Below are 64,579 nucleotides of genomic sequence, written 5' to 3' on the forward strand. Positions count from 1 at the left end.
CTAACTCTGAGAATACAGTGGTAAGCAAAGCCAAATAATACAGTGCTTGAGTTTATGGACACATATTAATTGTGTGGGAGATGAAGAGACAAGTGCTAAGTGTTATGAAGACAAAATTAAATAGGATGTTTAGGGAGGCCTCTGTGGGACTGGGCTGACACAGGGACATAAGCAGGGAGCAAATGCAAAGGGCTCCAGGTGGAAAAAGGCTGGGCACACCAGAGTCACATGGCGGAGCAGAGTGAGAAGGAGGCCGAGAGGTGGGAAATGATGGCTAAGAGGTCCCAGCAGCAGGCCTGTGGGCTTCTACACCACAAGGAAACTAAGGAAAAGAACCATAGTTAGGTGGAAAAGAAGCTTAGGATGCTAGTGAAGATTTCCAAGTGAGAAGATGGAGTTAGGGTAAGCCTAAGGTCATAGCAGTAGAGTGAAGGGAGTGTGCTCAAATCCAGTTAGTGCTCGCTGAAGAATTGGATGTGGAGGGTGAGGGAAAATGAGTAGCCAAGGGTGCCTCCAAAGTGTGTTTTTTCAAAATAAGCTTTACTGATTGTAGATCTTCGGCTTTTAGGAGGGAGGGTGAGAGCACAGTGGACTATGGTGGAGGACTGTGGTATTGGATGGTGGGAGGGCTAAGGTGACTACAAATGAGGGGTAAATTCTATTCTGTCAAAACAGTAGCAGGATGTAAAATAATGGTACTTCAATAACAATAATTTTTTTAAAAATAAGGTTTATTTTTTTTAAAGATTTCTTTATTTATATAAGCACTGGGTACAGTCAGAAGCGTGGGAGGGTGAGAGAATTCACCAGAGCCAGAGCTGGGAACAGACCAGGCAGACTGACGAAATATACTGCTAAGGGGAGCAGCGGGCGTGGCAGGAGAGGTCTGTCGCCCCATGTGGGACCCTCTCTGGTGGTTGGGGATCAAACTGGTGCTGCAGAGGCTGCGGGCAGCTTCGCAGCCCAGCGCTCAACCGCTGCACCACCAAGGAAGGCCCCCAAAAAATAAGGTTTATTTTTAAAAATAGGTTTAGAGTCACAGAGAAGTCTAGAAGCTAGCACAGTGTCCCTTATGCCCCACACCCAGTTTCCTCTATTATGAATATCTTACATTAGTGTGCTATATTTTTATAATTACTGAACCAATACTAGTATATTGTTATTATTAACTAAAGTCCATAATTTTATTATTCAGACTTCCTTAGTATTTATCTAATATCCTTTTCCATTCCATGATCACATCCAGGAGAGTACCAAGAGACTGAATATACAAATTGATAATGACCATATCAGATATAAAAATGAAACTCAGACCTTCAACCGGCTTCCACCTGTCCAGGAAACCAAACAGCAGTCCCTATAGCAATCAGCCACCAAATGGACAGAAATTGAGTAATAACTGACAACTTCTCTAATTTTACACTCCATTTTCGATTTAGGACGAAAAGGAGACCGTCAAGTATGCACCCCTAAACAATTGCCTAGAATGTCTCCTTTCTGATTGCCTCCAGCTTCTGCCTGAACACTGCCTCTGACCAGGGTGACCTGAAGTCTTTACTTCTTCCCACTATAAAGTCTTTCCAGACCTCTGCCTGCCTTTGAGTCCCAGCTGGAGTGCAAGTGACTCTCTGGCTATAGCAAGGTCTGAGTTGAGAGTTTTTTTCAAGTTCTCATGTGGGGGTGGGTCATTGTACCCTTAGATTCCTCTTGGCTTTGACTGTTTCTCACTTTCCTTACTAAAATCTTGGAAAAAGAGGCACAAAGATAAGTACTGAAATCACTTCATCAGGAAATTTTACTGTAAATAGGAAGTTTTGCTTTTTCCTCTCATGTTAAAGTTTACTTTTTACATTGTTAACAACTGTAGGTGAAATACTCTGATCTCATTAAGTATATTTGCTATTATTTTTGTAGATAATCTTTATCAGGTGAAAGAGTCCTTTGGTTCTATTCTTTCAAGAGTTGTTATGAATAAGACTTGAACTTTATGAAATGTTTTTTCCTGCATCTTTTGGCATTGTCAGATTCCTTTTTCTTTGAAATATATTAATATATTAAATCATCATTTTTTTTTTCTTTCTGAAATGGAACTACCATTGTTTCCTGGGAAAACTTATATTTAATCACAGTGTATCTCATCACCATCATCATCATCAGCTCCAATGTTTTCTAACATTATCAGTTCTGTTTTCTAACATTTTTGTTAGGATTTTTCATCTATATTGATAAAGTATAAATGTTCTATTATTTTATTTTCTTGTCCTATTAGGAAATCAGCCAGAATTCACATCAGCTATAGAAATCATTGGGCTATCTATTTATCATTAGGGGATGAATTTAAAGTTCAGAGACAATAATCTCAGAGTTGCATTGTTAAATTAGTGGCAGAACTAGATGACTCATACATGGAGAGTTTTTTTTTTTTTCCCCACACATTACCCTGTGGACCTGCCCAGAAGCAGTTTTATCAGATGGCAAGTGAAAGGGCACAAAATGGCCATTGACGTGCAGCAAGGCTGATGCAGTGACTTTTGTGAAATAGACTCACTCATATTCTAGGCTTTCTTCCCCAAAATTCACACCTAAGCTTTATAGAAATGGAAACTGCTAAAAGAATGAATACAACTTTTGAGCTTTGAGTGCTGTCTGAAAATGAAGGTGCTTATAATAGCAGTTATGTTACATTTCTTTTTCCTTTCTAAACTGTGTTTTAAAACCTAAAAGGGTGAAATGGAATGTTAGGTGAATTAAAAGCCTGGGGAAACATTGCTATAGGTATAAAAATTTAGGTGTCCTTATGTATTAAGAGCTATGGATTAAAGTTAAAAGTTACACAAATTTTTAACTTTGTAAAAATACAAAAGTGTAGAAAAACTTGGAATCCTTTGTAACATGTTATTACATATTAATAGTGACTCCTTGGCCACAGAGCCGATTTTAATTGTACTGATCCTTGTTCAAAGTAAAATTTCACATTTTCCAAAGGAAGCACATTTTTTCTGCCTTCTACTGGACTGTTTTTAGTAAGATCATAATTAGGAGAGAAAATACGTACGTTTTTTGCCATGTGTGTACTACACAAGACTCTTCCAAGGAAATTCACATCAATTTAAAAAAAAAAATGCTCATAGAATACTTTATGTAAACATTTGAGTGTATTAGGATTCTAAAGACAAAGTTATTTCCATTAAGGAGCTCATCAATGAATGGGGAATATGTACAGAATATGTACAGATATGTACAGTCAATGAAAATGCAATGCACGAAGGATTGATGATGGAAGAAAACTTTGAGCTGGTCCTTGAAAAATGAGGAGTACCTGATAGCACAGGGTGGATAGGGGAAAAGGACTTCAGGCAGAGACTAAGAGGAGCAAAGGCTCTGGGTTTCAGACCTGGAGGGGGCAGAACCTTGCTTTCAGTGCCTGAGCAGTACTGAGGGAAGTGCAGGGACAAGAGAAGGATCTGGAAAGTATGGGTAAGTTGAGTTTCTAAGGTTTGCCCATGCAGGCAAGCAGGAGTTTTAGATTGCCTTCATAAATACTTATTTTAGAAAAATTAATTAGTTCTGCTTGAAAGCAAATTGAATTGGACTCTGGTAATTATGTTTGTGGAAGCAAGGGCCAAATACAAACATTTTCACAGTATAACTCATGTACAAAAAAGGTAATTTCTTAATATTTTTGTAAGGACTATGGCTGGAAGAGTTATCCAAACTAGAATGCTTTTGAGAAATAAAAGGTGGATACTTTTAATAATTATGCTGGGATGACAGGCCCAAATTGGGAATGTCTTGGGCACATTCAAAGGTAGAGTTACTCTATTCCTAATTACATTTTCTTAGTTGAAAACAAACAAGCAAATATAATCTTGATTTGGAAATTATAATTCACTGAGGCTTTTACCTAAATAGATTCTTTTTGGTTTAAAATAGTCATCTTCAGATGAATATTTATATTTAAATAATCTAAAAGTCAGAAAAATGGAGCTACCACTTTTAGAAAGAATACTATCTGTTAGGCACTATTCTAAGCTCTTTATAAATATAAGGACACCTAATCCTGAAGTGGGGAAAAAAACCTATGAGTTAGGTATTAACACAGTTTTCATATTATAGGAAATCAAGATATAGCAAGTTGAAGTAACAAGACCAAATTTCGCTGGTGCCCTAGCAAGTCATCTGGTATGTACCAATATCTATGCACTAATCTATACTCAGTAGAGTCTCTCAGGCTTTAAGTCATAACTCCATTGCCTCCTAAATTTGAATTCCAGATGTAAAGAATTAGTGTTTAATATAGGTATGTCCCATGCAGTGCTTGGGATAACCCTCTTCCTCCTTCTTGGTTGCTGAAGAAATCTGCACATCCCTTTTGTATGGTTGGGTGTGGGTGTTGGCCTCTGATCTCTATGGGAGATCTCAAAGTGACCATCACAAGCAGTACTTACTTTGTGTATTTTCTGGTTCTTAGCCACTCCATTCTATGTGGATGAACACTCCCTGAGATGCCAGCACCTTGTATGTCTTGTTTGTTGCTACATTTCCAGTACCAACCTACATTAGCACATTGCAGCCACTAATAATTATTTGTTGAATGAATGAAGAAACCAACAAACCTTTATAGATATCAAGGGTGTTGACCAAAGAAGATGGAGATGGTAACTGTTTTCAGTACCACCCCAAACAGGACTTTCTGGAGAATGATCTAGGCAGCAATCTATACATTCTCAGTGGCTACTGTAAGAGTCATCACCAATTGTAGTTGTTAAGCAGAGCTGAAGTCAGAGTGTGGTTAAATAGTGCTGACTTTTCAGTATGGCATTTTAGAATGCTTCCAACCATAAAATTCAGGAGATAAATTGATGCTAAACCTGTAAATAGATTCCCAAAGAAATCAGAGAAGCACAAAAATAACAAATATTCATGTTTACTATTCAAGTTTAAAAAGTGCTTCCATAGATGGCAGATGTTATTACCATCTTACAGAAGGAATTAAGGTTTAGGGAGACTTTGTGACTTGCACAAGGTCATGCAAATGCACACTGGCATTAGGATAGTGGCAGACCCAAACTAGGAATGTCTAATTTGAAATTCCTTATTTTCCTGGATTGCACTTCTTGCATCTGTTCCAGGGCAGGGAGAGGGGCAGTCCAGACCCCACAAACCTGCCTGCTCTAAATAGGTTCTGCCATCCACTGCATCAACACAAAACATATGAGACGTTAATGAAAAGGAACTTTAATACAATTAGTGAATAATACAGGAAAGGCAAAGAATATAGTTTATAAATCAAGCACCCAAAGTTACCCGTCCCCTTGTGGGTAAAAGTCCACCTATGTAGAATTGGCCCAGAGCAAGGCCCCAAAGCCTGCCACAAGTCTAAAGCATCTTCCAGTGGGGACCCACAGAAAAGTATGAGAAACAACCAGACAAGTCTGGAAGGAAAAGAACAAAATCAAAATCAAGACAAAACCCGCCGTAGTTACCTCCCCAGGGGTCTCTCACCCACATCTATGTCAACCAGTCCACTACCAAAAGGCCAGTGTAGTTTCTTCTTCACGTGTCTCTTAGCTCCACGTGCCTCCTCCAGGTCTCCTTCTGGCTCCATCCTGCTTCCTTCCTTCCTCAGTCTACTCTGCAGCTTCTTTTCTCCCTGCTCAGCTCCACCCTTCTTTTGGGTGACTCTCCCCCTTTCCTGGGGACCACCCTGTTACACATGGACTTACTTAATGTACACTTTTGTACCAGGTACTGATTTAAGTGCAGTATATAGGGCTAGGAAAGTTGAACTTCATCAATTTAAAACAAACAAAAAAAATGTAACATGCGTTTGGAGGAAAAGTCAGCAACAGTGCTGGCTGCGGCCTTTTTCCCACCCCATGCTCTCTCCTGATGCAACCACTGCTATTTGGAATCTTTCAAAATACACTGGCTAAGCCCCCTGCTTCTGGAGCGAGGTCCTGCCTTGGGTGAGGACGGTTCTAGATGACCTCGGTTGGCTCGTTTTCATGCCCGTGGGCGCGGCCATGCCACAAGATAAATGAGCTACACCTGGTAACAAGGGCGCCACTCTCGTGTATGGAGGTTGTGGAGTAAAAGGGAGGCCAGTCCGACTGGAGAATGCTTCTGGAGTGGGGCAGCACTAAGTCCCGGGGGCTAAGAGGATCTTTGGACTGAAATACCGAAATTTACCCGGCTGCCTGGACGGGGCGGGATGGGGCGATGCAAGCGGGGAGGGACGGGAAGGGAGGAGCGATGCACGGGGTGGGCGGGAAGATGCATGGAGAGGGGCGGGGCGGGCGCGGGGCGGTGCTAGGAGGGGCGGAGCGATGTGCTGGGCGGGGCTAGGAGGGCGGGGCGATGCGCGGGGCCAGAGGGAAGATGCATAGAGAGGGGCGGGGCTAGGAGGGCGGGGCGGGCGCGGGGCGGTGCTAGGAGGGGCGGAGCGATGTGCTGGGCGGGGCTAAGAGGGAGGGGCGATGCGCGGGGCCAGAGGGAAGATGCATAGAGAGGGGCGGGGCTAGGAGGGCGGGGCGGGCGCGGGGCGGGGCGGCGCGCGCCGACGTGGCAGCCGCAGGAGCATGCGCAGCGGCCGCCATCTTGGAGGCGGGGACGTGGGGGCCAGCCCTTACCTGCATCTTCTCTCCGCTTCTCCGAGCTGTAGCCTTGCACCCCACTGCCCTGGCCCCCACTTTTCAGCTGCCACGAAGACACCCTCGGGCCCCTTCCAGGTGAGTGTCAGCCCGGCAGCAGCGCGGGCGAGCGTGCGGCGACGGTGCGCGACGCGGGCGCCAGGGGCTGGGTCCCCGCAGGGTGGGCGGCCGGCGGGGCGCGGGGACGGGGACGGGGGTCGCGCCGGCGCCGGGGTGCTGGGGTCTGGGCTCAGGGCTCGGGCCGAGGTGGGGGGCCTGCTGGGCGGGGCTCACGCCCCTGCGCGCTTCTCCGGGCAGCAGTTCCCGCCGCGAGTTGCCCGGTGGGTGCGGCTCGAGAGTCTGGTCCGGCAGTTTGCGCCTGTCCGGAGACCCAGGCCGGCGCCCCTGCCCCTGCGCCCCACCTTCCTGCCCCCCACCTTCCTGCCCGCTGGCTGGGGGGCACCCGGGGGACCGCGGCTGGGCTGGCGCCCGCTGACCTTAGCCCGCCGCGGCCCGACCTGGAGACGTGGCAGAGCCTGGGGGGAGGCCGCTGACTCCAGGAACAGGATTTTGGCCGCTCCCGCCTTGGGGACACCCAGGTGGACAGACCGGGAAGGACAGTAGGAAGGAGCTGCCTTTCCAGAGGTTGCCCCGGCAGTGTTGAGCCTGATGATTCCTGGGGCCTGCTCTGCGGGATCGCCAGTACCCTAGATGGGCAGTATTTATGTCCAAGGGCATTTTTTTGGTCTGTCATTATTTTGAAAGACAAAATGTACTTTTCGTGGGATCCTGACACTTAGTCCATTGTTTATTTTCTGCTGTTTAATTCAGTGAACATTAATGAAAATTTCTTTTGGGAACAACGTTGTGAATGCAGAGAAAAAACTGAGACCCGGCTCTGGCACTCATTGGCTGGGAGGAGAGGCCGTCTTTTGCACTGGCAGTACATCCTCAGTCACAGTTGTTTTTAAAGAGTTTACGTTTATCGAAGTTTCTTTGTTTCTTTTCTTTCTGTGTAAGCAGTCATCCACTTTGTAATTGAGAAGACACGATCCAAGGAGTTTGGCAGAGGAGGGTCTGGAGAGAAACTGAGGACTCAATTTTTTAAGCTCTTTCTGTCATTTTTTTGTTTCGTGTAATACAACAATAATACTTTTTGTGTGTGTGGAGGCTGAATGCTGAAACCTTTGCAGACTTTAGTGCTTCATCATTACTTTATCAGAGTATCTTTTCCTTAGTCCACAGTATTATGTTTATGCATAAAAAATGTACCCAATCGTCTGCCCTGGGAATTGCTGTTCTAAGTCTAGGGGTCAAGACAACCAACCAAGGGGAATAGTGGGAGTCATCGACCTGCTGGGGTTGTTGAAAATTAACATGTACAGACTTTTCTTGTCTTTGGTCCCTAAACAATACAGTGTAGCTATTATTTACATAACATTTACATTGCATTAAGTGTTGTAAGTTATCTAGAGATGATTTATCATATGTGGGAGGATGTGTCCATGCAAATACTATGCTATTTTACATAAGTGACTTGAGCATTAGTGGGTTTTGAACTCCACTGGGGTCCTGGAACTAATCCCCTGAGGATACAGAGGCACAACTATTTTGTCATTAACTAGGTTGTCAAATAACAAAACTTTTTAAAGACTGAAAGAAAATGACCAGTCACTCCCATGTTTTGGAGTGTTCATTGTATCCGTTCTTTGCCGACATATTTGTTAATTAAGGATCAAATTATCTTTAAATTTGACTTCCACTGTAGCCACTCTTATGGTTTGGTAGCATCTGTTGATGGGAGATAAATGAGCATTAGAAAAATGGGAAAATGAAGGAATGTGGTTGCTCTGGTGATAAATCTCTAGACGGCCCTTTCTATCCCAGGTTATATACTTTGTTGTGTAGGTAGTAAGTGAAAGGATTTTGCCTCTCTGCATCCCTGTCCTCTACTTGCTGCCCTAAAACTTTTCTATGTAATTACCATCAAACTTTTTGAAAGTGTTTGTGCATATTTGCCTCACATCTCACTCCTCAGTACAGTGCAAAATGGCTTCTGCACCTAGTCTTTCCATGGGAGCAGCTCTCACTCAAAATATTCATCTCCAGTTTGGCAAATCATGGAATTTTTCATTTACTGATTTCTGCAGCTTTTGATACCATTCCCTATTTCTGCCTTGAAACCTGCTAGCTTTCCTCCTTTCTGGTCATCTCTCATTCTCCTCTAGAAGTTTGTTTTCATGACTGGCGATTCTTCAAGTATTGATTGGATCCTTTCTCTCAATGTTCATTCTCTTAGGTTATCCCATCTCAGAGCATGACTTCAACAAACTATCAACCACATTTAAGTGGTTTCCAAGCTGCAAACCAAGTTAGTGTTTCTGCTTGCATGTTTCAGGCTGTTTAAATTCAGCATGTTCAGTATTAAAACAGTATAATTCCCACCCCACCTCTGCCCCAAGCATCAAACAAACATCTTCACCTCTTCCAGTGTTCCTGTCTTGGAGCTCCCTATCCAGTTGTGCAAATCATGCCTCATCCTCCTGCCCTCCTTGCTCCCATATCCAGTGTCTCACTGAGTTTCACCACCTAAACATTTATTGAGTGTATCCACTCTTCTCCATCTCCATTATCGTCATCTTAGTCTATTCCACAGTTTCTCTACCTTGGCTATATTGGTATTTAGGGGATGGGTAATTATATCTTCCAGTGACTGTCCTGTGAATTGAAGGATTTTTAACAGTATCTAGCCTTTACCTTGTAGATGCCACTAGTACCCCGCTAGTTTTTGACAACCAAGAATGTCTCCAGACTTTGCCAAATGACCCATGGGTTAATGGAATCGCCCTCTTTAACCACATTTGATAGACCCTTTCTATTGTTATCACTTCCTATTTGAACTCCTGTATCCTTTTTAATAGTTTTTCTTCATCTACTCTGATTGCCCTAGAGCCCAATCTGCATACTGTTATCAGAAGAATTTTTTCAAATGTGAATTTTTCATAAACTGAAATCAGCCTGAATGTCCTTCAGCGGCTTAATGGATAAACAGATGGTGGCACATCTATAAATTGAAATGCTGTTCCGCAATAAAAAAATCAACTACAGCCATGCATGGCTTTGTGTTGGGGCCTTGTAGACTGTTTTGTTGTTGTGTATTCATCATAGGGTGTAATTACACAAGCTTAGATTGTATAACCATTATAAACCTGGGCTGTATGGCATAGCCTGTTGGAGCCACTGTGGTATGTGTAGTTCATTGTTAACTGAAATGTTGTTAGGCTACACATGCAGTATTGATATAACCAACAGTTTGGATGGATCTCAAGGACATTTTGCTGAGTGAAAAAGCCAGTCTCAAAAGGTTATATGTTGTATGATTCTATTTGTGTAACAGTTATGAAATGAGAAGATGATAGAGAACAGTTGGTTTCTGGGAAGAGGTAACATGAAAAAGTTACTTTGGGGTGATTGATTTGTTCTGTATCCTCATTATGCTGGTTGCTACATAAGGCTGTGCATTTGATGAAACTACACATGTGGATGTAAAAACAGGTAAAATCCAAAAAAGGTTGCAGTTTAGTTGCTGGTATTGTACCACTGTTAATTATTACTGGGAGCGCGTGGGGGTAAGGTAATTATGCAGAACTCTTCTGTTTCTGCATCTTGTGAATCTAAAATTTCTTCTCGAAGTGCCAACAAATGACTAATACCTTATCCCCTGGTTGAATGCACTACAATGACTTCATATTCCTTAAAAAAAAAAAAGTTCCTTAACCTGACTGGTAAGGCTCAGCACAGGCTTTCTCCAGCCTCTCTCCCCAGTCTTCAGTCTCACCTTCCTTGCCCTCCTGGGTTTTCTTGAATTTCTCTCATTCCCTCCACTTTATAGAGCTTTTATCCTGAAATTTTACTTCCTTATCTCCTTTCCCCTGCTTAATTCAGCTCTGCTCATCTTTGAGATCTTAGCGAATATGTGACTTTCTTGGATAACTTCTTCTTGAGTTCCAAGTTAAAATCCTATTCCTATGAAAAAGAACTGTTCTGACGCGTGCAGCTCCTAATTCAGGCTGTAATTCTTTATACAGTGGGTGTTTCTCCTTGGTTGTCTCCTGTGCTTTACTGTAAGTAGAGTGTTTTTGTTTACATTGTATTTCCTGAGCACCAGGATAGTGTTTGGCAAACAGTATACACCTTCAATAAATTTTTGTTAGAAGATTGTGAAAACATCAAAAAAAAAAAAAAAACCCAAACCTGGCATATTTAGAAGTTTTGAGTATATACTTGAAAATTTGAAATTTTTAAGGAAGTGTTCCCTTGTCTTATAATCCATTATTACCTGTTAGGACCCTGTTGTTGAGTAGCATTTTTGTTTAACTTTCCTAAAGCCAGAAATACTTATTTGGCCATTACTAGGTATGTTTTAACATATAAACTAGGAGAACTGAGAATTGAGCACACTTACATTTTTCCTTTAATACTAATAGGAGTAGCCTACTGCTTTATGGGGAAAGAGAAAGTACTTCAAAAATAGTTTAAATTTATTTTTATTTTACATTAATAATGACTGAAATGCAGATATACACTTGGCATGCATTTATGTCATCGAAATTAAATTAGTAATTTACCTTTGAAATATATTGGATAATTAATTATATAGTTAACATCAAATTGTCTCCCAGTTACAAAGTATGGGTATTAAAATGCCACAGATGATTTTCATGTTAAACATTGTCATAGAGAGTTTTCTTAGAAATTCTGATAGAACCTTGTTGTGCCACCAAACAAGGCAGTGACACTATGGATTTGGGCAGATGGATAAAGGGGAGTCCGAGGCCTTAGTGGATTTTTCAGGCTTTAACGTTCTCTCAGGATACCGGGTCCACAGGCACACGGGGCAGCGAGGCTGGCTTGTGAGGAGGAGGCAGGCACCGGCCGGGAAGGGGGCCCCTGGGAGGCAGGCAGGCAAGTGAGTGAATCTTGATGCTCCTTTCCTGGGACCGCGCTGGCATTCTCGAGGTCTCGCCTCTCTGTAGTCACGCAGCTCGTCCTCCCATAACCTTCCTTTTATCCCCTCCCTCCTAGGCACAGGTGTGCACACTTGCACATGCGCACACACCCATGCACAGGTGTCCATAATTGGGCACGTGTTCCCTGAGCCCTCGCTCCCAAGTGCCTTCTACATTAATGTGGTCAAGGCTACAGAGGTAATGGCGTAAAAAGACTGATTTCCTTTACCCTATAAACCTTTATCCGGATATAAGTAATAGTATTAATAGTGAAGACAGACATCTGTCTTATGATTACTTTTTAAAGTTCTCTATACATAAATATCCTTTTTATTACCTATTATTTATAGCACATTTGTATCTTTACAGTTACTATAATTGAAGAAAAATGATGGAAGAGAGTGGCATAGAGACAACACCACCTGGGACTCCTCCACTGAATCCTGCTGCACTGGCTGCTGCTGCTGCTGCTGCAGCGTCTTCCACGCCGGCTCCTCTAGGTAGGAGCTGCTGGCTAGCATCGCGTGTGTTCTGAGGATAGTGAAGATACTGTTATCCTTTTGCAATTGTCAATTAAAAAAGGAATGCATATATTTGATCTTTGCCAGCATAAAGGGAAATAGACTTTTAAATTTAAGCCTAGAGACAGAAAACTTTTTTCTTTAAATTTTTGTCCTTCATATTCATTTTGACTCTAAATCACCTCTCTTAGAACAAAAATATCCTTAAAAACATGTGATAGTTTTGTCTCAATTTTTATTACTTTGTGGTGATTACTTTGCTGACCAGTGTTTTTGAAGTCTTTAGTGAGTCTTTAATTAGGAGCTTTATTTTATTTAATAAAAAAAAAAGCACCAAAGCAAATAATAGAACAACAAAGATGTATTTACAAGCAATAACTTAATTTTACATACCTGTTGTTTTTACCTATGGGAGTTGAAAGTCATTTGCACTTATTTGTTGTATACTTTAAATGACACCTTTCAAAATGATTAACTTTTTTGTTTTGGCTTTTAAAATGTTGGGGGATATGGTCTGTTAAGTTCTAAAATTTTGCAAGAATTCTGTAATTTGAAAACTAAAAACAATTTCCAATTTTGTTTTTTTTTTCCCCTCCCCATTTCTTTCTAGCTTCAACCAGTTCTTTTTCTTCTCCAAACGTATCCTCCATGCAGACCTTGCCACCATATGCATTCTCTACACCTCAGCCAACCCCTTCTGGGGTGCCTTCAGCATCATTGCCTTTTGTGGCTCCTTCACCAGTTCCTTCAGTCCCCCCACTTGTTTCATCTGTCGCACCTCCTGTGTCTGCAGCTGCTGATGCCTTTAGTAATCCTCCTTCATCTTCATCTCACTTCCCACCGTCCACCTCTGACCCAAGTACTCTTGTATCTGTGCCCTCCGCTGGCCCTCCTACATCAGGATTTTCTGTTGGTTCAGCTTATGACATTACAAGGGGTCATGCAGGAAGAGCTCCCCAGACACCCCTCATGCCATCATTTTCTGCACCTCCAGTAACAGGTAATTCTCTTATTTTGAAATAATCACTATGGCTGATGCTGTATTTTGTTTTAATAATAGCTTTATTGGGATATAATTAATGTACCATGTAATGCACCAATTTAAAGTATACAATTCAATCGTTGTCACTGTATTTTAAAGAGTTGTGCACCCATCCCTATAATCAATTTTAGACCCTTTTTATCATCCCCAAAGATATCCCATAACTGCAGTTAATCCCTACATCTTCCCAATGCTCACAGTGCTGAGCAACCACAAGTCTCTCTAGCTTTCTGAATATGCCTATTCCAGACATTTCATATAAATCAAGTATTACAGAATGTGGCCTTTTGTGTTTGACTTTCACTTAGCAAAGTCTGTTCAAAGTTCATCCATGTTGTAGGATGTCAGTACTCCATTACTTTATAAGGCTGAGTAATAGATATACTGCATTTTATCTGTTTAATTCATCAATTGATGAGCTTTGGGTTATTTCCACCTTTTGGCTATTATGAATACTGCTTTTATGAAAACTTGTGTACACAGGTTCGCATGGACCTGTTTTCATTCCTCTTGGGGATACAGCTAATTGATATTATAAAAACTGCCAGACTGATTGCCAGTGTATAAAGGTTGCAATTGTTGTAATTCCTGTGCATTAATGTTTTATTCTTAACTCATTAATTTGATTTCCAGAGTTTACAATTTTCATATTTTCGTCATTTAAATTATTAAAATGAAGGTGATTATATATGATTTGCATATGAAGTATCAGACAAAATTTCAAAATTTTGTTTTAACATTTTCTGTACTTTTAGAGAAACATGAAGGTGAAGTCTGAGAGGTATTTTTTTTTTAGAATTCTACTTACAAAATGATGACTGAATATTCCAGGGAGGTAGTTTTGTTGATCTAGGTAAAAATTAAAAACCGAATAAAAGTTCATGTGAGCTATTAAGTATTGGCCATTTCATCTTCTAGACCAGTTACATCTGCTTTTCATGACTGTTGCTTTGGTTGATGTTTCCTGAATGGTTGTTGAAAACCACTATCAAAACTTCATTTTTGTTTTCTTCCTATTGATTTTCATTTCAGGAATAGAAGCAACTTTATTGTGATTTTTCTTGTCCCAACTTTGCTTATCTACCTTTATAAATAAAAATTTTGGAGGATTACATAATAACCATGTCTATGTACGTGTGAGTTTTCTTTTTAGGGTTAAAATAGGGTATACGGAATATGTATGCTAGTTGTTACATGCTTTTATAGGATGGATTTGTGTGCTCATACCTATTACTTTTATACCATAAAGAGACCACAAGTCTTTAGAATTACAGCTGTTTGTATCCAAGTGCTGTGTGAGGTAAACATGAAATAATTTTTTGATGCTATTATCTATATTGAGGACCCTTGGTATATAACCTTTCAAAAGAGCAAGAAATTTCTTTTTTTTAAATTTTGTTCAATTTGTATTTTTCAATACAGGTTTAGGTGATTCTTTTTGTTTATAAGTCAATCTTGAAATACTTAACTATGTAGATTAATTATGCCATAATAATTATATAATTGTTTATGTAGCTATAATTAATATATAGGCTAATACAATAATATGTTGTTAAAGTTGTTTGTAATTATTTAATGTATAAAATTTCTTCATCAACTAGGTGTTGTGCCAACTCCTATTACTCAGCAAGCCAGTTTGACATCTCTGGCACAGGGACCTGGAACCACATCAGCCATCACCTTTCCAGAGGAACAAGAAGATCCTAGAATTGTTAAAGTTCAGGATGAAGCATCTGCTGGTGGACTCTGGGGTTTTATTAAGGTAAGGGTATTTATTTTTAAAACTACACTTAATTTTTTAATTGTTAAACTAATAGTTTTGAAATTAGAACTCTGAAAATAAAAATCTTTTTTATTATTATTCTGTATCTTGTATGTACATACTGATGTAGACAAACCACTTTTTTTAAGAAAAATCAGATTGAAGTAGTGATATGTGGATACTGTGGCCTGCCTTTATTCAACATACGTCAGAAACATTGCTTCAGCCATAAAATATTCTTCAAAATTTTTTTTTCTTTATGGCTACTTTGCCGTCCAAGTTATTGCCTATTATTTCCCATATTTTGTTTTGCTAATGTGATTTGGCATTTTCTAATTATACTTCTCATCATCAGCAGCATGATGAGCATACTGGCTTCAGAGGAACAATTTGAGAATGAACAAAGCAAGAAACAGGAAGTATGAAAAAAGAAACTTTAGTAAAATATAGTAGAATAATAGGTTCATACTCGGTAGCATTTTATTTTTCATCAGATTTTACTGATTTGTCATTTGTTCATAAAGCTGTACTTTCTGGGGTACAACTGCACACCTTGACATGAGCATGTGATTGACTCCTGTGTCAGTACACTGTCACATTAACCCTTCTATCCCTCACTGTCCCCCACCTCTTCCCCTGTGGTAACCACCACCATATTTTTCACAAAATCTCACTTATATTTGTTCTGTTATGCCAGTTTGTTCTCTTTGATTATTTCTAGTCTACAAATGAGAGAAATCATCTGGTAATTGTCTTTCACTTCTCACTTCTTTCACTTAGCATAATCACCTCAGGTTCTATTTATATTGTCACAAAGGCACAATTTCATCTTTATTAACTGCTGAGTAGTAGCCTCTCTATTGTATATGTCACACTTTCTTTCCGAAGTCGTCTGTTGATGGGCATTTCAAGTTGATTCCAAGTCTTAGTTATTGGGAATAATGCTGCTATGAACATTGTGCTACATAAAACCTTTTATATTAAGGTTTCATAGTCTTCTGAAAACTATTTTTTTATTAGGAAAAAAATGTTGGTTCTATGGAGATATCTGATTTTAGTCTTTGGAACCCTAGTGGGCAGGTTTTATATAAGTAAATTATTTTTTTTTTTTTTTTTTTTTTTTTTTGTATAGAGGCATGCTTTATTTATTTGTTTGCTGGTCTGTTTGTTTGTTTTGTTTATACATGCACTGGGTACAGTCAGAAGCGCGGGAGGGTGAGAGAATTCACCAGAGCCAGAGCGGGGAGCAGAGCAGGCAGAAGGACCGAAGTACACCGCTGAGGGGAGCAGCGGGCGGCAGGAGAGGTCTGCGCGCCATGTGGGACCCTCCTCTGGTGGCCGGGGAGCAGCCGGGGATCGAACCGGCGCCGCAGAGGCCGCGGGCAGCTTCGCAACCCAGCGCTCAACCGCTGCGCCACCGGGGAGGCCCTTTATATAAGTAAATTAATACAAATCAAATAAATAATGAAACAAGCATATTTATACATAGATATTTACCAGGTCAGTGGTACTCAAGTCTGGTCTGCAGACTTCAGTGTGTTTATATAATAAAATAAGAACTTGAAACTAAGCATTTCGAAACTTAAGAAAAATTTGGCATCGCCATAACCTTGTTTTTCTTATATTGTCATAAAAGTACAGGTCTGTGACACATTGGAAATAATAAAAAACATTTCTTTCACCATCAGATGATCATGATGTTTTTTCTTAGAATGGGTATTTATATGTTAATTTGGTTTTTTTTGCAGGGTGTAGCTGGGAATCCAATGGTGAAATCTGTGCTTGATAAAACAAAACATTCAGTAGAAAGCATGATTACAACGCTGGACCCTGGAATGGCTCCATATATCAGTATGTACTTTAGACAGACCAGCATTTACCATATTTTTTTAAAGTAATACCAGTGTCGGTCATTATAATTCCACAGGTCTTTATAATCATTGAAAACCTCACATTCTTACACAGTTGTTAGTTTCAGTATTATTAATTCATCTTTTTCTTAGTCACATTAAAGTTTGAAAACACAGAATAAACTCTGGAGGAGTAAAAATGCTATGAATTATTATTATACTTAATGGTTTTAATTGTAAGTATAGTTGTTTTATATGAATTTTACTGTATTCCCAACTGACATTTGAAGTGATGCTATGTTCATGTTTGATTTTCCATTTCTCCTGTAGTCTATTTTAATTAAATGTGTTTATGCATGTCTCAGGAATTAACTCAGATAATGTTTTTAGTGGTAGTTAATCATTTATTAATAATATCTGATTGTTAGGTTTATTAGGAAAGCTGTTGTAGCCACCTTTGAACCTTTAATACCAAGAATCCAGATCGTTAACATAGACATGCTTTTCTAATACTTAATGTACATATCCAATATGTGGAAAAAACATAATTGCCTAGCAGGATTAGTAACTGTTAAAGTTAATAACATATAGGCCCAGACTACACCAGCTACTGAATGGAGCTTTTCATTGACAATAAAAAGTTAGTAGCTTTCATAGGCCTTGGCTGTGTTGGTAGTCTCTGTCTAATAAATGTCAAAGGACAAGACCTAATAATGATAAGTTCTGTTTATTAAATGCTGCTCTGCCAGGCCCTGATTCTCATAAGAACTCTGCAAGGTAGATATTATTATCCTCAAGTTTTGTTTATTTATTTGTTTGTTTTAAGGATTTATTTATTTATACAAGCACTGGGTACAATCAGAAGCATGGGAGGGTGAGAGAATTCACCAAAGTCAGAGCGGAGAGCAGAGCGGGCAGACTGATGAAGTACACTGCTGAGGGGAGCAGCGGGCAGCAGGAGAGGTCTGCGCGCCATGCGGGACCCTCACCTGGTGGCTGGGGATCGAACCAGCGCTGCAGAGGCTGCGGACAGCTTTGCAACTCAGCGCTCAACCGCTGCGCCACTGGGGAGGCCCTATTGTCCTCAAGTTTTAGATGAAGAACCAGGGTTTAGAGAGATTTAAGAGGTCACACAAGTTGGTGCAGCTAGATTGGGCCCATGGACAATTCTCTTTGTTGTTTCTGTTTGAGTGAAGAGGAATATTGAATCAAGAATTAAATCCTCTTGAGATGTTCTTTATGTTTATAACTGTCACAGGAGTTAGAAATTGGAACCCAGGGCCTCCCCGGTGGCACAGCGGTTGAGTGCTGGGTTGCAAAGCTGCCCACAGCCTATGCAGCGCTGGTTCGATCCCTGGCTGCTCCCCGGCCACTGGAGGAGGGTCCCACATGGCATGCAGACCTCTCCTGCCGCCCGCTGCTCCCCTCAGCAGTGTACTTCGGTCCTTCTGCCTGCTCTGCTCCATGCTCTGGCTTTGGTGAATTCTCTCATCCTCCCGCGCTTCTGACTGTACCCAGTGCATGTATAAATAAATAAATAAATAAATAAATAAATAAATCTTTAAAAAAAAAAAAAGGAAAAAAAAAGAAATTGGAACCCAAGTATACATTGGTTTTTCTGTATTCATAATAACCAACTTTGACATCATCAACATAATGACATAATTGATGGATCATATGTATTCTTTACGTTGTGAATGAAGAAAGGAAAGAAATGAGTATTTTTGGAGCTCTTGCTATTTCAATGCATATTGTATTAGTGTGAGAAAGCAATTACTTTATTTAATCCTTAGAGAAACAAGCTCAGTGATTTCTCCCAGAAATCTTGGACTGAAATCCAAGATTGTTTCTCAAGCCAGGAACCTGCATTAAATAAGAAGAAAACAAAAAACAAAAGCAAGGGAGTAGGATGGGAAAAAGATAATTAGATTTATATTATTAGCAGATATCATAACTTACAATACATAATCTTAATCAGGTCATTATAAAACAGTAAAACTATGAAAATTTAACACTCACAGGCAGCAAAAATAAGACCATTCTAACAAAATTCAAAACAGGGGCCTCCCTGGTGGCGCAAGGGGTTAAGACTCAGCTTGTGAAGCTGTCCTCAGCCTCTGCAGCACAAGTTCGATCCGAGTTTGATCCCTGGCTGGCCAGAGAGCAGCTCACATGGCGCAGCACACCTCTCCTGACTTGCCCCCTGCTCCCCTCAGCAGTATACTTACGTCAATCTGCCTGTTCTGTTCCCCGCTTTGGCTTTGGTGAATCCTCTCACCCCTGACACTCTGGCCTGTACCCCTGCTCTTGTATGCATAAATAAATAAACTTTTAAAAAAATTCAAAATAAAAATTAAGGTACTTTTGTTCAGATATTCTAGAAATCACAGTAACAATTTCAGATGTATTAAGTAAGTACAAAATCAATTACAAATGGATTTTAACACAGTTTAACCTGCTATATTCTTTTTATTAGTTATCCCTTCATTAAGTTTAAGGCAGTACTAAGGCTGACAATTTAAGCTGATAGTTAATGGAGCATTACTTAGCTAGGGCCAAGAGATATGTCCCATGTCAAGAAAAAATATATTCTTCCTCTTTCATATGTGATCCATTGCTCTTTGATTTTATTAACTTACAAAATTCAAGTGAAATGAAATCTGTGGAACATTGTGTCTACCAGGAAAAAAGATCCACAATAAAAAGAAAAACCAAGTTTTTGGTAATATTTTCAGTTGTCTCACAATGTATTTATTAGGGGAAAAAAGAGCATTGTTTCTGGGACAAACTTTAATAGTACAGTTTTCTTGAGAAATCTCTTACCAGAGATAGCCGTTTAATGCTAAGTAACAGCCAGATCTTTGAAATTCACTCTATCATAAAATGTTAGATTAAGAATTAAAAACATTAGGTATATTTGAGCAAGTCAATCTGGCTAAATAGTTCAGAGGTTTTTTAAATAGTTGAAATATTTAGGTATATTTGTGTTAGGACAGCAGTAGGTATATAACTTATAAATAACTATCCATTTATTTTTTGCTATATGTTATTTTTAAATGACAGGACTAGCTTGTTTTCAAGGGGATCTACTAATATATTCTGGAATAGTATTTCATAAAATACAGAAAAATGCTCTATGACACATATGATACTCAGACTATTTGAAGGTGTATACCATCTTCTGCTTGCAATTGAGACTTCCTCAAATAATGCATTAAATTCTGATGATTAAAACTAAAGACAGGTTTGTAGAAAAGAGCATTTTGGAGTCTGACAACCTAGGTTTGGATCCTTGACATCATTGCTAAGTAACAGTTGTACCCAGGGCAGGACCTTATCAGCATCAGATGCCTCTGCCATATAAAAAGATTAACCTATATCTTGTGTCACCTGTTAAGTTAGTAATAATTATGTAAATAAAATGATAGCATATAGTAGTAATTATGAGAATTTCATTATTTTAATTTGGAATTGAAATTTCTTACCTTTACAGAATCTGGAGGTGAACTGGATATTGTAGTGACCTCAAATAAAGAAGTGAAAGTTGCTGCTGTTCGAGATGCCTTCCAGGAGGTCTTTGGCTTGGCTGTGGTTGTAGGGGAAGCTGGACAATCCAATATTGCCCCACAACCAGTGGGATATGCAGCTGGATTAAAAGTGAGTAATAGAACACCCTTTTCAGGATACAGAAACTGGTAGATAACATTTTCATAATTCTGATAGTGGATGATAATATAGTTTATAGTGAGTAAACAGGTTTTTACATCCTGAAATGTTGATCAGCTTGGTTTTTAATTGTATTACTCTATAGAGTATGAAGATTATAGTGGGTTTTTTAGTTTAAAGAAACTTATAAATGTTTTGATTTGTGGAGGGGATGAGAGGAAACATGCAGAGGGTAAAAAAACGAAAGTAGTTCTGAAAGAGGGCTTAACCCAGAGTTGACACTTAAATCTATTACTAAAATTACAATATCCCTTGAATCTTACAAGCTTTTCATCTCTGTCCCAGTAATACTTTACTACACTTAAGTGTATTTCTTCACGGCTCATGGGACTCTCATATATCTAGAAGTTTCCAAAGTAGTTGTAGGTTCTAGTAAGTTGATTCTTCTTTTCTCTTATACTTGGTGTGGGTACTTGGCAATCATCCAGAAGGCTTTCCTTAGTTTGCTTTCTTTGATTCTTACCCTTTCTCTTAATTCCCTTGCGTTTAAGCTCTGACTACCTCGCACCTTATAGGCACAATGACTGTACATAACCGGAGCTTATGAAGGTCTCATCAGGTTATGGAGACCCACTATATCATATAACTTGCAATAAACCCACTTATCAAAAAGAAGATTCTGCCTTAGAGTTTCCATAGTGAGAGAAGAGGAGCTTATGATTGAATACCATACATGATCCCTACACAGAACGGATGGATGATAGAGTGACTAATACTGAAGAAATATTTCACACACTTGTGCACTTAGACCACTTTGTCTTCTGGCCTGTTATTATTAAAGAGCTTGTCGTCCATAAAACCAGTACCATTACCAGTATACTAGATCTGACCCCTGTAGCCAGCTCTGTAAAGTTGCAAGAATTCTGCCCCCTCATACATTTTTTACCTTCAGCATATGAACATGTAAGAACAAGCAAACAGTCCATCTGCATACAGACATCTCTTCCTCCTTAAAAAATAATAACCCAAATAAAACTTAAAAATATTTCTTGATCTCACTTCCATCTCCTCATTTTGCTTTTGCAAGAAAACTTTTCCAGAGTTTTCAAGCCCTCTCTCTAATGCTTTCCTTCACATTATCTTAAACCCATCCTAGCCATACTCTCACGCTTAACCACTCCAGTGAGAATGCTCTTCGTTACCAGAGTTCTCCATCTTAATCTGCCAGTGGCATTGCAACAATTGACCATTGACTCTTTTGTAATGTCTTTTTACCTTAACTTCTGGATCCCACGTTGGTGACTTGTTCCCCTTTTTCACTAATTATAAACTCATCTCTGCTTCCTTTGCTGGTGGTTCCTTTTCAGCCCAACCTCCTTGTGCTCTGGTCTTTATCTCCGTTCACCCTCTTGGTAATCTATACTATCTCTGTGCCAACAGTTTCAAATTCATATTTCTAGCAGAGACTGCCCGTGAACTAGATTCATATAAAAGTTGCCCTTTTGACACCTTTACTTGAATGTCTTGAACTAAATAATGTCCAGTTCTGACCTGCTTTTCTTTCCTTACAACCTTCTGCCGTCATTCTTCTCCATCTCAGTTGATGGCAGCTCTATCCCTCTTTTTCCTCCAATGAGAAACCTTGAAGTCACCCTTGACTTCACTCATTTTCCATATCCAGTTCATCAAGAAACCTTGTTCTCTTTGCTTTTCTATTACATCCAGCAGCTGACTACTTTTCACTATCTCAATTGCCGCCCCCCTGGTTGGAGCCTCCCAGTGTCTTGCTGGAACCTTACCATCACTTCCTAAACGTCTACATTTAGAACTTTATATGTTATTCTCAAGAGAGTAGTCAGGGTAACCCCTTCAAAGTGTAGGTCAGACCCTGTCACTTTTCATTTCAAAACTTCATATTTTACTCAGTGAAAACCTTAATTCCTTATAATGGCTTCCATGGCCCCACATGATCTGGGTGACTTGGCATCTGTTTCTTCTCCTGCTTCATCTCCACTAGACTCCCCCTCGTCCCCGACATTGGCCTTCTGGCATTTCTCCAGTTTCCTCTGCCATGCTGCTCTCTTTCAGGGACCTTTTGGCTGGCTGTTTCCTCTCTCTGGGGCACTCTAACCTCACATAAATACTTGGTTGACTCCCTAACCTCCTGCAGGTCTTCACCCATGTCGGGATTCCGCAGCGAGGCCTGTCCTGACTAACCTGTGTCATGCTGCAGTCTGCATCTCCCCACCCTGCACTCCTGATCTTTTCTCATTTTTTTTCCTATAGCATTCAGCACGTCTGATATAGTATGTAATTTACATTTATATTATTAATTTCTGGAATTTATATTATGAATTTTCTCATTGAATTTTCTCTTGTGGTACAGTTAAGTACCACAAGAACAAAGGTCTTTGTTTACATTGAACTCTTAGAATAGTGCTTGGTGTCCTTTAAAATGATTATCTAACAATCTTATCAAGATGTTTTGGTATAAAACCCCAAACAACAGAACTCAAAATGCTAGGGAAATTTTTTTTAAATTGATAATCTATTTCCTTAAGTAAGCAGATGAATACTAAAGATGTTTTCACTGTGTGATCTGTGTTGAATGTTGGTGTAATACTCTGTCCGTTCTTATGAGAACAATCGATTTTTCACTTAACAGAACTCTAGATTTCTACCTGTTGCTGTACCTTGATTGTACCTTTATGGCCAAAGAGTGGTCTTCACATTAGGTTAGAGGTTTCTCTAGTGACACATAGGGATTTTGGTAGGTTTGAGTAGGCCCAGGTGGTTTTAAGGAACTCAACTTCTGTTTACTCAGCTTCCCTCTGTACTCTTCACTAACACAGTCTGCTGAATACACGCTTTGGCGAGGCGGCCTGCCTCTCTCCGTCTCCATCGCAGCACACCCTGTGCTCCCCCACTGGAAAAGAAACACATAATTCTTACCACTTACTGAGAACTCCCCTACTGTCATTTGAATGGACAGTTCACAATATTGTTTTAGAAATCAAGAAGACAAATAACAAAGAGTAGGTAAAATTCTTATGGGACCACATGGAGTTGTCAACTGACACATCATTAGTAAGTTTCGCTATTACATCATCTTGTGATTTTTAAGAATACTAACTCAGAAAATTTCAGAAATTTATATTGCTGAAACAAAATCCCTTTCGTTCCCATCTATTTATTGATATAAACAAGTTTTCCTTCTTTAAAATGAGATACAGATAAGAATAGAAATTATGCTATCGCCTTATTAATATTAATATTTCCTCATGGATTCCTGAAACATCATGTGTTCCTTCATGATCAAGGAAGGGGAGGCACAAAATACTTTTCCATTTCATTAAGACTTCCCTCCAGAATTACTTTTTCTTTTAGAGCAGTCAGCTATATGTAAATAATAATTGCAACAATAATAGTCTAGATAAATATTTTGACACAACCTTACTATATGATAGGAAATTTTTTTTAATTAAAAATTTCAATTTATGTCCTATTTTTTTTGTCACAGACATTAAGGTAATCAGTGAAAGATTTTTAAGCACATAAATTTATCACGTGATAGGGTGCCTCGTTGTAGAAAATTAATGTAAATTTGGCTCAGGGAGAAAATGGAGCATGATTAAATAAGTACTTGTTTGGGCATTTTAAAATAGATAATGGCGGGTATCAAAGAGCAACAGATTTTAGTTTCTTTCGGGTATGTTTAAAGAGAGCTTTGCTGGTTTCATTTAAAAATAGTTTAAAATTTAAGAATAGTATTATAAACAACATATTTACAAATGATCTAATATGCAACTACAGACAGTGCTCATTATTTGTCATAATTATACTTTGTAACATTCTGTCACATTGCTGAAACACTGAATTAGGGAAAACTGATCTGGAGTTCCTGGGGCGTATAGGGTTAGGTCCTTGGAAGTCTCTCTAGTCACATCATTTTTACCATCTGATCAGTACTTTCAAGTGTGCTTCTGTGTAAACATACTTTAATATATGTGTATTTTTCATTCTTTAACATTAAATTCCCATGGCTAGAGGCATTGTAACATACCTAAATGAGATTTGCCTCACACATTCTTACCATGAGGCACGTCAAGGCTTCATGTGCCTACGAACACCACACAGCACTTCAGCACTATACTTGGCCATGGTAAACAGCAACGTATTCAACAAAAAGCACAAAGATGTGGAATACAGGGCACTAATTCGATTGCAAAAAGAGCATTGTTTCCAGTGAGAGCTAAAATAAGGCCAAGTGTCATTGGGAATGTGTGCGTCAGGCAAGTCCAGTTTTTTGTGGCTCTGTGCACGTCTGCTTTTGTGGTTTCAAATAAATTTTAGCAAGTAGGCAAGGTCCCAGATACATAATTCATGTGTAAAGAGGATGGATTGATCTTAGATTTAAGGAGAAATTCATTCTGATAAGATTTTTTTTTTCTATATTTTTTTCTTTACATCATTGTAGGCCCCACCCCATAGTTCTCCCACCATCTACCTGTGAGCCATCCCCATATTCCCTTGCGTTCTTCCTAGTGTCTTGTTGTGGTTTTTGTTTGCAGTTCCCTGATAGTGATGTTGAAAATTTTTTCATATGCTTGTGGCCATTTGCCTTTCTTCTGTAGAGAAGTGTCTTTTTAGTTCTTGTGAGCCCATTTTTTGATTGGGTTGTCTGCTTTGATCTTCTGTTATTTTACATGATAGCTTACATTTATTGAGAATCCAGTGAGCCTGGTGATTTATATAAATGCATACCTCTACTCATGCATGTAATATATATAAAATACTCAAATGAGGCAATTGGCATAGCACATTTTATTAGGAAAAATGTTCTATTGATTATAAATAATCACTAAACATAAACCAACATTGATACTAGATATCTTTAATTCTGCAGATAGTGCTGCACAAATTTGAGATGATTTTTTTAACTATGTATGGTACTTTATTTATATGAAATAAGGTTTCTTTCAAATATGCACACACTCCAAAAATAGCTTTTTGAGATTTTTGCAACAATAGCTGTCTCTAAATGCAATGTATTACATTTATAACATGATTCAAATTACATCCTGTCTTTCACTGCAGAGACATCCATCTTCACACAGAGAATGATGCCGCCAAAATCATGCACTTTAAATGTTTTTCCATAATGGGTATGAATTTGGTCATTTACTCTCTTGGTGGGTTTCCCTGGCGTTTGAATCCCAGTGCGCAATGCGCTGAAAGTTTTTTTATGGTGGTAGGGATTTGGTCTTTCTTAAAACACAGCAAAGGTAACTGGTGGCTGTAGAGGTTCAATTCCATCCAATCTGGAAATTTAAAAGTGCAGTAAATGGATAAAATGCATACCTACAATAATTGTACATGAAACCAGGTATACATGAGGTGAAGTGAGCATTTTTATGGGTCGTTGGGGTTTTTTTTTGTTTGTTTGTTTGTTTAAACTAAAACAAGTATACCCAGATTGTGCTGTACTTTGAAGATTTCAAGAATGCTTTCGGGAAACTTTTTAAGATTTAGTTTCAGAGGATAACCTGGAGAAAAGCCTAAGCTAGAATGTTAGTGGACGAGGAAGGGGAGTACATTTTCAGGAAGTTAGACTAAATTCAAGGGCCTTTTGTAAAATGTGAAACATATAAATATGATATTCAGGTTGGTACTTGCTTTACTTTTTAGAAAAGGTGGCAAAGCGATTTATTCTCTAGTAAAGCATATTTAGCTCTGAGCAATTAAAACTTGAAAGTGTTATATTAGCCAATTGGAATTTACAGATTTATGTTTCAGGGTGAGAATCTAGGCAGAGGTGATGGGGATTGTTGACAGCCAGGGCAGTAGACTGACGCCAAAGAGTCAGCTATGGAGACCGGTGACCATGGCCTGATGTGCAGGTTTGTCATTAGAATCATGACGAAAGGGAGAAAACGTGACATATTTAAGAAGATGGTAGTGCAATCAATTGAGAAAAAAGGAAAAAAAATTATAAATTTTTTGTGAGTATAAAGAAAATGAATTCAGATAACGAAATTATTAGTTGTGGCTAAGTAGACAACCTGCTTTCTCATGCTGGTTTTTATAACATGGGTTTTAAATAGCTTATTGCTTTAAATACCATTTCACAGAAAATATTTAAAATCAGTAGGTTAATACAAATTTAACATTAAAAATCATTGAAACTGATACAGAAGAAAGTGATGTGCAAATTTATCAGCTTTTTTTTTCTTTTCTAGAAACAACAGAGGGAGCTAGTGAGAGGGAAATCTTGTAGTATCCGGGGCTGTTAAATTTTCAACCTAGTTTTTTTCCTATCATATTTTATTTGAAATGAATAGATTTTTTTTAACTGAATTTAAGTTTTCTGGTAAACATGTGTGAATTTGTTTAATTAATCTGATAAAATTAGGAAGTTTCTAAAACTTCCGTGTTAATTTAATTGAAAAGCAAGTCATAATTATGACCATTGTTTTATAACTTCTATTTGAATAGAAGTTATAACACACTGCGAGAAAGCATGGGAATTTGATTGAACCACATTGCTCACTGTAAGCTCTTGAGTACATTATGGGCTCTAGGATCCTTTCTTTATCTTCAGTTGAGATAGTCACATCACTGTCCTCTAATCTACTTTATTTTGATCCTCATACAGTAAGTATTGCATATTCTATTCTCAAAACACCAGTTGGAACTAATATTAAAAAGTCAGTGTTCGAAACTCCAGTAGATGCCACATTTCATTATATTGTAGTTAAAGGAGAAGAGAGGCTGATATACCCGCTTGTCCATATTCTCTCCAGAAAACTTTGGCTTAGCTTATTATCCTATTTCTTATAGGTACTAAATTCAATTAAATATTTTTTTTCAACCCTGTACAGTACAAAGCTCTGTACTGTGTTTTACAATAATGAAAAGTGAACAAACTTAAACATAGTCTCTCTCTGTTTCCTGGAAGTATGAAAATCTAGAAAAATTTCATTGTGAATAGCTGAGATACTGCCTTCAGATTTAGGGGTGAATCTGTAAACATCCCATTAATCCCTTAAAAAGTTTTTACTAAATCAACTTCTTTATAGGAGTGAATTAGATTTACAAATTCACTTTAAGAAATTAAGTTCATCTTAAACATGTTACATATTTTTCCAAATTCCACAGGAGTGAATTAGATTTACAAATTCACTTTAAGAAATTAAGTTCATCTTAAACATGTTACATATTTTTCCAAATTCCACAGGTGCCTCATTCACTATTACTAGATTTGGCAGTCCCATATTTACTGATTAGATTCTTAACTTTAGTGATACAAGCCTTCACGGGCCCTTTATTTTTTTCCTTTATTCAGTTTTTCATGTAGTTTTTACTGAATGCCTATTGGGTACTAGAGATTGAAGAGTAAGATTATGATCTTTATTTTCTTGTTATCTAAATCATACTTATTTATCCTTCATCTTTATAAATCAATGTCTTAAAATTGTTTACCCATTTTGAGACAGTTGTCATTTTATAAGTTGCTTCTGAAATAAACGCAGTGTTTCCAGCTTTCTTAATTTTTTTTTCTTAATTTTCATTTAAACTCTAACTTATTTGCAATGACTACTTAATCTCATTCAGTGTTTTGTTCTGCTGTTATTATTTACTAGTTTTATTCAGAAATAGATCTTTATCTTGCATTTTGAATATATATCATTTGTGACTACTATTTGTTTTCAATTCAGCTTTTTGTTTTTTACTGTGAGACATGAATTTAATTCCTTAGTTGTGTGTAGTGTTCAAAACTACTTGGTTTCATAAATGGTGCCCATTTTTTGAATAAGCTATTGTGTGATGTATAGATTTGCAGGATTTTAAAAATAACTCATTCCAGTGCATATTTTAAGGCTAATTTAAAATGAAATCAGAAAAAAAAATTTACTGTAGAAATTTTGAGAGAATTAACTGAAAAGCTACTAGGACTGAGATTTTTATTCAGTAAGATGATCTTTTGCCAAAGTAACATCATAAATTACATAGTGTCCTAATGTTAGAAATAACCAATTAGGGTATATAAAATAATGTAACCAAAATAATAATGCATATGGGAAAAATTTAGAAGGTACACGCTAAACTGTTGCTACTGAGAACACAATTGGATTTAATTTATTCTCTATACTTGTTTGTGTTTTTGCAATAAGTTTATATATGTTTGTGTATTACTTCTGTAATTGTAAATTAGTGTATTTGTTAGTGAATAGTTTGAAATGGTTTCTGATCAACACTGTTGTTTTCCAGGGTGCCCAGGAACGGATAGATAGTTTGCGTCGATTGGGAGTGATCCATGAAAAGCAGATTGCTGTGTCCGTAGAAAACTTCATTGCAGAGTTGCTGCCTGACAAGTAAGAGGCTTATTGTTTCTCTTAGGAGATATGAAATAGGGGATTAACACTGAATACCCAGCAACAAGTTATGTCTTATTTTAGAACCAGAGGAAAAGTGTGTTCTGGTTTAACTGTGTCACTTAACTAGCTATGGACCTCACATTTTCTATCCTTTGTTTTTTATTGTAAGATGAAGATAGTAATGACACCATGTTCTAAGGTTGTTTTAACAATCACTTAATGTAATAGCACTAAATGTGTTACAGGTGTTTCTGCTTACGTGTAACTGACCACCACTGACAAACACACTCATCTAGGGTTATTCAGAGTAGGAATGGTGGGCCTCCCCGGTGGCGCAGCGGTTGAGCGTTGGGTCGTGAAGCTGCCCGCAGCCTCTGCTGCGCCGGTTCGATCCCCGGCTGCTCCCCGGCCACGCCACTGGAGGAGGGTCCCGCAGACCTCTCCTGCCGCCCGCTGCTCCCCTCAGCAGTGTACTTTGGTCCTTCTGCCTGCTCTGCTCCCCGCTCTGGTGAATTCTCTCACCCTCCCGCACTTCTGACTGTACCCAGTGCTTGTATAAATAAATATTTAAAAAAAAAAAAAACAGTATGAATGGTGTAAGAAGGCCTGGTGGCAGTCAGGTTGGAGTTTTACTGAGCACTATTGGCATCTATTTCATTTTGAAAAACCTCCAGATGGCATAATTCATCATTTTTGAGTAGAGTGTACTTCTTTCTCGGGGAAGAGATTTTTTTTTTTTTACAATATACTGAATTGATTTATATTGAAATAATTTACCAACTGTTGAAATCAGACTTTTGTAATCATATTGTGACTTTTCATTTTTAAAATTTTACTTTATTTAGTATCAAATAACATTGTGCCTAGTATACAAACATGTAGGAGCGATTTCAGATGGTAAAAATGAGTATTGACTGCAAAAAAACATTACTAGTATGTCTGAGGAGTCTACCATAAGCAGAAATAAAGATACTTGACAACAATACAGTGAAAGATAGAAGAGGGAGAGCAGAGGAATAATATTCAGTGAGTCTCCAGTATTACCAAAGTCATACTTTTCACTACAATAAAACAAAAGACACTGTAAGGTAGACATTAAATGAATAGCCAAAGCTTAACAGAAGGGGGAAAGAGAAATAGTAATGGTCACTGGATGGTTCCATGATGTTTACATAGAAAATTCAAACTCCTGAATACAGCATTCAATGCTCTTCATAATCTGTCCCCAACACAGTGGTTCATTTCCAATCCCACGGGTGCTCAGCCAAGCTGATATAAACAAGACTACAAAATACACCTTAATCACCTCCACAGTTGTCTTTCACTGAGGGTGTCCTACTGTTCTTTTCCACTTAACCAAATCTTACCCACTCTTCAAAATCCTGTTGAAGTGCCACTCGTGAATGTCACTGATGCTAACTCCAGTTACTTTCACTGAAATTATATGTAACATTTTCTATCATCACAAAAGTTACATATAATCATTTGAATACCATCATTTAAGAACTACATCTGTGTATGTATCTTCTCTCAACTGAAGATGGTTGGTCATTTTCTTTCACTAGTCATTCCAGGAGAGTGAGGACACCAGGAGAGTGCCTCGTGAGCGTCCTTGACCAGGGACATGGCCTCTTCCTCTTCCCTGGGACAGACAGCGAGGGGTGGTAGGAAGAGAGAGAAGAACTGACAGTTCCCTTGGCCACCAGCACTAAGTGAAGTGGCTCTTCACAGGGATGATAGTGATGCGGGTATAGGGGACCTTGAAATTCTAATGTGTATTTGGTCACTAGGAAAGATTTTCCTTTCACCTGCAGTGGGTGTGCTCTTTAGGCGGTCCGTGCTTAAACAGACTAATCACTTCAATTTTTTTTTTAAAGATTTATGCATATAAGAACTGGGCTGTAAGTCCGGGTGCAAAGGGGGTGGGGGGGGTTTACAGAATTCACCAGGAAGAGTGGAGAGCAGGCCAGGCGGATCTACTGAAATAGGGGAGCAGCAGGCGAGACAGGAGAGGTCTGCTGCGCCATGTGGGTTGCTCCCTGGCTGCCAATAGCTTGATAGCACTGTCTTTAACCCTTGCACCACCAGAGAGGCCCCACTGCAATTATTCTTTACCATCTGCTTTAGATACAAATCATGGAAAATAACAGAATGTTAGTATACCAAATTATTTAATATTCAACTGAAAGTTCATTTTTTAACAATGCTAGCTTTCTTTTCTCAGGTGTAGTCCCCATAGAATTTCCACCACCAAGTCACCCGTGCACCATAATCCCTTGTGCTTTTCCCTCCCTTGTTTTGACCTCTCTCCCTTCCCCCTGCAAGAATGTTACTTTTTTTTTTTTTAATCTGATGACTTATTTGGTTCTCTTATATTCCTCCTAAAATGGTTTGTCCATTGCACATTTGATTGCCCTTATTGTACTTCTGTCCCCTCTGAGCAATGAATTCTCTTGGAATTAAACCAACAGTCATTTTACATACTGTTTTTGTGAACTGTCCTCTTAAAAATTGATTAGAAAAACATTTCCATTTTGAAATCTGCTAATGTTTTGTCTGAATGGTAATGCTTATTTTGCCTATTCTCTACAGCTTCTTTTTGGCATATAAACTTGAAACTCGTGTTCCGTTACAGATGGTTTGACATTGGTTGTTTGATAGTTGAAGATCCTGTCCATGGTATTCATCTAGAAGCATTTACACAAGCCACACCAGTGCCTTTGGAATTTGTACAGCAGGTTAGTTTTTTCCTTGTCGTTTTACACTCTAGAGAAACATCATGATTTTTTTTTTCTAGGTTTTTATGGTTGTGTTCCCTACCCTGGGATCAGAGAGAAATTTCTCTCTTCTGCTGACTGTATGTTCACCTTCCTTCCACTTTGCCCTTTTTCTAATGTTTTATTCCACATATCGCCTCCTTTTCCTTCTCCTTTGACTTGATCATCTTCCATCTTTAATCTGTTCGTGTTTAGAAACCACAGATGGTAAGTACATGCCTTCAGGCTTGCTTTATGCAATGTTCTTAAATGTCACTCACATGAAATGTAAATATGTTCATCAGAATTTCTGTACTCCTAAAGGGCATTTTGTTGACTTCAAGTCCTTCATTTTATACAGTTTTCTTCACATTTTTACTTCTGCACATTGTTGAAGCCATTGGGTTCCCTCCTGAGAAAATGCACATACACACTTGCCCAAGGGTGCATAGAATCCCTAAAAGCAACCTGTGTCCTTAGGGATTTCAGTTGAGGAGAGGACAGAGAATTGAAGCTCAGAATTTTGAAATGTTTCTGTATACTCTAATTTTTAACTACAGTTTCAGAAGTTTAAGGAGATATTTTTATAGATGTGAACGTTAAGCCCAGTCCAGTGGGAAGGTGATTCAGAGATGACAGGCAGATACCGTGCGTACCACCGTATCGATCAATTGGAAATAAATAGTGTACGTGGTTTTCTCTTTAAGCAACCCGTGTTTGTTTCATTTGCCTGATTTTCTACCAAACTAGTGCTCCGAGGAGGCCCTCCAGCTGCCCCTTAGGAGACAGACACTGTTGACTCTCGCAGGAAGAAATGATGCCCCGCCGTCCACATTCGCGCCCTCTGTCCCGGCCGTCACGTACACCCTAGGCCTCTACCTCCCCACTGGATACAAGGAGCCCGGGCCCGAATCGGGTGTGTGCCGCGTCCTGGTGGAGCCGGTGGAGCTCCTGGGGCTGCCGGCGTCACTCTCACAGGTCCACTGTTTTCAGGACCTTCCTGCCAGGGAGCCGGTCACGTGGGTATACGCAGCCGCGGCCCTCCTCTTCTCCGTCTCTCTCTCGTCTCATTTCCCTCCATTCTCTCTCTCGCCGTGTCACCTCTTGGTCTGTCACCTCTGTCTGTCTTCTCTCTCCTTATTCTATCTATCTTTCGTCTGTTATTTCTCTGACATGTCTCACTGTCTCTCGGCGGTCTCTCCTCTCCCATCGCTCTAGTCTGTCTCTTGGGTCTTGTCTCTGGCACCTGTCACGCTCTTGGTGGTTGTCGTGTTAACATCTCCTGTTTTAGTGACTCTGTCATCCACCTCTGCCTGCATCTGTCTCTCCCCTCGCCCCCTCTCTGTCTTTCGGTCTGTCTCTTTCCTGTGTCCCTGTCTCTCTCATGAATCTCTCCCATCTGTCTGTCTCTGACTATCTCCCTCTTTGTGTCTCTCCTGTCTGTCAGTCTGTCTCTGTATTTGTGTAGGTCTCTGCGTCTGTCTCCCTCCATGTTTCTCTCGCTCTCTCCATCTCTCTCACTGAGCCTCTCTCCGTCTCACTGGTGTCTGTTTCTCTGTGTGTCTCTGTCTCTCTCTCCTGTCTGTGCATCTCTCTGTGTGTCTTTCTCTGTGTCTCTCCTCAGTCTGCTGCAGCTCTCCTGTCTCTGTCTGTGTCCGTCCTGTGTCCTCTCTGCTCGTCTCTGTCAGCGTCTGCCTCTCCCCCGTCTCTTGCCGGGCTGTCTCTGCATCTTTAGTGTCTGTATTTCTTTCTCTCCATCTTGTGTCTCGGTGTCTCCCTCTGTCCCTCCCTCTCCTCGTCTGTCTCTCTGTCCCTGTCTCCATCTCTGCAAGTGTGTGTTTGTGTCTGTGTCCCCTCATGTCTCGGTAGCGTGTTTCTGTCCCTCCCCCGCGGTGTCGTCCGTGTCTGTCTCCACCTGTCTCGCTTGTCCCAGTCTCTCTCCTGTCTGTCCTTCTCTCTCGCCCGGGTCTGCCCCTCTCCGCCTGTCGCTGTGTGTGTGTGTGTCTGACCATTGTGTCTCCGTCTCCCTCCACGTGTCTGTCCTTCCCCGGCCCCGTCTGTCTGCTCTCATGACTGTGTGTCTCTCCTGTCTCCCTTTCTGTCTCTCTGCCGTCTGTCCTAATGTCTCTCCTGTCTCTGCCGCACTGTCTCTGTGTGCGTGTGTGTTTTTTGTCTCTGTCCGTCTGGCTGTCCGTCTTGCTCCGTATGTGTCTCCAGGTTCTGTCTGCCTTTCTGCGGGCTCGCTCTCCCCTGCCGGGTCTGTCTCTGGCCCTCTCTCCTGTCTCCAGCCTCTTTCTCGCCCTCTCTCTGGGTGATGGCTCCCGTCTCTCTCGTGCTAGTCTCTCCCATCTCTGTCATCTCTTTCCAGTCGCTCTCGCTCCTGTGTCGCCAGGCTCCCTCTCTGGTCTCTCATCTGTCTCCTGTCTCTCACCTCGCTTCCTCCTGCTCGCTCATCTCTCTAGTCTCTCTGCTGTCGCACTCTCCCGCATCTCTCCCTAGTGTCTCGCTCTTCTATCTCTGTCTGTGTGTCTCTGTTTCCGTCTTGTCCTCTCTGCTTGTCTCTCTCAGCATCTGCCTCTCCGCTGTCTCTTTCCGGGCTGTCTCTGCATGTCTCTCATCTGTCTGTGTCTCTGCGTCTGTCTTTAGTGTCTGCATTTCTTTCTCTCCATCTTGTGTCTCTGTCTCTTCCTCTCTCTCCTGTATCTCTGTCTCTCACCGTCTCCCTCTCTCTCCTGTCTCTCCAGTACCTCTCATCTCTCTGCTCTCTTGCTCTCCCCCTAGTGTCTCTCTAGTCTCTCGCCTATCTCTCTCGCCTCATTTCTCTCTAGTCTCCCTACTGTTTCTCTTCTGTCACTCTCTCTCCTGTCTCTAGTCTCTCTCCCCGTCTCTCGGCTCTCCCTCTCTCCTGTCACTCACCTCCACACTCTCACCTGTCTCTCTGCAGTCTCTCCTGATTTCCAGTCACATCTCTCTAGACTGCTGGCTCTCTCGTCTGTCTCTTCTCGTGTCTCTCTCTCTTGCTATCTCCCCTTCTCTCCAGTAACTCATCTCTCTAGTCTCTACTGTCTCTCTCTAGTCATTCTCTCCTGTCTCTCCCATCTCTCTCCCGTCACCCTTTCACCTGTCTCTTTAATCTCTCCAGTCTCCCTTTCTAGTCTCTCCTGTCTCTTCAGTAGTTCTCATCTCTCTACTGCCGCTGTCTCTCTCCAGCCTCCCTTGTGTCTCTTTAGTGTTTCTCATCTCTCGCTCGTCTCTCCAGTCAGGTTCTCCTGTCTGTCTCTCCCGCCTTCTGTCTCTCTCTCATCAGTCTCACCTGTCTCTTCCTCTCCCCTCTCTCTCCAGTAACTCGTCTCCTGTCTCTCTAGTCTCTTCTGTCTCTCGCTATCTCTGTCTACTGTCTGTCTCTCTTTGGTCTCTCCAGTAACTCTCTAGTCTCCTGTCTCTAGTGTCTCTCACCTGTCTCTCTCGTCTCTCCTGTTGCTCTCTCTCCTGTGTCTCCCTCTAGTCTCTTTCTCTCCAGTAACTCCTGTCTCTCGCTCTCTCCATCTACTGTCTGTCTCAGAATTCTCTTTCCTGTCTCTCCAGTAGCTCTTAGCTCTAGTCTCTGTGCGCTCTCTCTCTCGTCTCCTGTCTCCAGTGTCTGTTTATTCTCTCTCTAGTAGTCTCTCCTCTCTCTCTCTAGAGTCTTTACTGTGTCTCTCTAGTCATTCTCTCCTGTCTCTTTCCTCTCCGTCTCCCCCTCTCTCCCGGCTCGCTCGCTCTCATCTGTCTCACCTGTCTTGTCTCCTGTCTCTCTCCTATCTCTTGCTATCTCCCCTTCTCTCTAGTCTCTTTACTGTCTGTCTCTCCCTCTACCGTCTCTCTAGTCTCACCAGTCACCGTCTCCTGTCTCTCCTGACTCCCTTTCTCTCTCCAGTCTCTTCCTCACCTCTCGCTCGTCTCTCCCGTCTTTCTCGTCTCTGTCTGTCCCGGCACTCTCATCTCTCTCCTGTCTCTCTCGCTATCTCCTCCTCTCTCCTGTCCCTCTCCAGTCCCTCTCTCCTGTTGCTTGCTCTGGTCTCTTGCCCCCCCCCCCCCCCCGCCCGGCTCTCCAGGATCTCCGCTGTCCCTCGCTACTTTCGCGCTCTCCCCTTCCTTCCCGTCTATCTAGTCTCCTGTCTGTCACGCTCTGGCTCTCGTCTCCCCCGTCTCTCCCATCACTCTCTAGTCTCTCTCGGGTCTCTAGTGTCTCTTTATTCTCTCTCTAGTAGTCTCTCCGGTCTCTCCAGTAACTCTCATCCCCCTAGTCTCTCCCTCTCCCCTGTCTCTCTTTAGTCTCTTTCTCGTTTCTTCTGCCTCTCCTGTCTCTCGCAGCCTCCGTCTGTCTACTGTCTGTCTAGCCTGTCTCGCATGTCTCCCTATTCTCTCTAGTAGTCTCTCCGGTCTCTCTCTCTACTGTCTCTGTCTCTCTCTAGTCTCTCCTGTCTCTCCCGCCTCCAGTAACTCATGTCTCTCGCTCTCTCCATCTACTGTCTGTCTCACCTGTTTCTCTTCTGTCTCCCTCCTGTGTCTCCCTCCGGTACCTCCTGTCTCTCCAGTAACTCATCTCTAGTCTCTGGGCTGTCTCTCTCTAGTCTCCTGTCTCTAGCGTCTCTTTATTCTCTCTCTGTCTCTCTCTAGACCATCCCTCCTGTCTCTTTAGTCTCTTATCTCTCTCCTGTCATTGCCCTGGCTCCTGTCTCTCTAGTCTCTCCCCCTAGTACATCCTGTCCAGTAACTCCTCTCTCTAGTCTCTCTCCTGTCTTTCTTGTCTCTCTAGTCTCTCCAGTAACTCGTCTCTCTAATGTCTCTAGAGTCTCTCCTGTCTCTCTACTGTCTCTCCCATCTCTCACTTTCTTCTTCTACTGTCTCGCTTGTCTTTCTCCAGTCTCTCTAAGTCTCTCTCTAGTGTCTCTTTAGTCTCTCTCGTCAGTCTCTGCAGTTTCTCGCGCTAGTCTCTCCTGCCTCCTCAGTAACTCTAATCTCTCTAGTCTCATACCCGTTTCTCTACTGTTGTACTCTGTCTCTTGTCTCTCTGCTGTTGCACTGTCTCCTGTCTCTCTCTAGCCTCTCTAGTCAGTCTCTCCTCTCTAGTCTCACCAGTCTCTGTGTAGTCTCTCCACTGTATCTAGTCTTTCCTTTCTCTCGTCTCTCCAGTGTGTCTCTCTAGTCTCTCTCCAGTCCCTCTTGTCTCTATTCTCTCCTGTCGCTCTCTGCTGTCTCCTGTCTCTCCATTCTCTCCCTCTGGTTTCTCCTGTCTTTCCAGTCACTCTCATCTCTAGACTCTCACCTGTCTCTCCTCTCTCCATTCTCTCCTGTCTCCAGTCTCACTACTGTCTCTCTCTAGTCTGCATTACTCTCTCCCTTCTGTATCGTACTCTCTCTCATCGCTTGCTCTCTCCCTCTCGTCTGTCTCTCCAGTCTCTAGTCTCTCTCCTGTTGGGCTGTCTTCTGTCTCTCCCTCTAGTCTCTCCAGCAACTCTCATCTCTCTAGTCTCTCTCCTTTGTCTCTCCAGTCTCTGTCTCCTGTCTCTCGCTCGTCAGTCTATTCTGTCTCTCTCTAGTCTCTCCTGTCTCTTTCCTGTCTCTGTCTAGTTTCTCCCGTCTCCCCAGTAACTCTCATCTCTCTAGTCTCTCGTGTCATCTCTAGTCTCTTACCTGTGTCTCTCTTACCTCTCCTCTCTCCCTCTAGTCTCTTCTGTCTCCGGTCTGTACCTGTCTCTCTGTCTCTGTTTCTCTAGCATCTGTATTTCTCCATCTGTCTGTGTCTGTCTCTTTGTCTCGGTCTTTGTGTCTGTGTTTCTCTGTCTTTCCATCTCTCTGTGTGCATCTGTGTCTCGGTATGTGTTTTTGTCTGATTCTGTGTCTCTCATCTCTACCTCGTCTGTTATCTCTCAGTTGTGTCACCTTCTGTCACCTTGTGTTTGTGTATCTCTGTCATGTCTGTTTCATCTGTCTCTGCTCTCTCGCCATCTCGTCCCGCTGTCTCATCTGTCTCTCCCCATTTCCACCCCCCCTTCATCTCAATCTGTGTCCTGTCATCTGTCCTGTCCCTCTGTTGTCTGTGTCCTGACAACCAGCCTCTGCATCTGTCGCTGTCTTTGTGGTAAACCCCGTGGCTCGCCGTGGAGGGGCGGCTGGGAGGCTGTACTCACCCGCACGTCCGCTTCCGCCTGCGCTGAGGGGGTCGGACCGTCTTAGGCTGACGTGTGACGTTGCTGCCAGGGTGTGTGGGCAGGCCTAGTGCTGTGCGTTACCACGTAGGCGAAATGGCCCCAGTGACATACGGTCTCTGTCCGCGGACAGACCCAAGGAAGGAACGGCAGCCAGTGGCCGGGTCCCCAGACACCTGCCGTCACTTCATCGTCTCTTAGGCTCACACCGTGGACTCGCTCAGGCGCCCTCGGCAGGCCTGGTGGTCACACAGGCTGGGCAGCTGTTCTCCTGGGGGCCCTCGTCTCCCCCAGCCTCGAGGGACAGGAGCCACAGCTTGGCCGTGTAGGACCAGCAAGTCCGGGCTTCCCCTCTCGATGCAGTGCCGGGCAGGGCCTCCGGGCAGCTGTAGTGCCGCGGCCCAGGGGAGTCCTGCGTCACGGAGCCCTGGCAACCCCCGTTCTCCGCCCCTGACGTCTTCCCCCTCTTCTGCGAAAGCTTTGCCCCTCCTGTGAGGGGGACAGCCGAGGGGCCGTGACTAATGGGACGAACCCAGGCGGCTGCCGCTCAGGTTTCTTCCTGTCCTCTCTAGCGTCTGACTTTTCAGAGGTCTCCAAAGGAGTCAATAGACTAGACGTAATGGGTCGCTGTGATGTGGTGGGGCCACCAGCAGAAAGCCACGGCGGTCATTAGTGCTGTGTTCATTAAAATTTTTGTTGTGACCCCATCGTCCATTTTATTCATTGTATTTCTTCTTAATTATCAAGAGTTCCGCCCCGCTGGGACAAGTCCCGCCACTCTCCCTTTCCCGTTTATTTCCTTACCTTATTTCTTCATAACCATGTGAACATTTCCATTTTGTGCAGAAGAGGCCTTGACTGTTCCCTTAGCCTTTCCCAGTCTCTTGATTCAGCGAATGTTGGTGTTGCCACCTGTAAGAGCAAACGTGGACAACAGACTCTACTTACCTTCCTCAGCTGGTTTTCAGGGTTGCCATAATCAGGTTGTCTGGGCGCCCATGTGAGGAGGGCCCACCTAGCCACCGCCGTCACCATGACAGGCCTGTCAGCAGCTGACTGTCCAGTCATCGCGGCGCTTCCTCTGGAGTGTCCCCGGGGGCACTTCCAGGGGTTGCCCAAGGGTTGCCCTTCTCCGGGGCTCAGACCTCACTGGCTCTTACCCTGTGCCCTCGCCGACCTCCCGAGGCTCTGGATGGCACGGGGCCGCCTGTGGTGGTTCTGGAGAGAGCGGGGGGTCTGGGGCCAGCCAAGCACGCTCTTCCCTCCGCCGCACGCAGCCAGGGCCAGCGCCTCGACAGTCACTCTCTCCAGCCACTTGCTGGCCCCCTGCGGAGCAGCGCCGCTCAGGAGGCCACAGAAGAAACGACTTTCACACCAAACCCTCTAGTTGTACTTTTCTGGGTTTATTTCCCTCCGTGTTCCCTAGTTCTTAGTGACGAGAGCCGTTAGAGCTGTTACTTTCTGTTGTCCCTGTTCAGTTTTCACCTTGTGTGATAACGTTGAGGCTGTCGGTGCAGAAAGGAAATAGTCCCATGCCCCGCGGGTCTTCTGGGATCACATTTTGTTTGGAGGAGAAAAATGCCAAAAAGATGTGTAACGATAACACGAATGCGTCCTGTGCACAGGAGCTAGAGCCCGCGTGACTCACTTGCCCAAGTGGCTTTAGGCCCACCTTACACAGCTGAGGCGGGATTAGTTTGGGGGGAGAAAAGGAAATTCATTCAGGCAGTTAAACCCTTGTACAGAGTTAAATTTCAAAAGCAGCCTCTACCCAACTTCTAGGGCATCTCCCGTGAAATAAAACCTCATGCCAAAGCCCTGGCCCTGCCCGCGCCAGGCTAGAGTCACAGGCCAAGCGGACCAAAACGGGAGCGTGGGCTGGCCCAGGGGCCAAGCCAGCTTCTCTTTCGCGTGTGATGTAGCTTTCATCGCTAATAACCAAAGGATGGGATATTTGGCCATTTTTATTAGTTTCCATTTCCTTTTTGCATCGAGTCAGCCAACTCCCCAGGGTAGGATCCATCTCTGAATTCCACACGACAGCCGACCATGTAGCCACCAGGATTCAAAGGCCCCTCAACCCCTACCTACCCTTGGTTTCGCCCTTTCTCCTCCCCAGTCCCACATTTCTGTGAGCTGCTGCCCGCCTAGCTAGTCCCGCTCCTCAGGCCGGCTCTTTAGAATTGGGACCTAATTCCAAGGTGTAGGAGGGTGTTATGCACACGGCCGAGGAATTCTGGGATAGCAGCTAGCATTGCACAGTTCAGTTCAGTTCTGATCCTTGGTCCGGGTGTCAGACTGCTCGGGTTAAGGACTCGGCCCTACAGCACAGCTCCCGCACCTGGGAGGTGCCCCTCCAAAGTCCAGGCTGTCACCTGTGCTGATGGCGCACCCACGGTGGGGGGGGTCACACGACTCCCTCCCTCTCAGGAAACACATTTGCTGACTAGATCACGTGTCTCTCACAAAGGATGCAACTCAGCAACAGTCGGGTGGAGGCGCGTGCATGAGGCAGGGAACAGGGACAGGACACCGAGCTCCACACGCTCCTCAGGTCACTGCTCTCCCCAAATTTCTGCGTGTTCACCAACCTGGGAGGTCTCTGAACTGTGTCCTTTTGGATATTTATGGAGGACAGGGATGAAGAACAAATATTTTTTCTTACGAAGCATAGTATAATTTTATATCCTGACCAAGGGCAGAAAGTTTCAAACAATAGTCAGTTTATGCAGTTCGATGTAGAAGCAGATTAAAGGAGAAGAGACGAGCGTTCAATAGAGTTGAAAGGATTTGTTCAAAAGCCCCGCGCTGGTGGCGGTAGGATGAGCGGGGTGCACACAGCACAGGAAAACCAAGGCAGAAGCCAGACCTAATGATAAAGCATTAGACACCTGTCACTGCCACCCTAGCGGGGTGGGGGCGCGCGGGCGGCGGTTCCACGTTGGGCGGAGCGTGAAGGACATCATACTATCATACTGACCGTTCCTGGGCTGGATACTTTTGAGGGATCTGTTAACCACATGGAAGCCGGGTGTCATGGGATACTTTTATACAGATGGAACAGTTTTTTTTTCCCCGTTTGAGGCCTTAATAATTCAGTTTCCGTCCTTCCAGTAGGAATTTTACAAAGTTCAAAGATGTCAGTAATGTTTCTATTTTCAGACTACTCTTACTAACCTGCAGCGATGCTGCTCGTCCTCCGACACGGAGCTCCCTTAGGTGGAGTCATTAAGGACTCAGATTCTATTTGGACGACAAAATGAGCTCATTTCTGTGGACATTTTAAACAGTTTTGTGTCCCGTTTCCACTTTTATAGCCTTGTAACTTCTTGTCATTGGCAGCAAAGCTGTATTTCTCAGGGTTTGTCACAGTCTATTTTACAGTCTGTAATGACACGTTCCAGTGGTATTTTTCAATGTATTTTAAATACGATCAATTGCATTTTTCCATAGGCTCAAAGTCTAACTCCCCAGGACTACAGCCTGAGGTGGTCAGGCCTTTTGGTGACGGTGGGCGAAGTCCTGGAAAAGAGTTTGGTAAACGTCAGCCGGACTGATTGGCACCTGACTTTCACTGGCCTGTCTCGCCGGCAGATGATCTACAGCGCCGCCAAGGCCGTGGCCGGCATGTACAGACAGCGCCTGCCGCCCCGGCCGCTGTGAGGAGCCGCCCGGGGCCTGCGCTCGCTGCCAGAGCGCGAACCTTCTTCCACTGGTTCGCTCAGTGACCCCAGCAGGTTTTGATCATTTTGCTGGAGGCTGCAGTTTTTCTTACTTAGTCCTGGTGTTCTGATCACATAATTTCATGTACCATAGTTCTCAAGAAGAAAATATTTTTATAATACAAATTGATATACCAAATTTATAAGGTACAAATTCATGTGCTAGACATTTAATTTAATGATATGTCCTTGATTGTTTTTTTTGTTTAAGACGACATAGCTAATTAAACAACATGTTTACTGACTACCCTTTAAAAGCATTGTTTTTTTTAATTCATAACTCCTCTCTTTCCTGTCAGCTTTCGAAGGTTTGTGGGGTGCACGTGACCTCAGATCTAAAGCTGAACTGTGTGCTCAACAATTCACCCAACACACCTCATTCAGGCATTTGTTAAACGTGGGCCAAAATAATGCAATTCATCATTTTCTTTTGGTCACCACATCTACACTTCATCTGAAAGATGCTTTTCTAAAATAACTTTTGGTATTTCACAGATACAGATGATAAAAATTGGGTAGCACATTATTTTTTTCATTGCTGTTTCACAAGTAAGTGGCATATGATTCAAATATATTTTAAATCAGAAGCATTTTTTGTTATTTTTATGTACTCATCAGTACTTGCTAAGTAAACTCTGGCAACATCCATCATTTCTGCATCCACTCATATTCTCCCAACTGTAACAGAGCATGTTTTCAGAGGGAATTATTTCATTTCTTACAGGATCATATGCCTCTTATTTTAATTAAGATTACATCTGACTTAGTTTACTGCAAACACTGCTCTTCGAACCTTGTGCTGTTCTGCCTTTACTTTTTATGACTGTTTTCAAAGAAAATGTTTTATATTTAATCTCATTTATTTCGTCCATTATATTTCTATTTAGTGAAAGCTTTTGTTTCCCCTAAATAATATATTTTACCATTTTGGATTTATATAAATCAAAATTAAATAGGTTTTCTTATATCATTGAACTCTGTATCTGCAAGTTCTACTATCTTTTTAAATAGCTTCTTGTGTACATGTAATTTAATTTTTATTTACTTTTCTATATAATTCCTTAGATGTAGAGCACTTAGCACAATCTCTGGCAGTTTTATAAAATGTGTCGAAGCTCTTCACTGTCATTATATGCAATGTGTACTTTTATCATTATTTAAAATACTTTTTCAATTTCTGTTATACTCAACCTTGCGTAACAATGTATTATTTCACAACTACAGTGTATGTTAATTTCTGAGCATTATATAATGATTTTTCGGTAGGAATCAGATTTCTATGTCATTAAATATAACGAGAAGAGAAAGATGTAGCCAGCTATGGCAGTAAGCCCAGAAGACTCCCATTTACAAGCGTTCCAGAACACTACAGAAAGCCTTTCTCTACCGTTTACTTCTGTTCCTGACTTACAAGACTTCCCTTTCCTAATGGCCTGTTACCATGGCATTGGCCTAGTGGGAGGTCACAACAGGGTCTGAGAGAAGTTACCTGTACTTCCTATTCCTACCACTTCTCCTGCTATAGGGAATTTTTACAGATCCTAAAAATAGTAGAGGTTCAGTTTCCATTTTGTTACCAAGTCTCAAGTGTCTTGTTTTTGAGGATGGTTTTCATTCACCCACCAACATGGACATCCCGTTAGATGGCAATTTTCCAGGCTTCCCTGAAGAGCCGTGACGGTTCTTCTCTGGCCTGCTTGAGGCCAGGTCATTTTCCGGCACCCGGTCATCGGGGGAAGCCTTCTGCGCTCTGCGGCAGCGTGAGTGGACGGGGATGAGGGAAGACAGATGGAAGGATAAACACACGCTCCGGCTCTGGCCTCTCGCATTGTTTTCTTGGCCCAGAGTTATCTTTGAAAGGCATCAGAGCATAACTGACTCCACATGCTCAGCTCACTCAACCTCATTTATTTTTTATCCTTAGATTTCCCTGCTGTCCACAGGGCGAGAAAGGAACATCTCACGCTCCCAAGACAGCTCTAGCCCAGCCATTTTTCTGTGCTGTTTTGGTACAAGATTCGCACGTCTAGGGCCACGTTCCCTTTACTAGTCTTCCAGTGACCTCTTGTTCTTTCTCTGCTTGTTTCCTTAAAGCCCACGTGAACATTTTTAAGGGTGAGTCACACTGTGGGGCTGTTAGCTTTTTTGTTCTTTACGCATCTTAAGAGAAATCTTAAAAATCTGTAACACTGCTCTTCACCTCTGTTATTTTGGTCATATTTTTTCTTCTGAAGTACTTCAGGAAGTATGTGTTGAATTTCGTAAGTTAAGACACTTTTGTTTTAATTAAGTAGTGAAAGAACAGGAAAAATTCAGGAAAAGTAATCTCACAGGTTCTGTGGACAGAAGGTCCTCAGATTTATGGAGTCAGAAAGCTTCAGGCAACGCCTGAAGCTTTATCGCTTCCACATTCTTTATTCTTCTTTTTCTCAAACATTAATGAGTTAGAAAATTGGGATGAATTGAATACAGACCAAATGCTAGTATGATAGTATGGCTGACTAGATACGAGTACTGATGAAAGTTTATTACATACAACTATTCAAAACTATGCAAGTGAGTAATATACTCAGGGTCAACTAATTGACTATACTGAATTTGTTCCTTGACTAGAAAAAAATTCTAAACATGAATTTGTGTTCTGTGAAGCCAAATTTATAGTATTCTATGTTTTAAAAGATGTTAAATTACGCATAAATTAGTAAGACACTTGGACTTTCACTCCCAAAATTCATTTTTAAGATACTATGCAGGATGATGTATTGGATAAAAACAGTTTTGTAAGTATGTAAATATGTCATGAATAAATAATACCTCAACATTTTCCAAAGATGTAATTTTTGTAAGTATCGTTATACCAGAAGGACTAATGGTCCTTTTTCTAGGAATTTGTCTAAGAATTTCAGGAATTGTTAGGGAACAGCATCTCTTTCAAGTGCTCCTATAATTTTCCAATATATCACAGTTACTAATTTCACTGTCAAAGATCCCAGAATTTTTACGGGAGAGAATACATTGGAGGTAGAGCTAATAGGTGAGAAGTTCAAGTCTATGTTCGCTAGGAGACCTCTGGGGTGCTGTGTTTCATTTACTCTTGGCCTCCACAGGTGAGTTTTTATAAAAAGGCAGTGGAGTAGGAACGTGTATTTATAGATGAGATAATAGGTACCAGAAGCCGATCAGGCTGTTCACCCAGAGTCTGAACAACACATGAGTTACAGAGATAGAGGCCAGTGTGTGTGACTTGCTAAGAAAGTCACATTCTCTTCCATAACGTCACAAAGACTTGGTGCAGGAATTTATGCGTGCCTGATTAACCTTCCGTCAAATTCACCTGAGTTCAGAAAATGGCATGAGGACTTTGCCTTACTATTCTGCTCATTTTACATGATGCTTAAGGAAAACTTTCACTCCACCTTTTTTCATTTTAGTTAAAAGGAATGTTCTTTGCTGTTGATGTGAAAATATATTTGAACACTCTGCTACCAAATTTGAGAAACCATAAACTAGATTTACCTTTGCAGATCATTTTTTGGGTAAAGGCCAGACATGTTCTTATTATAAATTAGTAAGTAGTCTGCAAGCAAGGTACTGACCACATACCTTTGAAAATGTATTACAAATAATTTGTGACCTTCTGGGAACTATACTTTGAGAACTACTGCAGTGAAAGTAATCCTGATGCATATCCTAAGAGAATTTACAAAGTGACATCACCAAGATGGCAACAGGTCATTCCTAACTTTGTTCTACCTCACAAGAACAACTTCATGGACAAGACACCACTGAAAAAATCCTAGAACGGGTGTGAGACTGAGCACCTGAACACACCAAGACAGCACAGTAGAGGGTAAGGCGACAGACGCTTGCTGACCCTCCGGGCCAGTGTAGCACCAAGCTGAGACGTGTCCCCTGAGCCAGTTATTCCTTAAGCGGAAAAGAGGGTGGACAGTCAGCTCCCCCAGTGTTGTAGTTCACTTCCTAGCAACCTGTATAGCAGACTCACTCCACAGGGATTATAGGAGACTCAGACTCAACTACTGGGGATCTGATTGTGAGGGGTAGAAGAGGAGGGGCTTGCAACAACCAGTGCTAGGATCTTGGCCAAATTCTTAACTGCAGTTTCTAAGTAGTAATACCAATCAGTGGCGTTCCTCATCTGCAGAACCCGGACACTGGTGCAATCTGGGATGCTGGTCTGCTGGGTTCAGGCCCTCAAATCAAGAGCCTCGTTAGTCCTCCATCCTGATCAGCCTGTGCCCTGGCAAGGGAGCTGAGTCACCGCCCAGCCGCCTGTCACCGGCCAAATCTGGTTCCTGATCCCACCAGAAAGGTACACAACATCTAGAAGCTGCATAGCCTAGGATCCCTCAGTACAGCAGGCAGAACTGATGACCCACCGAGCAGAAGCAGTGCCAGGTGTGAAGAGCTAATTGGTAGCCCAGCTCCCAGCTTCTCATGACCAGAAAGCATAAGAGGGAAAACCTGGGTAGCTGCTTGGAGCCGGCAACCCCATGATAAACTGAGCCAGAGCCTGCCCACTGCTTGCTGAGTTGGCAGCTTCCAGGCCTGTCCTGGAAAATGACCTATCCCCATCAACATGGGAGCATAAAGTCCAGTGGGCAAAGCTGGCATCTTCAGAGCAAAGCCAGTGGTCCTGCTCACCCAGGGAACTTGGGCAGGAGTTGGCTTGAGTCAAGACCACAAACAGAGCCTCACTAACCTCAGTGCTGGTTCTCCCATTGTGCCCTGACAGAGAAAAGTACTTCATGCCCTGCTCATGGCCGAGTACCACCTTCAGCACAACATCCACCCAGAGAAATTAACCAGAACACAGGAGAAGCTGGGTAGCCCATTAAACAGCTCTGGGTAGCCCATTAAGCAGCCCATTAACTGCTCTGCGTACAATGGCACTGGAACATAGAACACAGCCAGGACTTTCTCTATGTGCAGCGCAAAACCAGTGACCGTGTCTGGCCACGGAATTCAGTGCACAGTCTTAGATGACTCAGATGCACAAATACTGAGCTGTGCAGGCTTTTGTTTCTGCCCTGCTGCCTGCTATGGCAGAGAAGCTAATTCACAACCACACCTACTACTGACGCTAGTACTCTGTCCTCACCATTGACGAATCCAGGCTGCTGCAGAGCACATACTAGCCTCACATAGCAAGAGAACCAAGACAGCAGTTCTCTCCAGCTGTTCATAACTAACTCCCCACACTGCAGTCCTGACCTCAGAGTTCATGCGGTAACCTTGATCCAAAATAGGTTTGGAGAGCAACCCCCACCTGGACAGTTCATTAAAAATTAACCACTTCGAGGGAGCAGAGAGAAGACATGGGCAATTGTCACCAAGAAGGCAACATCACTTTTGTGCTCAACTCCACAAGGATAAACAGTTATCTAGGAATAGCACACCACTAGGAGAACCCCGCTTCATGGTGGTGAGGCTGACGCACCCCCTGCACTCAGAGATTAACACAAACTTCATTAGAAAGGATGTCAAGGAGAGCCACATATTGGTGTGACTGAAGGCGAGTGGAGAGACACATGGGGCAGTGCACGGAGGGAAAGACATGGCAGGACTGCCAGCACAGCCAGAGGCCCTGCAGGTGGTGGGGAGACACATACCCTTGGCCCAAGTGAAGCCGAAAGGGGAGGAGCTGGGGCATCCCACACAGACTAGGACTCGGGCAAGGGAAGCGCTCCATAGCCCTCTCCTCCCCTGAATCTGTACTAACACTGTGAAGTCCACCTTAGATGGACAGATTGTGGAGTCTCAGATCAGAGACCCCAAAGAGGGTTGACACATTACCATGCATACCCACCAGACACTCTGCTGCCCCACCCCACCCACCTCCCTCACCCCTCGCCCTGCACAGCATTGTCCTGATAGCAAACTGGAAAAGTGAGAGAAATTCCAAATACAGTTTTTATAGCCAACATTACCCTGATTCCAAAAACAGACAACACCACACACACACACACACACACGATCTCTGATGAACATACATGCAAAAATCCTTAATAAAATTCTAGCAATTATAATCCCACCATGATCAAGTGGGATTATAAGATTCAAGCATAGCAAATTCAACAAAATCAGTAACATACCACATCAATTAAAAGAAAAGGTAGGCCAAAAATTAATGCAATCATATCAGTAAGTACAGAAAGGCATTTGACAGGAATCAACATCGTTTTATGATCAAAACCCTCAACAAAATGGTTAGAAGACTGTACCTCAACATCATAAAAGCTATATATGACAAGCCCAAGGCCAACATCTTAATCAGTGATACAAAACTGAAAGCTTTGTTTTAAGATCAGGAGCAAGACGAAGATGGTCACTTACCACTGTTGTCCAATATCACACTGGGGTAAGGCCTTAGGAAGAGCAATTGGACAAGAAAATGCTTTTTAAATTGTATTAAAATTTGAAAGTAATATGATCACTATTTGCAGATGACAGCATAAAACTATTGGAAATAATCAATGAATAAGGAGCATGGCACACTATAAAAGTAATTTTCAAAAATCTGTTTCTATATCCAAATAGAACTGGTAGAGTATCGGGAAAACAATCCCATTTATAATCACATCAAAAAGAATTACTGTTCCATGTCAAATGCCAAATTCAGACAATTTTTAAAAAGATAGATTTCATCAAATAAATTAACATCCATTTTAGAGACTCAGACATACTGGCAGAAAACAGAATCTAACTTGGGTGGTTGAAGGAATTTTCATAAAAATGTGGACCAAGATGAGGACTGATAACAGATGTGGAGGCCCCTGAAATGAGTCACAAAATGATTCTGCAAATACAGCTAATGGGGAAAGACCAAGGACCAAGGCTATGCAGAAGGAAAAAGAAAAATATCGAATGGTTTCACTTATAGGAGGATTATAGGGGAGCCAAATAAGGGATCAGGAAAAAAGAAATGACAACGATAATAACAATAATAAAAAACTAGCAGGCAACCATAAATCAGAGACAGTCTGCGAGGGAGGAGGAGGAAAAAGGATCAAAACAGGGGAGAGAAGAGCGCAAGGGACTATGGTTCATGGGTGAACTGGTGGTGGGAATTTTACAGGGAATACGCAAAGATGAAAAAGATAAAAAGGCCTCCCCGGTGGCGCAGCAAGTTGAGCGCAGCGCTGTGAAGCTGTCTGCAGCCTCTGTAGCACAGGTTCGAGTCCCGGCCTGCCAGGGAGATATCCACATGGCGCAGCAGACCTCTCCTGTCGTGCCCACTGCTCCCCTCAGCAGTGTGTTTCAGTCTGCCTGTTCTGTTCCCTTCTCTGTCTCTGGTGAATCTTCTCATGTTCCTGGGCATCTGGCCTGTACCCCAGTTCTTGTATAAATAATCTTTTTAAAAAAAGATATAAATAAAAGAATTAAGGGGCCTCCCGGGTGGTGCAAGGGGTCAAGTAAAGCGTAATGAAGCTATCAGCAACCTCTGCAGCAAGAGTTTGATCCCCGGCAGGCCAGGAGCTACCCACATGGTGCAGCAGACCTCTCCTGACTCACCCTTTCTCCCCTCAGCAGTACATTTCAGTAGATCTCCCTATTCTGCTCCCTATTCTGTCTCTGGTGAATCCTCTCACTCCCTCTACCTCTAGCCTGTACCCCAGTTCTTTTATGCATAAATAAATAAATCATTAAAAAAAGAATTTTAACCTAAGAAGTGAATGATTTGTACACTGAAAACTACAGGATGATGTTGAAAGAAAATGGCACATACAAAGAAATGGAAATGATAGTCCATGCTCATGCCTGAAGATTTAACATCATTATTGGCCATATTACCAAAGCAATATGTAGGTTCAAAGCAATTTCCATCAAAATATCAACTGTACCCTTTTCAGAAAATGTATTTCTAACTATTAAAGACCCTGAAGAGCAAAAACAATCTGGAGAAAGAAGAAAAATGTTGATATTCTCCCCAGCTTCAAATTATACTACAAGTAGCAGAAATCAAAACAGCATATGACACAAATATCAATAACATACAATGAAGCAAGGAAAGTCTCTTTGCTAAATGGTGTTGGGAAGAACGAAAGGGTCACATGTGGAAAATAAAAAGGATAGAAAAAATAACAAAACTAGACCACAATCTAACACAATACATAAAAGTTAATTTAAAATGGATTAAAGATTTGCATTTAAGCCCTGGAAACAATGAAATTCAAAGGAGGAAACTTAAGTGATATACTTGACATCAGCTTTAGAGATGTGTTTGGAGACCAATGTGTTTGGGGTGGGGGGTGGGAAGCAAATAAATAGGACTACATCAAACTAAAAAGTTTCTGCACAATAAAAGAAACTCATCAAAACAAAAAAGACATCCTAGTGAATAGCTGAAGGTATTTATCTTTCATACAGTCAACAAGGAATTCATATCCAAAATATATCAAGGTCTCATAAAATGCAACAACAAAAACTACACCACCCAATTAAAAATGGCCAAAGGATATGAATAGATTCTTCTCCAGACAAGACAAGTAGATGGCCAACAGGCACATGAAAAAAAAGTCACACTCTTACATTGTTAGGGAAATGCAAATCAAAGCAATAATGAGCTATTACTTCACAACCATGAGAATGGCTATTATACAAAAGGGAAGAAACAATAAGTGGGGGAGAGGATGTGGTGGGGATGTAAATTTGTGCAGCCATATAGAAAGCAATACAGTGATTCCTCAACATATTAAATGTAGAAATGGCATATGATTCAATTATCCCACCTCTGGATATTTGCCCAAAGAATATGAAAACACTACTTTGAAGAGACATATGCAACGCACCCCACCCCCGCCATGTTCATTACAGCATTATTTACAATAGCAAAGATTTGGATATAACCTAAGTGTTCATTGACAGATAACTGCATAAAGATGTGGGATAATCAGTGGACTACTACTTAGCTATCAAAAATGATTAAATTCTGCCATTTGAAACAACATGGATGGATCTGAGGACATTGTGTTTAGTGCAGTAAGTCAGTGGGAGAAATGATGCCAGAGAGGGAAAGGAACTGGGAATTGTCAGGTACAAGTGTCAAAGCATGGTGAAGGACAGGAATGAACATTTTTTTGGTGAGGTGAATGTGGCATATACAGATGCTGATTTTTAATGGCACACACTTGAAACATAGTATTATAATGCAATATTACTTCAATTATAAAAGCCACCAAGTGAATGACTCAAGATAGTCTACAGGGGTTTTGTGACACCATCCATAAAAAACAGTATCAGCATTTTAGTAATTCCATGAAAACTCCACACACCTGGGAGAGAAAACAGATATCTACATTCATGAAGCCAAAAGGACCTCAAATATGATGAACCTGAAGAGGGCTTCATCAGCTCACATAGTCATTAAATTATCTAACGTCAAAGACAAAAATTTTGAGAGCAGCTAGAGATAAGAATTTGCTCACAAGGCAAAGATCAACAGCTGGGACTACATCAAATTAAAGAGCTTCTGCACAGCAAAAGAGACAATAACCAAAACAAAGAGAAATCCCACCAACTGGGAAAACATTTTTGCACACAACACTAATGATAAAGGACTGGTCACAAAAATCTGCAAAGAGCTGATGAGACTCAACAAAAACAAAGAAAATAATCCAGTCAAAAAATGGGCAGAAGAGCTAAAAAGAAACTTCTCTGAAGAGGAAATGCAAATGGCCAACAGGCATATGAGAAAATGTTCAACATCACTTGTAATCAGGGAAATGCAAATCAAAACTACCATGAGATACCATCTTACACCAGTGAGAATGGCACATATTAAAAAAACTAGCAACAACAAATGTTGGCGAGGTTGTGGAGAAAAAGGAACTCCTCTGCACTGTTGGTGGGAGTTGCAAACTGGTCCAACCACTATGGAGAGCTGTGTGGAGATTTCTGGACCTACTAAACATAGAGCTTCCATAGGATCCAGCAATTCCACTCCTAGGTATTTACCCAAAGGACACAGAAACATCAATTCCAAAGAGCACCTGCACCCCTATGTTTATAGCAGCACTGTTTACAATAGCTAAGCTTTGGAAACAGCCCAAATGCTCAAAAATAGATGACTGGATCAAGAAGATGTGGTACATATACACCATGGAATACTACTCAGCATTCAAAAAAGATAAACACATGCAATTTGCAGCAACATGGATGGCGCTGGAAGGGATCATGCTCAGCGAAATAAGCCAGAAAGAAAAAGAAAAATACCGGATGGTCTCACTCATAGCAGGAATCTAGAAAACTTAAATAAGGGACCAGGAAAATGAATAACTATAAGAAAGTGAAAATCAAAATCAACAAAAAACTATGAACCAGAGACACTCTATGGGGGGTAGAGGGCGGGAGGGGAGGGATTGGGGTCAAAATAAGGGGGTTGCAATTGTATGGGGAATATAAAAATAAAATTTATTATAAAAAAAAAAAGAATTTGCACACAAGGAAGTCCCAAAGACTCCTCAATAGATTTCTCAACAAACATTTCAGGTGAGGAAAGATGGATTGATATATTCAAAATATTGAAGGAAAATAACTTTCAATGAGATTTTGATGCTTGCCAATGCTGTCTTTCAGAAATCAAGGAAACACAAAGACTTTCCTGAACAAACCACAGCTGAGGGACTTCCTCAACACTAGACCTGCATTACAAGAAATGTTAAATACTTTGGAAATAAAGGGATGCTAATTAACATATTGAAACACAAGGTAGTACCACAAATATTATTGGTAATGGTAAATGTAAATTTCTGTAATATGGTAATAATGGATGTGTATAATATAATATTCTAGTTACAAAATCAACAAATGTAATAAAAATAACCACAACTGTAATTATCTGTTAATAGTTACACAAAATAAAACAAACTGTAATTCCACAATCTAAAATATGAGTGGAAGGAGAACAAGTGTGTAATGTTTTACAGCTGGCGTTGTTAGTTTAAAATAGAGTGTTGTAATTTAAAGGAATTTTAGGTAAGCCTCATGGTAACTACAAGAGAAAAACCTGTAGTGATTACACAAAAGAGCATAATAAATAAGTCAAAAAAGATTGATGCCAAAAAAGATCAACATAAAAGACAGCAGTATAATGAACAAAATGACAATGGTAAGTTATTACCTGTGAATAACTATTTTGAATATAAATAGATTTAAATCTCCAAGGAAGACATAAACAATGTCTGAATGGATAAAAAACCTATACGTTGCCTATGAAATTCATTTTGGCCTTAGAGAGACACACATAGACTGAGCACGAGGGGATTAAAAAAAGCTATCTCAGGTAAAACCAAAAATAAAACAAGGGTATCTATATTTACATAAATCAAATGAAAATATTTGTGCACTAATACTGAAACATATAGGAAAGAGAAAGAAATAGAGGAATAAATGTAATTATTGGGAATTTAATAATCCACATTAACAATGGATAGAGTCCAGAGAATCAATAAAAAAAATAGCAGATATGAAAACTAAATGGTAAATAGACCTAACAGACATTTGAGGAACATTCTATCTGATACGAGCAGAAAACATTCTTCTGAAGTACATATAAAACATTTTCTAGAATAGACTATGTGTGTTAGGTCATAAGTCATAGCAAACTGATGACTGAAATAATACTGTTTTATCATCTTTGACCACAGTGTTAGGAAACTAGAAATTAGTAACAGGAGGAAAATTGGAAAATTCATCAATTTTCCAATGACAACACTCTCCTGAACAACAAATGGATCAAAGAAGAAATTATAAGGGAAATAAAGTCTCTGGAGGCAAATGAAAATGGCAACACAGCATACAAAAAATTATGGGATGCAATAAAAGCAATTGTAATCTAGACATTTATTGCTATGAAATTATTAGTCCAGCCCCTATAGAAAGCAGTGTAGAGGTTCCTCAAAACACTAATAACAGGTCTACCATATGATCCAGTGATTCCACTCCCAGGACTCTACCCTACGAGCACAGAAACACAAATTCAAAACCTGCACTCCCATGTTCATTGCAGCACTATTTACAATAGCCAAGATATGAAAACAAGTAAAATATCCCATACAGATGAGTGGGTCAAGAAGATAAGGTATAGGGCCTCCCTGGTGGTGCAATGGGTTAAGCACAGCACTGTGAAGTTATCAGCAGCCTCAGCAGTATGAGTTCGAATCCCTGGCCAGCCTGGGAGCTACCCATATGGCGCAGCAGACCTCTCCTGTCTCGCCGGCTGCTCCCCTCAGCTGTATATTTCAGTCAGTCTGCCTGTTCTTCTCCCCACTGCCTCTGGTGAATCCTCTCACTCCCTGCACCTCTAGTCTATACCCCCATTCTTGTACATATAAATAAATCTTTAAAAAAAGAAGATATGGTATATATACACAATGGAATGTGATTAAAAAAAAGAAACTGATGCCACTTGCTGCAACATGGATAAAGCTGGAAGGACTTTTAAGCAAAATAAGCCAGAAGGAGGAAGATAAAATACCATATGGTTTCACTTATATGTGGACTATAGAGAAACCAAACACAAAGTCAAAGACAAACTTCAAAGCCACTCTTGAAAGCCAACCATAGATCTGAGGCATCCGGAGAGGAAGGAGGAAGGCAGGGGTGAAAACAAGGTGTGGGGACACACAAAGGACTGTGGTAGAGGACCATGGGTGCTTTGGTGGCAGGAGAGCTACAGTGACCACACCTGAGGGGAGAAATCCTATACTATTAAAAAATTAACAATGGTACTTTATTTTTAAAAAAATTAAAAATGTCTACATTAAAAAAATAAACAACCCATCCACACATTAAAATACGTGAAAAAGATAAATGTGAGCACCAAGTTAGCAAAAGGAATTAATATTAGAGCAGAAATATATGAAACAGAGCATAGTAAAACCATAAAGATAGACAAAACTAAGAGTTGGTCCTGAAAGCAAAATTGACAATCCTTTAATTAAACTAACCAAGGAAAAATTAGGGCCCAAATAAAAATCAAATGAAAAAGGAGCTAAGTGATACTATGAAAATTTAAAGGATTGTAAGAAGCTACTATGAATGACTACACACCAAAAATCTAGATAATCTAGAAAAATTCCTAGATACATACAACCAACCAAGAGTAAAATAGAGAGAAATAGAAAATCTGAGCAGACGAATAGTAACAGGGAGATTAAATCAGTAACTGAGTATCTCCCAATGAAGAAAGGCCTGAGATGGCTACACGGGTGAATTCTACCAAGCCTTTCAGGATGAATGAATGCCAGTAATTCTCAAACTCTCCCAAATAATTGAAGAGGGAAAACTTCAAAATTCATTTTACCAGGTCAATATTACCTTGAGACTCAAGTCATAAGAGGACACTGCCAGAAAAAAATATATACAGTTCAGTAGCCCTGATGAATACAGATTGAAAAATTTACAAATACTAGCAACCTGAATTCTGCAGCACATTTAAAAGATCATTCATCATCATTGAGTGAGATTTATCCATGAGATGCAAGGATGGATCGATATACATAAGTTAATGTGATTCATATTAATACAATCAAAGAAAAAATCTTATCATCTCAATAGACACAAGAGTATTTGACAAAATCTAAAATCTGTTCATGATAAAAGCCTATAACAAATTACGTACAGAGTGAATGCCCCTATATGATAACCCTGTAGCTGACACCCCAAGTAGCTAAGCATGAAAATCAAGGGCATCAGGATTGGAAAGAAAGAAGTAAAATTATCTCTATTTGCAGATGACATGATTTTATATATTTAAAAAAAAAAAAAAACAACTAAAGACCCCACCAAAAACCTGTTAAATCTAATCAATAAATGAATGCAGCAGGATACAAAGTTAACACAAAAGTCAATAGTGTTTCTATACTTTAAAATGAATTGTCTGAATAAGAAAAACAATAGGGCCTCCCCGGTGGCGCAGCGGGTTGAGCACCACGCTGTGAAGCTATCTGCAGCCTCTGCAGTGCCAGTTCGATCCCCACCAGCTGGCGAGATTCCCACATGGTGCGGCAGACCTCTCCTGTCACGCCCGCTGCTCCCCTCAGCAGTGTATTTCTGCCGTCTGCCTGTTCTGCTCCCTGCTCTATCTCTGGTGAATCCTCTCACCCTCCCACGCCTCTGGCCTGTACTCCAGCTCTTATATAAAAATAAATAAATCTTAAAAAAAAATCCCATCTACAATGGCATGAAAAATATAGTACTTATCAACAACGAGGTAAAATTTATATGAAACTAACACTGAAAAGAATGTGAAGGAAGTCAAATTAATGAAAAGGTATCTTGTGTTCATGGATTGGAAGAAATTTTAGAAAAATATCAACATTATCAAAGGCCATGGGCAAATTCAATACGATCCCTGTCAAGATTCCAAGAACATTTTTTTGTACAAGTAGAATGAACACTCCCAAAATTCCACAGAAGACACCAAATAGCCAAAGAAATCCTGAGAAAGACAAATAAGGCAAGAGGTGGCGCATTTCTTTGACTTTTTATGTCCTCATTTGTTTGAATGACATGTTTAAGTTATATAACATGATTTTATTGATAAGCCACATTGTTCTTGGTAATGTTGTCCCCCTCCCAGCTATATTTACTGAGGAAAAGTTAGTTTGTATCATTGTATTTGTTGGGGGAGTTATAGGTTCAAACAAATGTATATTTTCATACCATTCTTACCACCAACACCCAATAACCCTCCACCATACTCTACTGAGCCCCCTCCATCCCCCACTCCCACTCTGGATCACATTTCTTGATTTTAAGCTGTGCTGTAAAGCCACATAATCAAAGTGGTATATACTGACACAGAAACAGACACATATGCCAGTGGAACACACTTGAGAGCCCAGAAATTAACACATGTATATAAGGTCTACATATATTTGACAAGGAAGACACCAAGAATACTCCATGGAGAAAAGGCAATCTTTTTAGTAATGGGGCTGGGAAAGTTGGGTATCTCATGCAAAAGAATAAAACTGGATCTCTTTTATACCATGCAAAATAATTAACCAGAAAGGGATTGTAGAAATGGATTAAATACTTAAATGTCAGACCTGAAACCACAAAATCCCTTGAAGAAAATATTGGAAAAATGCCCCTTGATAGGTCTTAGCAATAATTTCTTGGGTATAAAAAATAACCAGGCAGCTCTCTTGCCCGCCTGTGACTATGCAGGTGTTTCTTTTCACAAACTTCTCCCTTTGCAAAGCAGCAGCAGCAGCTCTTCCTGACCATCTGTGTCTGCTCGAGCACCTTCTCTTTCCTTTTTTTAAAACATAAAATGTACCTGCCCTTTTGGATATTAAAAATATAACCAAGTGGAACTACATCACGCTGAAAATCTTCTGTGGAGTGGAAGGATTAACAAAATGCAAAGATAACCTTTAGAATGAGAAAAAAACTGCAAACCATATATCCAAAAAGGAGTTGATATGCAAAATGCATAAACAACTCAAAATTCAATAGCAAACACCCAAATAATCTACATGAAAATAGGCAAAGTGACAGTGTAATACCCATAGAAAGGAGAGGTTCCAGGTTTCCTGCCCCACCCAAGTTAGGGTGGAGCTGAGCAGCAAAGAGAAGCTAGAAAAGACAGGGAACAGGACTGAGGAAGACGAGATGGGAAGATCTGGAGGAGGCACTTGTAACAGAGAGACAAAGCAGCAGCCATGTTTTCTTCTTGGTCTTGGATTGAACCAGCGATTTGGGGGAAACACAAAGACACACTTAAAAGAGGCAGAGGCATAGGTGAGAGATCCACAGGGAGGCCGACAATGGCAGCCTTTATGTCGATTTGTATTTTGCTTTTCTCCTTCCAGATTTGTGTGGCCTCCTCTATGTTGGATGCCAAATCTGCTAGCGAGCAGAATGAGGAGCACCCTGGAACCCCCAAACCTGCCTGCTCTAAATGGGTTTTGCCATTTGCTATATAAGGACAAAACATACTCTTAGTGCATAAGACCTTCAATAGAAAAGAACTTTAATACAATTCGTGTAAAATAGACAGAAAATAATATAGGTAAAATATTTCCAATGAAATACCCAGAGTTGACCCACAAGGGGGTCAACACCCAGCTAAACAGAGCTTGCTCAAAGCAGGACCACTGAGGCCTGAAAGCTTGCCACAAATCTAAGACACCTTCTGGTGGGGAGCCAAAAAGGAGAAGGGGCCAGGCAAGTCTGCAAAGAAAAGAGCAAAATCAAAACTGAAGTCAAAATAAAGGCTGCCGTTGTCAGCCTCACCAAGGCTCTCTCACCCATGTCTCTGTCTCTTTCAAGTGTCTCCTTCCAAGTCCCCCCAAACCCTGGTACAAGTCCAAGGCTGAGAAGAAAACATAACTTCTTCACTTGTTTCTCTGTTCCATGTGCCTCCTCCAGATCTTCTCACCTCATCTGCTTCTTCCTAAGACCTCTTCCCTGTCTCTTCTAGCTTCTCCTTACTGCTCAGTGCCACCCTAACTTGGGTGGGGCAGGAAACCTGGAACCCCCCCCCCCCTTCTATGGATATCACACTGTTACAAAAGGACCTAAAAAGACTTCTTTAAAAGAAGAGGTTCATAAAAAGATGTTCAATATCACTAAGGGAATGTAAATTAAAACCACAATTAGATATCACATGGCACCTATTAGAATAGGCAGCATCAAAAAGATAAATACTGTTGAGAGTGTAGGAACTTGTGTGCACTGTTGGTGGGAATGGAAGCTGGTACAGCTTCTATGGAAGACAAGATGGAGATTCCTCAAAAACATAAAAGTACATTCCTGGAGCAGGGGTGGTACCAAATTGGCAAAATAGGGGGAAGTTGTGCTTACTTCTTCCCATGATTGCATGTCTACACTTTAGTATAGACTAAACTAAAAAAAAGCACCTCAACCCTACAATCCAAATTAGAAAAGATGAACCCTTGGAATGTCTGTATTGAGGGCCAAAGAAAAATGAAAACAGGAAAGCAGAGGAAAGTACACATACTAAAATCAGTAATGTGACCATGGGCATACTTCCTAGCCCTGAGATCTAAAGCAGTAGCACTAGCCAGACAATGCCCACTCCATAAGGAAAGGAATCCCAGGCCCCATCCTCCGAGCACTGGCCTGGAAGTTGAAGCACCCTGGTGAATAACCCAGGGTTGGAGTCACCAGCAGGCACCATTCTTGGCAACTGCTCACCACCTGGCCATCTTGGAATTCATACCACTAGGCTCCAAGGAACTGACAGAGAATAATCAAGAGGGTCCATTCCTGGTTTCTGCTCGATACAATCTGCTTGTCAGCAAACACGCTGGACCCCCACTTGACCTCGTGGACCTTCCAAAGGATAGCCAGCTAGTAAGCAAGCCCCACTGCCTCTTACTATTCTAGGCCCACAGTCTACTAGACTCTACCCATTTTTGCCCTCACATGTGCTCCATCCACTGGAAGTCTCTCCATGGGGCTATAGCCATGCCCCCAGCTATACTTGGCACCTACCACCTCACACAGTGCCAGGGTTACCAAGGTCCCAAAGCTCACTGGTCACAGCTACTCTGTCTCCCTGCAGCCTCCTTAGCTTCACACTGTGCCAAATCTTGCTATGCTAACAGCCTTGCTTGCCACCTCAGGTACAAAACCAAGCCATGCTATAGAGTCAGGCAGCACTGTGGTACCAAACCACCTTACTCCTTATCTGCTGTCCCACAATGATCAACCTCCTGTAACACCATGTTCCAAACTGCTATGACCCCAAGTTGCCCCTTATTCACAGTGACCCTAAACTGCACTTCAGGTTCCACATTCTCCAGTCATGCTGCAGCCACTCACTGTGCCCCATGAGCACTTATTACATTTACCACCACCAGGAACCCAGCTAGTCAAATGAATACACTGAGGGGTAAGTCTCCAGAAGCTAGTTAGTCACCCTTGTGGCGCTGTAGGCCTGCTGCTGACACAGTACAGTGGTACTTTGGTTAGGTTTGGCTTTGACCCTGGACTAACTTCTCCAACCTGGAGAAGGAAGCAGCTATCCAGGTACTAGAAACCCTGAGAATTCCCAATAAGAGACGCCAAAGCGAACCACACCAAGCCATTTTATAATTAAAATGGCATTTCATCTAAGAGTTCTATATTCAGCAAGGCTGTCCTACAGTTTTGAAGGAGAGATCAAGAGATTTCCAGATCAACAAAAGTTCAAGGAGTTCAGTACCAGGGACACACTCAAACTGAAAAGAAAAGGCACTAAATGAAAGTGAAAATGGGAAGTGGAGGAAAAACCCACTTTAAAAGATAGTCACATGGAAAGTATTGGATCAAACACCTATAAAGCAGAGGGAAGACTAAAATGTAAGAGTAGGACAAATTTTCTGAATATACAACAATTTGTCAAGGGTATTGTGTAGCATCAAGATGTAAGATGAGACATCAAAAATATAAAACTACCCCACTCTCACCAATGGACAGATCAATGAGACCGAAAATAAACAAGGACTTAATAGCCCTAAATAAATATCAGGACCATGTGGGTCTAATAGACATTCAGACGACACTTCACACGCAAACAACCAAATATACATTTTTCTCAAGTACACACAGATCCTCTTCAGGATCACCCTCATACTGGGTCACAAGACAAACATTAACAAGTACATGAAGATCGAAATCATTCCAAGTATCTTCTCTGACCCTGAAGCCATCAAACTAGAAATCAACTATGAAAAGAAAGCAGAGATCCCCCATTACACGAAGACTGAACAACACAGTACTGAAAGACCATTTGATCAATGAGAAAATCAAAGAAGAAATTAAATGATAATGAGGACACACCTTCCTAAATGTATGGGATACAGAAAAAGCAGTATTAAGAGCAAAGTATCGAGCAGTACAGGCCCACATTAAGAAACAAAAAAAACCCAAAATATAAAATTTGGGGGTGGGGAAGGAAAAAATGTTCAATTTTGGAAGGTTTTCTAATGTTCAAATATAAGTTGCTATCAATTTATTACAGATGTACTTGAGGGAAATATGTGACATAAATATGTAAATGAGACACCAAAAACATAACTTGTGGTTGGGAGGGGTAAATGCAGTTTAGGAATGTGTTCAAATATGATTAGCTAGTTGTTCAATGCAGATCAATATAACCAAAACGTGGTATTTCTGAACCTTGCTGTAGCCACAAAGGAGAGCCACATAGTAAAAACAAGAAAAGATGAATAAAGAGAAACAAACAGCACTAAAAATAAATATCAAACTTAAAGGGGGAGAATTTTGAATACAACCATTAATTAACTAGCAAAAAGGCAATGAATACATACATATTAATTATCATCTTGAATGTAAATGGACTAAACTCATCAGGAGAAAGAGCGGTGACTGGGTGGACAAAAAAAGAGAAAGATCCAACCATATACTGCCTACAAGAGACTTACTTCAGGGATAAGGACACTCACAGACTGAAAGTGAAAGGATGAAAATAATATTCCATGCAAATAAAGCTAAAAAGATAGCTGGCACTGCTATATTCATCAGTCAAAACAGATTTCAAAACAAAGGCCACAAGAAAAATCAAAGATGGACCTTTTATAATGATACAGGGGGCACTGTATCAGGAAGATATAACAGTGAAACTGTCTCTATAAGCAGATGACATGATATTATACATAGGAAACCCTAACTATTCAACTAAGAAATGATCAAAAAATAAATGAATACAATAAAGTTGCAGCCTACAAAATCAGTATACAAAAGTCTGTTGCATTTCTATACAAAATGAATTGAGAGAGATGAGGAAAACAATACCACCCATGATTGGAACAAAAAGTATAAAATACCTAGGAATAAATTTAACCAAGGAAGTTAGGATCTTTATATTGAAAACTATAAAATGCTGTTGAAAGAAATTGAAGATGTCATAAGGAAACAGGCATTCCATGCTCAGGGGTTGCAAGAATATTGTCAAAATGACCATACTACATTAAGCAACACACAGATGCAACAGAACCCTAACTAAGGTCCCAGTGGCATTCTTTACAAAACCAGAAAAATCTGAAAAATTGTACAGAACACAAAAGACCTCAAATAGTCAAAGTTCTGAGAAAAACAACAAAAATGGGGGTATCATGCTCCCTGACTTCAAATTGTACTACAAAGCTACAGTAATTATAAAAACATTTTCATGTTGGAATAAAACCATGCAGGCAAATCAATAGAATTGAAAGTCCAGAAATAAAAATCACACATATACAGAGAAGTAATTTATGACAAAAATCAAGAGCACACGATGGAGAAGTAAAGCCTCTTCAATATAAAATGGTAGACAGCCACATGTACAAGAATGAAATTAGACCACTATCTTATACTGTATACTAAAATCAACCCAAAATTGATGATAGACTACGATGTAAGACCGAAACCATAAAAACATAGTAAAGAAAAAGCAAAAGCAGTATTATGAGGAAAGTACGGAGCATTGGTCTTAGCGTCATCTTTGTGATCCATCTCCAACAGCAAGAGAAACAAAAGAGAATATAAAACAAATGGGACTACCTCAAATTTAAAAGCTTCCTCTCAGTGAAATAAATCATCTGTAAAATGAAGCATAGCTTACTGAATGGGAGAACATATTTGCAAATCATTTATCAGATACGGGGTTAATATCCAAAATGTATAAACAACTCATGCAACTCAACAACAACAAATATATAACCCAATCAAAAAATGGGCAGAGGATCTAAATAGACTTTTCACCAAAACAGATATGTAGACACATGAGATGTTCTACATCACTTAGTGAAGAAATGCAAATCAAAATCACAATTAAAACTATAAAATGCTTTATACCTTTCAGAATGACTTTTTTTCAGAATGACATTTAAACTGAATAATATTTTAAAGAGTTCGGTTTAAACAATTCAGCTAAATCATTTAAAAAACAGTTCAAAATATACATTTATACCCAAACATACATACATAAAAGAGCAATAATGACCCTTTGTGAAATTAAAAAAAATAGTACCATGTAATACAACAATCCCACTTTGGCTATTTACTCAGATTATGAAAACACTAGCTTGAAAAGACATATGAAGCCCTATATCCAATACAGCACTATTCACAATAGCCAAGATGTGGAAACAATATAAGTGCCCAATGACAGAAGAAAAAAAAAAAAACAAGTGGTATACACACATACAGAGACACACACACACACACACACACACAGAGAGAGAGAGAAATACTACTTAGCCATAAAAAAATACCCACTTAAATGTCAGCCAAGAAAAAATTTAAAGAAAATTTTCACAAAGCCAAAATCATTTACTCTTTCTTTTATGTCAACTATATACTTAAAATTAAAAAAATATATAAAAGGTTTAAATGTCATTTGAAAAATTGGAATAGGCAAGCATTGCAATGCCAAAACCACAATCCAGATGGTTTCACATAGGCACCTACTTAAATATATCTAATTTCAAGTCTACCTACCTGATAGAATTGGTCTGCTCAAAGGGGTGTGTGTCCAAGATCACTTGCACACAAAAGTGATGTTACTCAGAGAAAGGGTATGTCTTATGTCGAACTCCTTAAACGCGCTCTAGTGCACCAATGCAGTCATTAAAATTTTTAATTCTCATTTTGAAATACCCATTGTTACTGTGTTTTTGTAAAAGTAGTCTCCTGAAGTACGTTATTTTTATGGAACATATTACATATGACTCCCAAGTAGCCTTAGTTGTAGAGCTTATTACACAACTACCTAGTTGGTTCAAGTTACAGGGTATCTAACATTTACTATGTATTTGCTGCCTAAGATGTGTCTCAACTACTAAGTGTTAGAATTATGCTTATAGGAAGTAGAGTAAGTGCCCATTTGTAACTTGTTTATAGTCAGAACTATGAATTAGACATTTGAGATAAGGAGACCATGTCTTAGGTTCCTTCTGCACACTCTTGAGTGCCAGCATGTGGTGGACAATACATTTTTGAGTGTCCACACAGAAATGGTATGTTAAGATGTGAAACCATAAAACTCCTAGAAGAAATCATATGTGGCAAACTCCCTGACACTCTCTTGGTGATGATTTTTGGATTTCATGTCAAAAGGAGGAGGGAGAGGGATCAGAGGAAGGGAGGGAGGCGCATAGAGGATGATGGTGCATAGAGGATGATGGTGCACAGGGGATGATGGTGCATGGGTGATGGTGCACGGGTGCACTGGTGAAGGAAATTCTATGGGGACTACACATGGGGGTGGGGTGGGGAAGTAAATATTATTTAAAAATGAACAATGATGTAAAAAATAATTAAAAAAATAAAGACTTTGTACAAAGAAAGAAAAAGTAAAGGCACGAAAGCAGAAACAAATATATCAACAGAAATTAGCAAAGGAGATTATCAATAAAATGAAAAGGCAGCCTACTGAGAGAAAATATTTGCCAACCATCTATCTAAAAAGGTTTAATGTCCAAAATATATAAAGAATTCATACAGTTTAACAGCAAAAAACAAAACAAAAACCCAAACCAAAAAACCACGACCCAAACAATTCAATTAAAAAATGGCCCACAAATGAATTCTACCAAACATTCAGAAACGAATTAGTACTTACCCTTCACAAATTCTTTTAAAAAATTGAGAAGGAAGGGATAATACCAAACACGTTCTATGAAGCCAACATTACACTAATACCAAAACTGAACAAGGACAACACAAAAAAAGAAAACTACAGGCCAATCTCTCTAATGAACACTGATGCAAAAATCCTCAATAAAATTTTAGCTATCAGAATCCAACAATGTATCCATAAGATAATTCACCATGACCAAGTAGGATTCATTCCAGGGACACAAGCATGGTTCAACATGTGAAAATCAATCAATGTAATCCAACACATCACCAAAAAGAAATATAAAAACCATATGATAATATCCATAGATGCTGAGAAAGCTTTTGACAAGGTACAACACCCATTTATGATAAAGGCCCTTGAAATTCTTGGGATACAAGGAACATACCTCAACATCAAGGCCATATATGACAAGCCCACAGCCAA

At 40.9% G+C, this 64,579-nt stretch overlaps 1 protein-coding gene across 1 annotated transcript; it reads left to right on the forward strand.

Moving 5' to 3' along the window:
• Positions 1-12,029: 12,029 nt before the first annotated feature.
• Positions 12,030-41,470, forward strand: PRRC1 (proline rich coiled-coil 1; the record flags this gene model as incomplete). The annotated part of the gene is made up of 8 exons (XM_084252354.1): positions 12,030-12,141; positions 12,773-13,162; positions 14,806-14,966; positions 16,715-16,817; positions 20,310-20,473; positions 28,754-28,857; positions 31,496-31,598; positions 41,261-41,470. 8 exons carry the CDS (start codon positions 12,030-12,032, stop codon positions 41,468-41,470), a joined length of 1,347 nt encoding a protein of 448 aa, XP_084108480.1.
• Positions 41,471-64,579: the final 23,109 nt, after the last annotated feature.

Source organism: Talpa europaea (assembly GCF_964194135.1).
Source record: "Talpa europaea genome assembly, chromosome: 13".
NCBI lineage: Eukaryota > Metazoa > Chordata > Mammalia > Eulipotyphla > Talpidae > Talpa > Talpa europaea.